The sequence below is a fragment of the Phyllobates terribilis genome, unplaced genomic scaffold (assembly GCF_046119375.1).
Source record: "Phyllobates terribilis strain yellow unplaced genomic scaffold, ASM4611937v1 Scaffold_24__1_contigs__length_18792416, whole genome shotgun sequence".
NCBI classification, from domain to species: Eukaryota; Metazoa; Chordata; class Amphibia; order Anura; family Dendrobatidae; genus Phyllobates; species Phyllobates terribilis.
Genome location: NW_027362784.1, coordinates 5,930,628 through 6,002,716, shown reverse-complemented (window position 1 = coordinate 6,002,716; position 72,089 = coordinate 5,930,628).

Genomic DNA, 72,089 nt, shown 5'->3' with positions numbered 1-72,089 from the left:
TTTTGGACTTAGTCATTTTTCCAGCGTTTATCAGACTTTCAGATAGGGGAAAAGTCAGTGAGCATTCCAGTTTCAGTTCCAGAGCGATTCACCCAATGTTTCCTTGATATTTAGTCGTTTTCAGCCAATTTTCTGGATTTTTGAAAATTTCACTTTTTATGAAAATATCCACTAAATGAGGGAATAATATGTGTGAGAGTACCCCAGGAGAGTTAAAAATGTGTGTGTGTAGAATATATATCCCACGGGGGTAAAATTGAAAAAAGTTGAAAAAATGTCTTTTTTTGGACTTAGTCATTTTTCCGGCGTTTATCAGACTTTCAGATAGGGGAAATGTCAGTGAGCGTTCCGATTTCAGTTCCAGAGTGATTCGCCGAATGAGTCCTTGATATTTTGTCGTTTTCAGCCAATTTTCTGGATTTTTGAAAATTTCACTTTTTTGTGAAAATATCCACTAAATGGGGGAGTAATATGTGTGAGGGTACCCCAGGAGTGTTCCAAATGTGTGTGGGTAGAATATATATCCCACGTGGGTAAAATTGAAAAAAGTTGAAAATTTTTTTTTTGTACTTAGTCATTTTTCTGACGTTTATCAGACTTTCAGATCGGGAAAATGTCAGTGAGCATTCCGATTTCAGTTCCAGAGCGTTTCGCCCAATGAGTCCTTGATATTTAGTTATTTTCAGCCAATTTTCTGGATTTTTGAAAATTTCACTTTTTTGTGAAAATATCCACTAAATGAGGGAATAATATGTGTGAGGGTACCCCAGGAGAGTTCCAAATGTGTGTCGGTAGAAAATATATCCCACGGGGGTAAAATTGAAAAAAGTTGAAAAAATTCTTTTTTTGGACTTAGTCATTTTTCCGGCGTTTATCAGACTTTCAGATAGGGTAAAAGTCAGTGAGCGTTCCAGTTTCAGTTCCAGAGCGATTCACCCAATGAGTCCTTGATATTTCGTCGTTTTCAGCCAATTTTCTGGATTTTTGAAAATTTCACTTTTTTGTGAAAATATCCACTAAATGAGGGAATAATATGTGTGAGGGTACCCCAGGAGAGTTCCAAATGTGTGTGGGTACAATATATATCCCACGGGGGAAAAATTGAAAAAAGTTGAAAAAAAATTTTTTTTGGGACTTAGTCATTTTTCCGGCGTTTATCAGACCTTCAGATAGGGAAAATGTCAGTGAGCGTTCCGATTTCAGTTCCAGAGCGATTCGCACAATGAGTCCTTGATATTTAGTCGTTTTCAGCCAATTTTCTGGATTTTTGAAAATTTCACTTTTTTTGTGAAAATATCCACTAAATGAGGGAATAATATGTGTGAGGGTACCCCAGGAGAGTTCCAAATGTGTGTGGGTAGAATATATATCCCACGGGGGTAAAATTGAAAAAAGTTGAAAAAATTTCTTTTTTTGGACTGTCATTTTTCTGGCGTTTATCAGACTTTCAGATAGGTGAAATGTCAGTGAGCGTTCCAGAGCGATTCACCCAATGAGTCCTTGATATTTAGTTGTTTTCAGCCAATTTTCTGAATTTTTGAAAATTTCACTTTTTTGTGAAAATATCCACTAAATGAGGGAATAATATGTGTGAGGGTACCCCAGGAGAGTTCCAAATGTGTGTGGGTAGAATATATATCCCACGGGGGTAAAATTGAAAAAAGTTGAAAAAATTTCTTTTTTTGGACTGTCATTTTTCCGGCGTTTATCAGACTTTCAGATAGGGGAAATGTCAGTGAGCGTTCCAGTTTCAGTTCCAGAGCGATTCACCCAATGAGTCCTTGATATTTAGTCGTTTTCAGCCAATTTTCTGAATTTTTGAAAATTTCACTTTTTTGTGAAAATATCCACTAAATGAGGGAATAATATGTGTGAGGGTACCCCAGGAGAGTTAAAAATGTGTGTGGGTAGAATATATATCCCACGGGGGTAAAATTGAAAAAAGTTGAAAATTTTTTTTTTTGTACTTAGTCATTTTTCCGGCGTTTATCAGACTTTCAGATAGGGGAAATGTCAGTGAGCGTTCCAGTTTCAGTTCCAGAGCGATTCCCCCAATGAGTCCTTGATATTTAGTCGTTTTCAGCCAATTTTCTGGATTTTTGAAAATTTCTCTTTTTTGTGAAAATATACACTAAATGAGGGAATAATATGTGTGAGGGTACCCCAGGAGAGTTCAAAATGTGTGTGGGTAGAATATATATCCCACGGGGGTAAAATTGAAAAAAGTTGAAAATTTTTTTTTTTGTACTTAGTCATTTTTCCGACGTTTATCAGACTTTCAGATAGGGGAAATGTCAGTGAGCGTTCCAGTTTCAGTTCCAGAGCGATTCACCCAATGAGTCGTTGATATTTAGTCGTTTTCATCCAATTTTCTGAATTTTTGAAAATTTCACTTTTTTGTGAAAATATCCACTAAATGAGGGAATAATATGTGTGAGGGTACCCCAGGAGAGTTAAAAATGTGTGTGGGTAGAATATATATCCCACGGGGGTAAAATTGAAAAAAGTTGAAAAAAATTTTTTTTTGGACTTAGTCATTTTTCCGACGTTTATCAGACTTTCAGATAGGGAAAATGTCAGTGAGCGTTCCGATTTCAGTTCCAGAGCGATTCGCCCAATGAGTGCTTGATATTTACTCGGTTTCAGACAATCTTCTGGATTTTTGAAAATTTCACTTTTTTGTGAAAATATCCTCTAAATGAGGGAATAATATGTGTGAGGGAACCCCAGGAGAGTTCCAAATGTGTGTGGGTAGAATATATATCCCACGGGGGTAAAATTTAAAAAAGTTTCAAAAAATTTTTTTTTGGACTTAGTCATTTTTCTGGCGTTTATCAGACTTTCAGATAGGGGAAATGTCAGTGAGCGTTCCGATTTCAGTTCCAGAGCGATTCGCCCAATGAGTCCTTGATATTTAGTCGTTTTCAGCCAATTTTCTGGATTTTTGAAAATTTCACTTTTTTGTGAAAATATCCACTAAATGAGGGAATAATATGTGTGAGGGTACCCCAGGATAGTTCAAAATGTGTGTGGGTAGAATATATATCCCACGAGGTAAAATTGAAAAAAGTTGACATTTTTTTTTTTTGTACTTAGTTATTTTTCCGACGTGTATCAGACTTTCAGATAGGGGAAATATCAGTGAGAATTTTGATTTCAGTTCCAGAGCATTCGCCCTATGAGTCCTTGATATTTAGTCGTTTTCAGCCAATTTTCTGGATTTTTCAAAATTTCACTTTTTTGTGAAAATATCCACTAAATGAGGGAATAATATGTGTGAGGGTACCCCAGGAGAGTTCCAAATGTGTGTGGGTAGAATATATATCCCACGGGGGTAAAATTGAAAAAAGTTGAAAAAATTTCTTTTTTTGGACTGTCATTTTTCCGGCGTTTATCAGACTTTCAGATAGGGGAAATGTCAGTGAGCGTTGCAATTTCAGTTCCAGAGCGATTCCCCCAATGAGTCCTTGATATTTAGTCGTTTTCAGCCAATTTTCTGGATTTTTGAAAATTTCTCTTTTTTGTGAAAATATACACTAAATGAGGGAATAATATGTGTGAGGGTACCCCAGGAGAGTTAAAAATGTGTGTGGGTAGAATATATATCCCACGGGGGTAAAATTGAAAAAAGTTGAAAATTTTTTTTTTGGACTTAGTCATTTTTCCGACGTGTATCAGACTTTCAGATAGGGAAAATGTCAGTGAGCGTTGCAATTTCAGTTCCAGAGTGATTCCCCCAATGAGTCCTTGATATTTCGTCGTTTTCAGCCAATTTTCTGGATTTTTGAAAATTTCTCTTTTTTGTGAAAATATCCACTAAATGAGGGAATAATATGTGTGAGGGTACCCCAGGAGAGTTAAAAATGTGTGTGGGTAGAATATATATCCCACGGGGGTAAAATTGAAAAAAGTTAAAAAAAAATTTTTTTTTGGACTTAGTCATTTTTCCGGAGTTTATCTGACTTTCAGATAGGGGAAATGTCAGTGCGCGTTCTGATTTCAGTTCCAGAGCGCTTCGCCCAATGAGTCCTTGATATTTAGTAAGTTTCAGCCAATATTTTGGACTTTTGAAAATTTCACTTTTTTGTGAAAATATCCACTAAATGAGGGAATAATATGTGTGAGGGTACCCCAGGAGAGTTAAAAATGTGTGTGGGTTGAATATATATCCCACGGGGGTATAATTGAAAAAAGTTGAAAAAATTTCTTTTTTTGGACTTAGTCATTTTTCCGACGTTTATCAGACTTTCAGATAGGGGAAATGTCAGTGAGGGTTCCGATTTCAGTTCCACAGCGATTCACCAATGAGTCCTTGATATTTAGTCGTTTTCAGCCAATTTTCTGGATTTTTGAAAATTTCTCTTTTTTGTGAAAATATACACTAAATGAGGGAATAATATGTGTTAGGGTACCCCGGGAGAGTTCAAAATGTGTGTGGGTAGAATATATATCCCACGGGGGTAAAATTGAAAAAAGTTGAAAATTTTTTTTTTTGTACTTAGTCATTTTTCCGACGATTATCAGACTTTCAGATAGGGGAAATGTCAGTGAGCGTTCCGATTTCAGTTCCACAGCGATTCGCCCAATGAGTCCTTGATATTTAGTCGTTTTCAGCCAATTTTCTGGATTTTTGAAAATTACACTTTTTTGTGAAAATATCCACTAAATGAGGGAATAATATGTGTGAGGGTACCCCAGGAGAGTTCCAAATGTGTTTGGGTAGAATATATATCCCACGGGGGTAAAATTGAAAAAAGTTGAAATTTTTTTTTCTTGTACTTAGTCATTTTCCGACGTGCATCAGACTTTCAGATAGGGGAAATGTCAGTGAGCGTTCCAGTTTCAGTTCCAGAGCGATTCACCCAATGAGTCCTTGATATTTAGTCGTTTTCATCCAATTTTCTGAATTTTTGAAAATTTCACTTTTTTGTGAAAATATCCACTAAATGAGGGAATAATATGTGTGAGGGTACCCCAGGAGAGTTAAAAATGTGTGTGGGTAGAATATATATCCCACGGGGTAAAATTGAAAAAAGTTGAAAATTTTTTTTTTTGTACTTAGTCATTTTTCCGACGTGTATCAGACTTTCAGATAGGGGAAATGTGAGTGAGAATTTTGATTTCAGTTCGAGAGCATTCGCCCAATGAGTCCTTGATATTTAGTTGTTTTCATCCATTTTTCTGGATTTTTGAAAATGTCACTTTTTTGTGAAAATATCCACTAAATGAGGGAATAATATGTGTGAGGGTACCCCAGGAGAGTTCCAAATGTGTGTGGGTAGAATATATATCCCACAGGGGTAAAATTGAAAAAAGTTGAAAAAATTTCTTTTTTTGGACTGTCATTTTTCCGGCGTTTATCAGACTTTCAGATAGGGGAAAAGTCAGTGAGCGTTCCAGTTTCAGTTCCAGAGCGATTCACCCAATGAGTCCTTGATATTTAGTCGTTTTCAGCCAATTTTCTGGATTTTTGAAAATTTCAATTTTTATGAAAATATCCACTAAATGAGGGAATAATATGTGTGAGGGTACCCCAGGAGAGTTAAAAATGTGTGTGGGTAGAATATATATCCCACGGGGGTAAAATTGAAAAAAGTTGAAAAAATTTCTTTTTTTGGACTTAGTCATTTTTCCGGCGTTTATCAGACTTTCAGATAGGGAAAATGTCAGTGAGCGTTCCGATTTCAGTTCCAGAGCGATTCGCCCAATTAGTGCTTGATATTTAGTCGTTTTCAGCCAATTTTCTGGATTTTTGAAAATTTCACTTTTTTGTGAAAATATCCACTAAATGAGGGAATAATATGTGTGAGGGTACCCCAGGAGAGTTCCAAATGTGTGTGGCTACACTATATATCCCACGGGGGTAAAATTGAAAAAAGTTGAAAACATTTTTTTTTTGGACTTAATCATTTTTCCGACGTTTATCAGACTTTCAGATAGGGAAAATGTCAGTGAGCGTTCCGATTTCAGTTCCAGAGCGATTCGCCCAATGAGTCCTTGATATTTTGTCGTTTTCAGCCAATTTTCTGGATTTTTGATAATTTCACTTTTTTGTGAAAATATCCACTAAATGAGGGAATAATATGTGTGAGGGTACCCCAGGAGAGTTCCAAATGTGTGTTGGTCGATGATATATCCCACGGGGGTAAAATTGGAAAAAGTTGAAAACATTTTTTTTTTGGACTTAGTCATTTTTCGGACGTTTATCAGACTTTCAGATAGGGCAAATGTCAGTGAGCGTTCCGATTTCAGTTCCAGAGCGATTCGCCCAATGAGTGCTTGATATTTAGTCGTTTTCAGCCAATTTTCTGGATTTTTGAAAATTTCACTTTTCTGTGAAAATATCCACTAAATGAGGGAATAATATGTGTGAGGGTACCCCAGGAGAGTTCCAAATGTGTGTGGGTAGAATATATATCCCACTGGGGTAAAATTGAAAAAAGTTGAAAAAAATTCTTTTTTTGGACTTAGTCATTTTTCCAGCGTTTATCAGACTTTCAGATAGGGGAAAAGTCAGTGAGCGTTCCAGTTTCAGTTCCAGAGCGATTCACCCAATGATTCCTTGATATTTAGTCGTTTTCAGCCAATTTTCTGGATTTTTGAAAATTTCACTTTTTATGAAAATATCCACTAAATGAGGGAATAATATGTGTGAGAGTACCCCAGGAGAGTTAAAAATGTGTGTGTGTAGAATATATATCCCACGGGGGTAAAATTGAAAAAAGTTGAAAAAATGTCTTTTTTTGGACTTAGTCATTTTTCCGGCGTTTATCAGACTTTCAGATAGGGGAAATGTCAGTGAGCGTTCCGATTTCAGTTCCAGAGTGATTCGCCGAATGAGTCCTTGATATTTTGTCGTTTTCAGCCAATTTTCTGGATTTTTGAAAATTTCACTTTTTTGTGAAAATATCCACTAAATGGGGGAGTAATATGTGTGAGGGTACCCCAGGAGTGTTCCAAATGTGTGTGGGTAGAATATATATCCCACGTGGGTAAAATTGAAAAAAGTTGAAAATTTTTTTTTTTGTACTTAGTCATTTTTCTGACGTTTATCAGACTTTCAGATCGGGAAAATGTCAGTGAGCATTCCGATTTCAGTTCCAGAGCGTTTCGCCCAATGAGTCCTTGATATTTAGTTATTTTCAGCCAATTTTCTGGATTTTTGAAAATTTCACTTTTTTGTGAAAATATCCACTAAATGAGGGAATAATATGTGTGAGGGTACCCCAGGAGAGTTCCAAATGTGTGTCGGTAGAAAATATATCCCACGGGGGTAAAATTGAAAAAAGTTGAAAAAATTCTTTTTTTGGACTTAGTCATTTTTCCGGCGTTTATCAGACTTTCAGATAGGGTAAAAGTCAGTGAGCGTTCCAGTTTCAGTTCCAGAGCGATTCACCCAATGAGTCCTTGATATTTCGTCGTTTTCAGCCAATTTTCTGGATTTTTGAAAATTTCACTTTTTTGTGAAAATATCCACTAAATGAGGGAATAATATGTGTGAGGGTACCCCAGGAGAGTTCCAAATGTGTGTGGGTAGAATATATATCCCACGGGGGTAAAATTGAAAAAAGTTGAAAAAAATCTTTTTTTGGACTTAGTCATTTTTCCGGCGTTTATCAGACTTTCAGATAGGGGAAAAGTCAGTGAGCGTTCCAGTTTCAGTTCCAGAGCGATTCGCCGAATGAGTCCTTGATATTTAGTCGTTTTCAGCCAATTTTCTGGATTTTTGAAATTTTCACTTTTTTTTGTGAAAATATCCACTAAAGGAAGGAAAAATATGTGTGAGGGTGCCCCAGGAAAGTTCCAAATGTGTGTGGGTAGACTATATATCCCACGGGGGTAAAATTGAAAAAAGTTGAAAACATTTTTTTTTTGCACTTAGCCATTTTTCCGGCGTTTATCAGACTTTCAGATAGGGGAAATGTCAGTGAGCGTTCTGATTTCAGTTCCAGAGCGATTCCCCCAATGAGTCCTTGATGTTTACTCATTTTCAGCCAATTTTCTGGATTTTTGAAAATTTCACTTTTTTGTGAAAATATCCACTAAATGAGGGAATAATATGTGTGAGGGTACCCCAGGAGAGTTCCAAATGTGTGTGGGTAGAATATATATCCCACGGGGGTAAAATTGAAAAAAGTTGAAAAAAATTCTTTTTTTGGACTTAGTCATTTTTCCGGCGTTTATCAGACTTTCAGAAAGGGTAAAAGTCAGTGAGCGTTCCAGTTTCAGTTCCAGAGCGATTCACCCAATGAGTCCTTGATATTTAGTCGTTTTCAGCCAATTTTCTGGATTTTTGAAAATTTCACTTTTTATGAAAATATCCACTAAATGAGGGAATAATATGTGTGAGGGTACCCCAGGAGAGTTAAAAATGTGTGTGGGTAGAATATATATCCCACGGGGGTAAAATTGAAAAAAGTTGAAAAAATTTCTTTTTTTGGACTTAGTCATTTTTCCGGCTTTTATCAGACTTTCAGATAGGGGAAATGTCAGTGAGCGTTCCGATTTCAGTTTCAGAGCGATTCGCCGAATGAGTCCTTGATATTTAGTAGTTTTCAGCCAATTTTCTGGATTTTTGAAAATTTCACTTTTTTGTGAAAATATCCACTAAATGAGGGAATAATATGTGTGAGAGTACCCCTTGAGAGTTCCAAATGTATGTGGGTAGACTATATATCCCACGGGGGTAAAATGGAAAAAAGTTGAAAACATTTTTTTTTTGCACTTAGCCATTTTTCCGGCGTTTATCAGACTTTCAGATAGGGGAAATGTCAGTGAGCGTTCTGATTTCAGTTCCAGAGCGATTCCCCCAATGAGTCCTTGATATTTCGTCGTTTTCAGCCAATTTCCTGGATTTTTGAAAATTTCACTTTTTTGTGAAAATATCCACTAAATGAGGGAATAATATGTGTGAGGGTACCCCAGGAGAGTTCCAAATGTGTGTGGGTAGAATATATATCCCACGGGGGTAAAATTGAAAAAAGTTGAAAAAAATTCTTTTTTTGGACTTAGTCATTTTTCCGGCGTTTATCAGACTTTCAGATAGGGGAAAAGTCAGTGAGCGTTTCAGTTTCAGTTCCAGAGCGATTCACCCAATGAGTCCTTGATATTTAGTCGTTTTCAGCCAATTTTCTGGATTTTTGAAAATTTCACTTTTTTGTGAAAATATCCACTAAATGAGGGAAAAATATGTGTGAGGGTGCCCCAGGAAAGTTCCAAATGTGTGTGGGTAGAATATATATCCCACCTGGGTAAAATTGAAAATAGTTGAAAAAATTTTTTTTTTGGACTGAGTCATTTTTCCGCCGTTTATCAGACTTTCAGATAGTGGAAATGTCAGTGAGCGATCCAATTTCAGTTCCAGAGCGATTCCCCCATTGAGTCCTTGATATTTTGTCATTTTCAGCCAATTTTCTGGATTTTTGAAAATTTCACTTTTTTGTGAAAATATCCACTAAATGAGGGAATAATATGTGTGAGGGTACCCCAGGAGAGTTAAAAATGTGTGTGGGTAGAATATATATCCCATGGGGGTAAAATTGAAAAAAGTTTAAAAATTTTTTTTGGGGCCTTAGTCATTTTTCCGGCGTTTATCAGACTTTCAGATAGGGGAAATGTCAGTGAGCATTCCGATTTCAGTTCCAGAGCGATTCGCCGAATGAGTCCTGGATATTTAGTCGTTTTCAGTCAATTTTCTGGATTTTTGAAAATTTCACTTTTTTGTGAAAATATTCACTAAATGAGGGAATAATATGTGTGAGGGTACCCCAGGAGAGTTCCAAATGTGTGTGGGTATAATATATATCCCACAGGGGTAAAATTGAAAAAAGTTGAAAAAATTTCTTTTTTTGGACTTAGTCATATTTGAGGCGTTTATCAGACTTTCAGATTGGGGAAATGTCAGTGAGCGTTCCGATTTCAGTTCCAGAGCAATTCGCCCAATGAGTCCTTGATATTTAGTCGTTTTCAGCCAATGTTCTGGATTTTTAAAAATTTCACTTTTTTGTGAAAATATCCACTAAATGAGGGAATAATATGTGTGAGGGTACCCCAGGAGAGTTCCAAATGTGTGTGGGTATAGAATATATATCCCACGGGGGTAAAATTGAAAAAAGTTGAAAAAAATTTTTTTTTGGACTTAGCCATTTTTCCGATGTTTATCAGACTTTCAGATAGGGGAAATGTCAGTGAGCGTTCCGATTTCAGTTCCAGAGCAATTCGCCCAATGAGTCCTTGATATTTAGTCGTTTTCAGCCAATGTTCTGGATTTTTAAAAATTTCACTTTTTTGTGAAAATATCCACTAAATGAGGGAATAATATGTGTGAGGGTACCCCAGGAGAGTTCCAAATGTGTGTGGGTAGAATATATATCCCACGGGGGTAAAATTGAAAAAAGTTGAAAAAAATTTTTTTTTTGGACTTAGCCATTTTTCCGATGTTTATCAGACTTTCAGATAGGGGAAATGTCAGTGAGCGCTCCGCTCCGATTTCAGTTCCAGAGCGATTCGCCCAATGAGCCCTTGATATTTAGTCGTTTTCAGCCAATTTTCTGGATTTTTAAAAATTTCACTTTTTTGTGAAAATATCCACTAAATGAGGGAATAATATGTGTGAGGGTACCCCAGGAGAGTTCCAAATGTGTGTGGGTAGAATATATATCCCACGGGGGTAAAATTGAAAAAAGTTGAAAAAAAATTTTTTTTTGGACTTAGCCATTTTTCCGATGTTTATCAGTCTTTCAGATAGGGGAAATGTCAGTGAGCGTTCCGATTTCAGTTCCAGAGCGCTTTGCCCAATGAGTCCTTGATATTTAGTCGTTTTCAGCCAATTTTCTGGATTTTTAAAAATTTCACTTTTTTGTGAAAATATCCACTAAATGAGGGAATAATATGTGTGAGGGTACCCCAGGAGAGTTCCAAATGTGTGTGGGTAGAATATATATCCCACGGTGGTAAAATTGAAAAAAGTTGAAAAAAATTTTTTTGGGGGACTTAGTCATTTTTCCGGCGTTTATCAGACTTTCAGATAGGGGAAATGTCAGTGAGGGTTCCGATTTCAGTTCCAGAGCGATTTGCCCAATGAGTCCTTGATATTTAGTCGTTTTCAGCCAATTTTCTGGATTTTTAAAAATTTCACTTTTTTGTGAAAATATCCACTAAATGAGGGAATAATATGTGTGAGGGTACCCCAGGAGAGTTAAAAATGTGTGTGGGTAGAATATATATCCCACGGTGGTAAAATTGAAAAAAGTTGAAAAAATTTTTTTTTGGACTTAGCCATTTTTCCGATGTTTATCAGACTTTCAGATAGGGGAAATGTCAGTGAGCGTTCCGATTTCAGTTCCAGAGCAATTCGCCCAATGAGTCCTTGATATTTAGTCGTTTTCAGCCAATGTTCTGGATTTTTAAAAATTTCACTTTTTTGTGAAAATATCCACTAAATGAGGGAATAATATGTGTGAGGGTACCCCAGGAGAGTTCCAAATGTGTGTGGGTATAGAATATATATCCCACGGGGGTAAAATTGAAAAAAGTTGAAAAAAATTTTTTTTTGGACTTAGCCATTTTTCCGATGTTTATCAGACTTTCAGATAGGGGAAATGTCAGTGAGCGTTCCGATTTCAGTTCCAGAGCAATTCGCCCAATGAGTCCTTGATATTTAGTCGTTTTCAGCCAATGTTCTGGATTTTTAAAAATTTCACTTTTTTGTGAAAATATCCACTAAATGAGGGAATAATATGTGTGAGGGTACCCCAGGAGAGTTAAAAATGTGTGTGGGTAGAATATATATCCCACGGGGGTAAAATTGAAAAAAGTAGAAAAATTTTTTTTGGGGACTTAGTCATTTTTCCGGCGTTTATCAGACTTTCAGATAGGGGAAATGTCAGTGAGCGTTCCGATTTCAGTTCCAGAGCGCTTTGCCCAATGAGTCCTTGATATTTAGTCGTTTTCAGCCAATTTTCTGGATTTTTAAAAATTTCACTTTTTTGTGAAAATATCCACTAAATGAGGGAATAATATGTGTGAGGGTACCCCAGGAGAGTTCCAAATGTGTGTGGGTAGAATATATATCCCACGGGGGTAAAATTGAAAGAAGTTGAAAAAAATTTTTTTGGGGGACTTAGTCATTTTTCCGGCGTTTATCAGACTTTCAGATAGGGGAAATGTCAGTGAGGGTTCCGATTTCAGTTCCAGAGCGATTTGCCCAATGAGTCCTTGATATTTAGTCGTTTTCAGCCAATTTTCTGGATTTTTAAAAATTTCACTTTTTTGTGAAAATATCCACTAAATGAGGGAATAATATGTGTGAGGGTACCCCAGGAGAGTTCCAAATGTGTGTGGGTAGAATATATATCCCACGGGGGTAAAATTGAAAAAAGTTGAAAAAAAATTTTTTTTGGACTAAGTCATTTTTCCAGCGTTTATCAGACTTTCAGATAGGGGAAATGTCAGTGAGCATTTCGATTTCAGTTCCAGAGCGATTCGCCCAATGAGTCCTAGATATTCAGTCGTTTTCAGCCAATTTTCTGGATTTTTGAAAATTTCACTTTTTTGTGAAAATATCCATTAAATGAGGGAATAATATGTGTGAGGGTACCCCAGGAGAGTTAAAAATGTGTGTGGGTAGAATATATATCCCACGGTGGTAAAATTGAAAAAAGTTGAAAAAATTTTTTTTTGGACTTAGTCATTTTTCCGCGTTTATCAGACTTTCAGATAGGGGAAATGTCAGTGAGGGTTCCGATTTCAGTTCCAGAGCGATTTGCCCAATGAGTCCTTGATATTTAGTCGTTTTCAGCCAATTTTCTGGATTTTTAAAAATTTCACTTTTTTGTGAAAATATCCACTAAATGAGGGAATAATATGTGTGAGGGTACCCCAGGAGAGTTCCAAATGTGTGTGGGTAGAATATATATCCCACGGGGGTAAAATTGAAAAAAGTTGAAAAAAAATTTTTTTTGGACTAAGTCATTTTTCCAGCGTTTATCAGACTTTCAGATAGGGGAAATGTCAGTGAGCGTTCCGATTTCAGTTCCAGAGCGATTCGCCCAATGAGTCCTTGATATTTAGTCGTTTTCAGCCAATTTTCTGGATTTTTAAAAATTTCACTTTTTTGTGAAAATATCCACTAAATGAGGGAATAATATGTGTGAGGGTATCCCAGGAGAGTTCCAAATGTGTGTGGGTATAGAATATATATCCCGCGGGGGTTAAAATTGAAAAAAGTTGAAAAAAATTTTTTTTTGGACTTAGTCATTTTTCCGGCGTTTATCAGACTTTCAGATAGGGGAAATGTCAGTGAGCATTTCGATTTCAGTTCCAGAGCGATTCGCCCAATGAGTCCTAGATATTCAGTCGTTTTCAGCCAATTTTCTGGATTTTTGAAAATTTCACTTTTTTGTGAAAATATCCACTAAATGAGGGAATAATATGTGTGAGGGTACCCCAGGAGAGTTCCAAATGTGTTTGGGTATAGAATATATATCCCACGGGGGTAAAATTGAAAAAAGTTGAAAAAAATTTTTTTTTGGACTTAGTCATTTTTCCGGCATTTATCAGACTTTCAGATAGGGGAAATGTCAGTGAGCATTTCGATTTCAGTTCCAGAGCGATTCGCCCAATGAGTCCTTGATATTTAGTCATTTTCAACCAATTTTCTGGATTTTTGAAATTTTACTTTTTTTGTGAAAATATCCACTAAATGAGGGAATAATATGTGTGAGGGTACCCCAGGAGAGTTCCAAATGTGTGTGGGTATACAATATATATCCCACGGTGGTAAAATTGAAAAAAGTTGAAAAAAATTTTTTTTTGGACTGAGTCATTTTTCCGCCGTTTATCAGACTTTCAGATAGGGGAAATGTCAGTGAGCGATCCAATTTCAGTTCCAGAGCGATTCCCCCATTGAGTCCTTGATATTTTGTCTTTTTCAGCCAATTTTCTGGATTTTTGAAAATTTCACTTTTTTGTGAAAATATCCACTAAATGAGGGAATAATATGTGTGAGGGTACCCCAGGAGAGTTCCAAATGTGTGTGGGTATAATATATATCCCACAGGGGTAAAATTGAAAAAAGTTGAAAAAATTTCTTTTTTTGGACTTAGTCATATTTGAGGCGTTTATCAGACTTTCAGATTGGGGAAATGTCAGTGAGCGTTCCAATTTCAGTTCCAGAGCGATTCGCCCAATGAGCCCTTGATATTTATTCGTTTTAAGCCAATTTTCTGGATTTTTAAAAATTTCACTTTTTTTGAAAATATCCACTAAATGAGGGAATAATATGTGTGAGGGTACCCCAGGAGAGTTCCAAATGTGTGTGGGTAGAATATATATCCCACGGGGGTAAAATTGAAAAAAGTTGAAAAAAATTTTTTTTTTGGACTTAGCCATTTTTCCGATGTTTATCAGACTTTCAGATAGGGGAAATGTCAGTGAGCGTTCCGATTTCAGTTCCAGAGCAATTCGCCCAATGAAGTCCCTGATATTTAGTCGTTTTCAGCCAATGTTCTGGATTTTTAAAAATTTCACTTTTTTGTGAAAATATCCACTAAATGAGGGAATAATATGTGTGAGGGTACCCCAGGAGAGTTCCAAATGTGTGTGGGTATAGAATATATATCCCACGGGGGTAAAATTGAAAAAAGTTGAAAAAAATTTTTTTTTGGACTTAGCCATTTTTCCGGCGTTTATCAGACTTTCAGATAGGGGAAATGTCAGTGAGCGTTCCGATTTCAGTTCCAGAGCGATTCGCCCAATGAGTCCTTGATATTTAGTCGTTTTCAGCCAATTTTCTGGATTTTTGACAATTTCACTTTTTTGTGAAAATATCCACTAAATGAGGGAATAATATGTGTGAGGGTACCCCAGGAGAGTTAAAAATGTGTGTGGGTAGAATATATATCCCACGGGGGTAAAATTGAAAAAAGTAGAAAAATTTTTTTTGGGGACTTAGTCATTTTTCCGGCGTTTATCAGACTTTCAGATAGGGGAAATGTCAGTGAGCGTTCCGATTTCAGTTCCAGAGCGCTTTGCCCAATGAGTCCTTGATATTTAGTCGTTTTCAGCCAATTTTCTGGATTTTTAAAAATTTCACTTTTTTGTGAAAATATCCACTAAATGAGGGAATAATATGTGTGAGGGTACCCCAGGAGAGTTCCAAATGTGTGTGGGTAGAATATATATCCCACGGGGGTAAAATTGAAAGAAGTTGAAAAAAATTTTTTTGGGGGACTTAGTCATTTTTCCGGCGTTTATCAGACTTTCAGATAGGGGAAATGTCAGTGAGGGTTCTGATTTCAGTTCCAGAGCGATTTGCCCAATGAGTCCTTGATATTTAGTCGTTTTCAGCCAATTTTCTGGATTTTTAAAAATTTCACTTTTTTGTGAAAATATCCACTAAATGAGGGAATAATATGTGTGAGGGTACCCCAGGAGAGGTCCAAATGTGTGTGGGTAGAATATATATCCCACGGGGGTAAAATTGAAAAAAGTTGAAAAAAAATTTTTTTTGGACTAAGTCATTTTTCCAGCGTTTATCAGACTTTCAGATAGGGGAAATGTCAGTGAGCGTTCCGATTTCAGTTCCAGAGCGATTCGCCCAATGAGTCCTTGATATTTAGTCGTTTTCAGCCAATTTTCTGGATTTTTAAAAATTTCACTTTTTTGTGAAAATATCCACTAAATGAGGGAATAATATGTGTGAGGGTACCCCAGGAGAGTTCCAAATGTGTGTGGGTATAGAATATATATCCCACGGGGGTAAAATTGAAAAAAGTTGAAAAAAATTTTTTTTTGGACTTAGCCATTTTTCCGGCGTTTATCAGACTTTCAGATAGGGGAAATGTCAGTGAGCGTTCCGATTTCAGTTCCAGAGCGATTCGCCCAATGAGTCCTTGATATTTAGTCGTTTTCAGCCAATTTTCTGGATTTTTGACAATTTCACTTTTTTGTGAAAATATCCACTAAATGAGGGAATAATATGTGTGAGGGTACCCCAGGAGAGTTAAAAATGTGTGTGGGTAGAATATATATCCCACGGGGGTAAAATTGAAAAAAGTAGAAAAATTTTTTTGGGGGACTTAGTCATTTTTCCGGCGTTTATCAGACTTTCAGATAGGGGAAATGTCAGTGAGCGTTCCGATTTCAGTTCCAGAGCGCTTTGCCCAATGAGTCCTTGATATTTAGTCGTTTTCAGCCAATTTTCTGGATTTTTAAAAATTTCACTTTTTTGTGAAAATATCCACTAAATGAGGGAATAATATGTGTGAGGGTACCCCAGGAGAGTTCCAAATGTGTGTGGGTAGAATATATATCCCACGGGGGTAAAATTGAAAGAAGTTGAAAAAAATTTTTTTGGGGGACTTAGTCATTTTTCCGGCGTTTATCAGACTTTCAGATAGGGGAAATGTCAGTGAGGGTTCCGATTTCAGTTCCAGAGCGATTTGCCCAATGAGTCCTTGATATTTAGTCGTTTTCAGCCAATTTTCTGGATTTTTAAAAATTTCACTTTTTTGTGAAAATATCCACTAAATGAGGGAATAATATGTGTGAGGGTACCCCAGGAGAGGTCCAAATGTGTGTGGGTAGAATATATATCCCACGGGGGTAAAATTGAAAAAAGTTGAAAAAAAATTTTTTTTGGACTAAGTCATTTTTCCAGCGTTTATCAGACTTTCAGATAGGGGAAATGTCAGTGAGCGTTCCGATTTCAGTTCCAGAGCGATTCGCCCAATGAGTCCTTGATATTTAGTCGTTTTCAGCCAATTTTCTGGATTTTTAAAAATTTCACTTTTTTGTGAAAATATCCACTAAATGAGGGAATAATATGTGTGAGGGTACCCCAGGAGAGTTCCAAATGTGTGTGGGTATAGAATATATATCCCACGGGGGTTAAAATTGAAAAAAGTTGAAAAAAATTTTTTTTTGGACTTAGTCATTTTTCCGGCGTTTATCAGACTTTCAGATAGGGGAAATGTCAGTGAGCATTTCGATTTCAGTTCCAGAGCGATTCGCCCAATGAGTCCTAGATATTCAGTCGTTTTCAGCCAATTTTCTGGATTTTTGAAAATTTCACTTTTTTGTGAAAATATCCATTAAATGAGGGAATAATATGTGTGAGGGTACCCCAGGAGAGTTAAAAATGTGTGTGGGTAGAATATATATCCCACGGTGGTAAAATTGAAAAAAGTTGAAAAAATTTTTTTTTGGACTTAGTCATTTTTCCGCGTTTATCAGACTTTCAGATAGGGGAAATGTCAGTGAGGGTTCCGATTTCAGTTCCAGAGCGATTTGCCCAATGAGTCCTTGATATTTAGTCGTTTTCAGCCAATTTTCTGGATTTTTAAAAATTTCACTTTTTTGTGAAAATATCCACTAAATGAGGGAATAATATGTGTGAGGGTACCCCAGGAGAGTTCCAAATGTGTGTGGGTAGAATATATATCCCACGGGGGTAAAATTGAAAAAAGTTGAAAAAAAATTTTTTTTGGACTAAGTCATTTTTCCAGCGTTTATCAGACTTTCAGATAGGGGAAATGTCAGTGAGCGTTCCGATTTCAGTTCCAGAGCGATTCGCCCAATGAGTCCTTGATATTTAGTCATTTTCAACCAATTTTCTGGATTTTTGAAATTTTACTTTTTTTGTGAAAATATCCACTAAATGAGGGAATAATATGTGTGAGGGTACCCCAGGAGAGTTCCAAATGTGTGTGGGTATACAATATATATCCCACGGGGGTAAAATTGAAAAAAGTTGAAAAAAATTTTTTTTTGTACTTAGTCATTTTTCCGGCGTTTATCAGACTTTCAGATAGGGGAAATGTCAGTGAGCATTTCGATTTCAGTTCCAGAGCGATTCGCCCAATGAGTCCTTGATATTTAGTCATTTTCAACCAATTTTCTGGATTTTTGAAATTTTACTTTTTTTGTGAAAATATCCACTAAATGAGGGAATAATATGTGTGAGGGTACCCCAGGAGAGTTCCAAATGTGTGTGGGTAGAATATATATCCCACGGGGGTAAAATTGAAAAAAGTTGAAAAAAAATTTTTTTTGGACTTAGTCATTTTTCCAGCGTTTTTCAGACTTTCAGATAGGGGAAATGTCAGTGAGCGTTCCGATTTCAGTTCCAGAGCGATTCGCCCATTGAGTCCTTGATATTTAGTCGTTTTCAGCCAATTTTCTGGATTTTTAAAAATTTCACTTTTTTGTGAAAATATCCACTAAATGAGGGAATAATATGTGTGAGGGTACCCCAGGAGAGTTCCAAATGTGTGTGGGTATAGAATATATATCCCATGGGGGTAAAATTGAAAAAAGTTGAAAAAAATTTTTTTTTGGACTTAGCCATTTTTCCGGCGTTTATCAGACTTTCAGATAGGGGAAATGTCAGTGAGCGTTCCGATTTCAGTTCCAGAGCGATTCACCCAATGAGTCCTTGATATTTAGTCGTTTTCAGCCAATTTTCTGGATTTTTGAAAATGTCACTTTTTTGTGAAAATATCCACTAAATGAGGGAATAATATGTGTGAGGGTACACCAGGAGAGTTACAAATGTGTGTGGGTATAGAATATATATCCCACGGGGGTTAAAATTGAAAAAAGTTGAAAAATATTTTTTTTTGGACTTAGTCATTTTTCCGGCGTTTATCAGACTTTCAGATGGGGGAAATGTCAGTGAGCATTCCGATTTCAGTTCCAGAGCGATTCGCCGAATGAGTCCTTGATATTTAGTCGTTTTCAGTCAATTTTCTGGATTTTTGAAAATTTCACTTTTTTGTGAAAATATTCACTAAATGAGGGAATAATATGTGTGAGGGTACCCCAGGAGAGTTCCAAATGTGTGTGGGTATAATATATATCCCACAGGGGTAAAATTGAAAAAAGTTGAAAAAATTTCTTTTTTTGGACTTAGTCATATTTGAGGCGTTTATCAGACTTTCAGATTGGGGAAATGTCAGTGAGCGTTCCAATTTCAGTTCCAGAGCGATTCGCCCAATGAGCCCTTGATATTTATTCGTTTTAAGCCAATTTTCTGGATTTTTAAAAATTTCACTTTTTTTGAAAATATCCACTAAATGAGGGAATAATATGTGTGAGGGTACCCCAGGAGAGTTCCAAATGTGTGTGGGTAGAATATATATCCCACGGGGGTAAAATTGAAAAAAGTTGAAAAAAATTTTTTTTTTGGACTTAGCCATTTTTCCGATGTTTATCAGACTTTCAGATAGGGGAAATGTCAGTGAGCGTTCCGATTTCAGTTCCAGAGCAATTCGCCCAATGAGTCCCTGATATTTAGTCGTTTTCAGCCAATGTTCTGGATTTTTAAAAATTTCACTTTTTTGTGAAAATATCCACTAAATGAGGGAATAATATGTGTGAGGGTACCCCAGGAGAGTTCCAAATGTGTGTGGGTATAGAATATATATCCCACGGGGGTAAAATTGAAAAAAGTTGAAAAAAATTTTTTTTTGGACTTAGCCATTTTTCCGGCGTTTATCAGACTTTCAGATAGGGGAAATGTCAGTGAGCGTTCCGATTTCAGTTCCAGAGCGATTCGCCCAATGAGTCCTTGATATTTAGTCGTTTTCAGCCAATTTTCTGGATTTTTGACAATTTCACTTTTTTGTGAAAATATCCACTAAATGAGGGAATAATATGTGTGAGGGTACCCCAGGAGAGTTAAAAATGTGTGTGGGTAGAATATATATCCCACGGGGGTAAAATTGAAAAAAGTAGAAAAATTTTTTTTGGGGACTTAGTCATTTTTCCGGCGTTTATCAGACTTTCAGATAGGGGAAATGTCAGTGAGCGTTCCGATTTCAGTTCCAGAGCGCTTTGCCCAATGAGTCCTTGATATTTAGTCGTTTTCAGCCAATTTTCTGGATTTTTAAAAATTTCACTTTTTTGTGAAAATATCCACTAAATGAGGGAATAATATGTGTGAGGGTACCCCAGGAGAGTTCCAAATGTGTGTGGGTAGAATATATATCCCACGGGGGTAAAATTGAAAGAAGTTGAAAAAAATTTTTTTGGGGGACTTAGTCATTTTTCCGGCGTTTATCAGACTTTCAGATAGGGGAAATGTCAGTGAGCGTTCCGATTTCAGTTCCAGAGCGATTCGCCCATTGAGTCCTTGATATTTAGTCGTTTTCAGCCAATTTTCTGGATTTTTAAAAATTTCACTTTTTTGTGAAAATATCCACTAAATGAGGGAATAATATGTGTGAGGGTACCCCAGGAGAGTTCCAAATGTGTGTGGGTATAGAATATATATCCCATGGGGGTAAAATTGAAAAAAGTTGAAAAAAATTTTTTTTTGGACTTAGCCATTTTTCCGGCGTTTATCAGACTTTCAGATAGGGGAAATGTCAGTGAGCGTTCCGATTTCAGTTCCAGAGCGATTCACCCAATGAGTCCTTGATATTTAGTCGTTTTCAGCCAATTTTCTGGATTTTTGAAAATGTCACTTTTTTGTGAAAATATCCACTAAATGAGGGAATAATATGTGTGAGGGTACCCCAGGAGAGTTAAAAATGTGTGTGGGTAGAATATATATCCCACGGTGGTAAAATTGAAAAAAGTTTAAAAAATTTTTTTTTGGACTTAGTCATTTTTCCGGCGTTTATCAGACTTTCAGATAGGGGAAATGTCAGTGAGTGTTCCGATTTCAGTTCCAGAGCGTTTCGCCCAATGAGTCCTTGATATTTAGTCGTTTTCAGCCAATTTCCTGGATTTTTAAAAATTTCACTTTTTTGTGAAAATATCCACTAAATGAGGGAATAATATGTGTGAGGGCACCCCAGGAGAGTTCCAAATGTGTGTGGGTAGAATATATATCCCACGGGGGTAAAATTGAAAAAAGTTTAAAAAATTTTTTTGGGGCCTTAGTCATTTTTCCGGCGTTTATCAGACTTTCAGATGGGGGAAATGTCAGTGAGCATTCCGATTTCAGTTCCAGAGCGATTCGCCGAATGAGTCCTTGATATTTAGTCGTTTTCAGTCAATTTTCTGGATTTTTGAAAATTTCACTTTTTTGTGAAAATATTCACTAAATGAGGGAATAATATGTGTGAGGGTACCCCAGGAGAGTTCCAAATGTGTGTGGGTAGAATATATATCCCACGGGGGTAAAATTGAAAAAAGTTGAAAAAAATTTTTTTTTTGGACTTAGCCATTTTTCCGATGTTTATCAGACTTTCAGATAGGGGAAATGTCAGTGAGCGTTCCGATTTCAGTTCCAGAGCAATTCGCCCAATGAGTCCCTGATATTTAGTCGTTTTCAGCCAATGTTCTGGATTTTTAAAAATTTCACTTTTTTGTGAAAATATCCACTAAATGAGGGAATAATATGTGTGAGGGTACCCCAGGAGAGTTCCAAATGTGTGTGGGTATAGAATATATATCCCACGGGGGTAAAATTGAAAAAAGTTGAAAAAAATTTTTTTTTGGACTTAGCCATTTTTCCGGCGTTTATCAGACTTTCAGATAGGGGAAATGTCAGTGAGCGTTCCGATTTCAGTTCCAGAGCGATTCGCCCAATGAGTCCTTGATATTTAGTCGTTTTCAGCCAATTTTCTGGATTTTTGACAATTTCACTTTTTTGTGAAAATATCCACTAAATGAGGGAATAATATGTGTGAGGGTACCCCAGGAGAGTTAAAAATGTGTGTGGGTAGAATATATATCCCACGGGGGTAAAATTGAAAAAAGTAGAAAAATTTTTTTTGGGGACTTAGTCATTTTTCCGGCGTTTATCAGACTTTCAGATAGGGGAAATGTCAGTGAGCGTTCCGATTTCAGTTCCAGAGCGCTTTGCCCAATGAGTCCTTGATATTTAGTCGTTTTCAGCCAATTTTCTGGATTTTTAAAAATTTCACTTTTTTGTGAAAATATCCACTAAATGAGGGAATAATATGTGTGAGGGTACCCCAGGAGAGTTCCAAATGTGTGTGGGTAGAATATATATCCCACGGGGGTAAAATTGAAAGAAGTTGAAAAAAATTTTTTTGGGGGACTTAGTCATTTTTCCGGCGTTTATCAGACTTTCAGATAGGGGAAATGTCAGTGAGGGTTCCGATTTCAGTTCCAGAGCGATTTGCCCAATGAGTCCTTGATATTTAGTCGTTTTCAGCCAATTTTCTGGATTTTTAAAAATTTCACTTTTTTGTGAAAATATCCACTAAATGAGGGAATAATATGTGTGAGGGTACCCCAGGAGAGGTCCAAATGTGTGTGGGTAGAATATATATCCCACGGGGGTAAAATTGAAAAAAGTTGAAAAAAAATTTTTTTTGGACTAAGTCATTTTTCCAGCGTTTATCAGACTTTCAGATAGGGGAAATGTCAGTGAGCGTTCCGATTTCAGTTCCAGAGCGATTCGCCCAATGAGTCCTTGATATTTAGTCGTTTTCAGCCAATTTTCTGGATTTTTAAAAATTTCACTTTTTTGTGAAAATATCCACTAAATGAGGGAATAATATGTGTGAGGGTACCCCAGGAGAGTTCCAAATGTGTGTGGGTATAGAATATATATCCCACGGGGGTTAAAATTGAAAAAAGTTGAAAAAAATTTTTTTTTGGACTTAGCCATTTTTCCGGCGTTTATCAGACTTTCAGATAGGGGAAATGTCAGTGAGCGTTCCGATTTCAGTTCCAGAGCGATTCGCCCAATGAGTCCTTGATATTTAGTCGTTTTCAGCCAATTTTCTGGATTTTTGACAATTTCACTTTTTTGTGAAAATATCCACTAAATGAGGGAATAATATGTGTGAGGGTACCCCAGGAGAGTCAAAAATGTGTGTGGGTAGAATATATATCCCACGGGGGTAAAATTGAAAAAAGTAGAAAAATTTTTTTTGGGGACTTAGTCATTTTTCCGGCGTTTATCAGACTTTCAGATAGGGGAAATGTCAGTGAGCGTTCCGATTTCAGTTCCAGAGCGCTTTGCCCAATGAGTCCTTGATATTTAGTCGTTTTCAGCCAATTTTCTGGATTTTTAAAAATTTCACTTTTTTGTGAAAATATCCACTAAATGAGGGAATAATATGTGTGAGGGTACCCCAGGAGAGTTCCAAATGTGTGTGGGTAGAATATATATCCCACGGGGGTAAAATTGAAAGAAGTTGAAAAAAATTTTTTTGGGGGACTTAGTCATTTTTCCGGCGTTTATCAGACTTTCAGATAGGGGAAATGTCAGTGAGGGTTCCGATTTCAGTTCCAGAGCGATTTGCCCAATGAGTCCTTGATATTTAGTCGTTTTCAGCCAATTTTCTGGATTTTTAAAAATTTCACTTTTTTGTGAAAATATCCACTAAATGAGGGAATAATATGTGTGAGGGTACCCCAGGAGAGTTCCAAATGTGTGTGGGTATACAATATATATCCCACGGGGGTAAAATTGAAAAAAGTTGAAAAAAATTTTTTTTTGTACTTAGTCATTTTTCCGGCGTTTATCAGACTTTCAGATAGGGGAAATGTCAGTGAGCATTTCGATTTCAGTTCCAGAGCGATTCGCCCAATGAGTCCTTGATATTTAGTCATTTTCAACCAATTTTCTGGATTTTTGAAATTTTACTTTTTTTGTGAAAATATCCACTAAATGAGGGAATAATATGTGTGAGGGTACCCCAGGAGAGTTCCAAATGTGTGTGGGTAGAATATATATCCCACGGGGGTAAAATTGAAAAAAGTTGAAAAAAAATTTTTTTTGGACTTAGTCATTTTTCCAGCGTTTTTCAGACTTTCAGATAGGGGAAATGTCAGTGAGCGTTCCGATTTCAGTTCCAGAGCGATTCGCCCATTGAGTCCTTGATATTTAGTCGTTTTCAGCCAATTTTCTGGATTTTTAAAAATTTCACTTTTTTGTGAAAATATCCACTAAATGAGGGAATAATATGTGTGAGGGTACCCCAGGAGAGTTACAAATGTGTGTGGGTATAGAATATATATCCCACGGGGGTTAAAATTGAAAAAAGTTGAAAAATATTTTTTTTTGGACTTAGTCATTTTTCCGGCGTTTATCAGACTTTCAGATAGGGGAAATGTCAGTGAGCATTTCGATTTCAGTTCCAGAGCGATTCGCCCAATGAGTCCTTGATATTCAGTCGTTTTCAGCCAATTTTCTGGATTTTTGAAAATTTCACTTTTTTGTGAAAATATCCATTAAATGAGGGAATAATATGTGTGAGGGTACCCCAGGAGAGTTAAAAATGTGTGTGGGTAGAATATATATCCCACGGTGGTAAAATTGAAAAAAGTTGAAAAAATTTTTTTTTGGACTTAGTCATTTTTCCGGCGTTTATCAGACTTTCAGATAGGGGAAATGTCAGTGAGTGTTCCGATTTCAGTTCCAGAGCGTTTCGCCCAATGAGTCCTTGATATTTAGTCGTTTTCAGCCAATTTCCTGGATTTTTAAAAATTTCACTTTTTTGTGAAAATATCCACTAAATGAGGGAATAATATGTGTGAGGGCACCCCAGGAGAGTTCCAAATGTGTGTGGGTAGAATATATATCCCACGGGGGTAAAATTGAAAAAAGTTAAAAAAAATTTTTTTTTGGACTTAGTCATTTTTCCGGCGTTTATCAGACTTTCAGATAGGGGAAATGTCAGTGAGCATTCCGATGTCAGTTCCAGAGCGATTCGCCCAATGAGTCCTTGATATTTAGTCGTTTTCAGCCAATTTTCTGGAGTTTTGAAAATGTCACTTTTTTGTGAAAATATCCACTAAATGAGGGAATAATATGTGTGAGGGTACCCCAGGAGAGTTCCAAATGTGTGTGGGTAGAATATATATCCCACGGGGTTACAATTGAAAAACATTTTTTTTTGGACTTAGCCATTTTTCCGGCGTATATCAGACTTTCAGATAGGGGAAATGTCAGTGAGTGTTCCGATTTCAGTTCCAGAGCGATTCGCCCAATGAGTCCTTGATATTCAGTCGTTTTCAGCCAATTTTCTGGATTTTTGAAAATTTCACTTGTTTTGTAAAAATATCCATTAAATGAGGGAATAATATGTGTGAGGGTACCCCAGGAGAGTTAAAAATGTGTGTGGGTAGAATATATATCCCACGGGGGTAAAATTGAAAAAAGTTTAAAAAATTTTTTTTTGGACTTAGTCATTTTTCCGTTGTTTATCAGACTTTCAGATAGGGGAAATGTCAGTGAGCGTTCCGATTTCAGTTCCAGAGCGTTTCGCCCAATGAGTCCTTGATATTTAGTCGTTTTCAGCCAATTTCCTGGATTTTTAAAAATTTCACTTTTTTGTGAAAATATCCACTAAATGAGGGAATAATATGTGTGAGGGCACCCCAGGAGAGTTCCAAATGTGTGTGGGTAGAATATATATCCCACGGGGGTAAAATTGAAAAAAGTTAAAAAAAATTTTTTTTTGGACTTAGTCATTTTTACGGCGTTTATCAGACTTTCAGATAGGGGAAATGTCAGTGAGCATTCCGATGTCAGTTCCAGAGCGATTCGCCCAATGAGTCCTTGATATTTAGTCGTTTTCAGCCAATTTTCTGGAGTTTTGAAAATGTCACTTTTTTGTGAAAATATCCACTAAATGAGGGAATAATATGTGTGAGGGTACCCCAGGAGAGTTCCAAATGTGTGTGGGTAGAATATATATCCCACGGGGTTACAATTGAAAAACATTTTTTTTTGGACTTAGCCATTTTTCCGGCGTTTATCAGACTTTCAGATAGGGGAAATGTCAGTGAGTGTTCCGATTTCAGTTCCAGAGCGATTCGCCCAATGAGTCCTTGATATTCAGTCGTTTTCAGCCAATTTTCTGGATTTTTGAAAATTTCACTTGTTTTGTAAAAATATCCATTAAATGAGGGAATAATATGTGTGAGGGTACCCCAGGAGAGTTAAAAATGTGTGTGGGTAGAATATATATCCCACGGGGGTAAAATTGAAAAAAGTTGAAAAAAATTTTTTTTTGGACTTAGTCATTTTTCCGGCGTTTATCAGACTTTCAGATAGGGGAAATGTCAGTGAGCATTCCGATGTCAGTTCCAGAGCGATTCGCCCAATGAGTCCTTGATATTTAGTCGTTTTCAGCCAATTTTCTGGATTTTTGAAAATGTCACTTTTTTGTGAAAATATCCACTAAATGAGGGAATAATATGTGTGAGGGTACCCCAGGAGAGTTCCAAATGTGTGTGGGTAGAATATATATCCCACGGGGTTACAATTGAAAAACATTTTTTTTTGGACTTAGCCATTTTTCCGGCGTTTATCAGACTTTCAGATAGGGGAAATGTCAGTGAGTGTTCCGATTTCAGTTCCAGAGCGATTCGCCCAATGAGTCCTTGATATTCAGTCGTTTTCAGCCAATTTTCTGGATTTTTGAAAATTTCACTTGTTTTGTAAAAATATCCATTAAATGAGGGAATAATATGTGTGAGGGTACCCCAGGAGAGTTAAAAATGTGTGTGGGTAGAATATATATCCCACGGGGGTAAAATTGAAAAAAGTTTAAAAAATTTTTTTTTGGACTTAGTCATTTTTCCGTTGTTTATCAGACTTTCAGATAGGGGAAATGTCAGTGAGCGTTCCGATTTCAGTTCCAGAGCGTTTCGCCCAATGAGTCCTTGATATTTAGTCGTTTTCAGCCAATTCTCTGGATTTTTGAAAATTTCACTTTTTTGTGAAAATATCCACTAAATGAGGGAATAATATGTGTGAGGGTACCCCAGGAGAGTTAAAAATATGTGTGGGTAGAATATATATCCCAAGGGGGTAAAATTGAAAAAAGTAAAAAAAAATTTTTTTTTTGGACTTAGCCATTTTTCCGGCGTTTATCAGACTTTCAGATAGGGGAAATGTCAGTGAGCATTTCGATTTCAGTTCCAGAGCGATTCGCCCAATGAGTCCTTGATATTCAGTCGTTTTCAGCCAATTTTCTGGATTTTTGAAAATTTCACTTTTTTGTGAAAATATCCATTAAATGAGGGAATAATATGTGTGAGGGTACCCCAGGAGAGTTAAAAATGTGTGTGGGTAGAATATATATCCCACGGGGGTAAAATTGAAAAAAGTTAAAAAAATTTTTTTTTTGGACTTAGTCATTTTTCCTGCATTTATCGGACTTTCAGATAGGGGAAATGTCAGTGAGCGTTCCGATTTCAGTTCCAGAACGATTCGCCGAATGAGTCCTTGATATTTAGTCATTTTCAGCCAATTTTCTGGATTTTTGAAAATTTCACTTTTTTGTGAAAATATCCACTAAATGAGGGAATAATATGTGTGAGGGTACCCCAGGAGAGTTCCAAATGTGTGTGGGTATAGAACATATATCCCACGGGGGTAAAATTGAAAAAAGTTGAAAAAAATTTTTTTTTGGACTGTCATTTTTCCGGCGTTAATCAGACTTTCAGATAGGGGACATGTCAGTGAGCATTTCGATTTCAGTTCCAGAGTGATTCACCCAATGAGTCCTTGATATTTAGTCATTTTCAGCCAATTTTCTGGATTTTTAAAAATTTCACTTTTTTGTGAAAATATCCACTAAATGAGGGAATAATATGTGTGAGGGTACCCCAGGAGAGTTCCAAATGTGTATGGGTAGAATATATATCCCACGGGGGTAAAATTGAAAAAAGTTGAAAAAAATTTTTTTTGGGACTTAGTCATTTTTCCGGCATTTATTAGACTTTCAGATAGGGGAAATGTCAGTGAGCATTTCGATTTCAGTTCCAGAGCGATTCGCCCAATGAGTCCTTGATATTCAGTCGTTTTCAGCCAATTTTCTGGATTTTTGAAAATTTCACTTTTTTGTGAAAATATCCATTAAATGAGGGAATAATATGTGTGAGGGTACCCCAGGAGAGTTCCAAATGTGTGTGGGTATAGAATATATATCCCATGGGGGTAAAATTGAAAAAATTTTTTTTTGGACTTAGTCATTTTTCCGTTGTTTATCAGACTTTCAGATAGGGGAAATGTCAGTGAGCGTTCCGATTTCAGTTCCAGAGCGTTTCGCCCAATGAGTCCTTGATATTTAGTCGTTTTCAGCCAATTCTCTGGATTTTTGAAAATTTCACTTTTTTGTGAAAATATCCACTAAATGAGGGAATAATATGTGTGAGGGTACCCCAGGAGAGTTAAAAATATGTGTGGGTAGAATATATATCCCACGGGGGTAAAATTGAAAAAAGTAGAAAAATTTTTTTTTGGGACTTAGTCATTTTACCGGCGTTTATCAGACTTTCAGATAGGGGAAATGTCAGTGAGCGTTCCGATTTCAGTTCCAGAGCGATTCGCCCAATGTGTCCTTGATATTTAGTCGTTTTCAGCCAATTTTCTGGATTTTTAAAAATTTCACTTTTTTGTGAAAATATCCACTAAATGAGGGAATAATATGTGTGAGGGTACCCCAGGAGAGTTCCAAATGTGTGTGGGTAGAATATATATCCCAAGGGGGAAAAATTGAAAAAAGTAAAAAAAAATTTTTTTTTTGGACTTAGCCATTTTTCCGGCGTTTATCAGACTTTCAGATAGGGGAAATGTCAGTGAGTGTTCCGATTTCAGTTCCAGAGCGATTCGCCCAATGAGTCCTTGATATTTAGTCGTTTTCAGCCAATTTTCTGGATTTTTGAAAATTTCACTTTTTTGTGAAAATATCCACTAAATGAGGGAATAATATGTGTGAGGGTACCCCAGGAGAGTTCCAAATGTGTGTGGGTAGAATATATATCCCACGGGGGTAAAATTGAAAAAAGTTGAAAAAAATTTTTTTTTGGACTTAGTCATTTTTCCGGCGTTTATCAGACTTTCAGATAGGGGAAATGTCAGTGAGCATTCCGATGTCAGTTCCAGAGCGATTCGCCCAATGAGTCCTTGATATTTAGTCGTTTTCAGCCAATTTTCTGGATTTTTGAAAATGTCACTTTTTTGTGAAAATATCCACTAAATGAGGGAATAATATGTGTGAGGGTACCCCAGGAGACTTCCAAATGTGTGTGGGTAGAATATATATCCCACGGGGTTAAAATTGAAAAACATTTTTTTTTGGACTTAGCCATTTTTCCGGCGTTTATCAGACTTTCAGATAGGGGAAATGTCAGTGAGTGTTCCGATTTCAGTTCCAGAGCGATTCGCCCAATGAGTCCGTGATATTCAGTCGTTTTCAGCCAATTTTCTGGATTTTTGAAAATTTCACTTGTTTCGTAAAAATATCCATTAAATGAGGGAATAATATGTGTGAGGGTACCCCAGGAGAGTTAAAAATGTGTGTGGGTAGAATATATATCCCACGGGGGTAAAATTGAAAAAAGTTGAAAAAATTTTTTTTTGGACTTAGTCATTTTTCCGTTGTTTATCAGACTTTCAGATAGGGGAAATGTCAGTGAGCGTTCCGATTTCAGTTCCAGAGCGATTCGCCCAATGAGTCCTTGATATTTAGTCGTTTTCAGCCAATTTTCTGGATTTTTAAAAATTTCACTTTTTTGTGAAAATATCCACTAAATGAGGGAATAATATGTGTGAGGGTACCCCAGGAGAGTTCCAAATGTGTGTGGGTAGAATATATATCCCACGGGGTAAAATTGAAAAAAGTTGAAAAAAAATTTTTTTTGGACTTAGTCATTTTTCCGGCGTTTATCAGACTTTCAGATAGGGGAAATGTCAGTGAGCATTTCGATTTCAGTTCCAGAGCGATTCGCCCAATGAGTCCTTGATATTCAGTCGTTTTCAGCCAATTTTCTGGATTTTTGAAAATTTCACTTTTTTGTGAAAATATCCATTAAATGAGGGAATAATATGTGTGAGGGTACCCCAGGAGAGTTAAAAATGTGTGTGGGTAGAATATATATCCCACGGGGGTAAAATTGAAAAAAGTTAAAAAAATTTTTTTTTTGGACTTAGTCATTTTTCCTGCATTTATCGGACTTTCAGATAGGGGAAATGTCAGTGAGCGTTCCGATTTCAGTTCCAGAACGATTCGCCGAATGAGTCCTTGATATTTAGTCATTTTCAGCCAATTTTCTGGATTTTTGAAAATTTCACTTTTTTGTGAAAATATCCACTAAATGAGGGAATAATATGTGTGAGGGTACCCCAGGAGAGTTCCAAATGTGTGTGGGTATAGAACATATATCCCACGGGGGTAAAATTGAAAAAAGTTGAAAAAAATTTTTTTTTGGACTGTCATTTTTCCGGCGTTAATCAGACTTTCAGATAGGGGACATGTCAGTGAGCATTTCGATTTCAGTTCCAGAGTGATTCACCCAATGAGTCCTTGATATTTAGTCATTTTCAGCCAATTTTCTGGATTTTTAAAAATTTCACTTTTTTGTGAAAATATCCACTAAATGAGGGAATAATATGTGTGAGGGTACCCCAGGAGAGTTCCAAATGTGTATGGGTAGAATATATATCCCAAGGGGGAAAAATTGAAAAAAGTAAAAAAAAATTTTTTTTTTGGACTTAGCCATTTTTCCGGCGTTTATCAGACTTTCAGATAGGGGAAATGTCAGTGAGTGTTCCGATTTCAGTTCCAGAGCGATTCGCCCAATGAGTCCTTGATATTTAGTCGTTTTCAGCCAATTTTCTGGATTTTTGAAAATTTCACTTTTTTGTGAAAATATCCACTAAATGAGGGAATAATATGTGTGAGGGTACCCCAGGAGAGTTCCAAATGTGTGTGGGTAGAATATATATCCCACGGGGGTAAAATTGAAAAAAGTTGAAAAAAATTTTTTTTTGGACTTAGTCATTTTTCCGGCGTTTATCAGACTTTCAGATAGGGGAAATGTCAGTGAGCATTCCGATGTCAGTTCCAGAGCGATTCGCCCAATGAGTCCTTGATATTTAGTCGTTTTCAGCCAATTTTCTGGATTTTTGAAAATGTCACTTTTTTGTGAAAATATCCACTAAATGAGGGAATAATATGTGTGAGGGTACCCCAGGAGACTTCCAAATGTGTGTGGGTAGAATATATATCCCACGGGGTTAAAATTGAAAAACATTTTTTTTTGGACTTAGCCATTTTTCCGGCGTTTATCAGACTTTCAGATAGGGGAAATGTCAGTGAGTGTTCCGATTTCAGTTCCAGAGCGATTCGCCCAATGAGTCCGTGATATTCAGTCGTTTTCAGCCAATTTTCTGGATTTTTGAAAATTTCACTTGTTTCGTAAAAATATCCATTAAATGAGGGAATAATATGTGTGAGGGTACCCCAGGAGAGTTAAAAATGTGTGTGGGTAGAATATATATCCCACGGGGGTAAAATTGAAAAAAGTTGAAAAAATTTTTTTTTGGACTTAGTCATTTTTCCGTTGTTTATCAGACTTTCAGATAGGGGAAATGTCAGTGAGCGTTCCGATTTCAGTTCCAGAGCGTTTCGCCCAATGAGTCCTTGATATTTAGTCGTTTTCAGCCAATTCTCTGGATTTTTGAAAATTTCACTTTTTTGTGAAAATATCCACTAAATGAGGGAATAATATGTGTGAGGGTACCCCAGGAGAGTTCCAAATGTGTGTGGGTATAGAATATATATCCCACGGGGGTAAAATTGAAAAAAGTTGAAAAAAATTTTTTTTTGGACTTAGTCATTTTTCCGGCGTTTATCAGACTTTCAGATAGGGGAAATGTCAGTGAACATTTCGATTTCAGTTCCAGAGCGATTCGCCCAATGAGTCCTTGATATTTAGTCGTTTTCAGCCAATTTTCTGGATTTTTAAAAATTTCACTTTTTTGTGAAAATATCCACTAAATGAGGGAATAATATGTGTGAGGGTACCCCAGGAGAGTTCCAAATGTGTGTGGGTAGAATATATATCCCACTGGGGTAAAATTGAAAAAAGTTTAAAAAAAATTTTTTTTGGACTTAGTCATTTTTCCGGCGTTTATCACACTTTCAGATAGGGGAAATGTCAGTGAGCGTTCCGATTTCAGTTCCAGAGCGATTCGCCCAATGAGTCCTTGATATTTAGGCATTTTCAGCCAATTTTCTGGATTTTTAAAAATTTCACTTTTTTGTGAAAATATCCACTAAATGAGGGAATAATATGTGTGAGGGTACCCCAGGAGAGTTCCAAATGTGTGTGGGTATAGAATATATATCCCATGGGGGTAAAATTGAAAAAAGTTTAAAAAAAATTTTTTTTGGACTTAGTCATTTTTCCGGCGTTTATCAGATTTTCAGATAGGGGAAATGTCAGTGAGCGTTCCGATTTCAGTTCCAGAGCGCTTCGCCCATTGAGTCCTTGATATTTAGTCGTTTTCAGCCAATTTTCTGGATTTTTGAAAATGTCACTTTTTTGTGAAAATATCCACTAAATGAGGGAATAATATGTGTGAGGGTACCCCAGGAGAGTTCCAAATGTGTGTGGGTATAGAATATATATCCCATGGGGGTAAAATTGAAAAACATTTTTTTTTGGACTTAGCCATTTTTCCGGCGTTTATCAGACTTTCAGATAGGGGAAATGTCAGTGAGTGTTCCGATTTCAGTTCCAGAGCGATTCGCCCAATGAGTCCTTGATATTTAGTCGTTTTCAGCCAATTTTCTGGATTTTTGAAAATTTCACTTTTTTGTGAAAATATCCATTAAATGAGGGAATAATATGTGTGAGGGTACCCCAGGAGAGTTAAAAATGTGTGTGGGTAGAATATATATCCCACGGGGGTAAAATTGAAAAAAGTTGAAAAAAATTTTTTTTTGGACTTAGCCATTTTTCCGGCGTTTATCAGACTTTCAGATAGGGGAAATGTCAGTGAGCGTTCCGATTTCAGTTCCAGAGCGATTTGCCCAATGAGTCCTTGATATTTAGTCGTTTTCAGCCAATTTTCTGGATTTTTGACAATTTCACTTTTTTGTGAAAATATCCACTAAATGAGGGAATAATATGTGTGAGGGTACCCCAGGAGAGTTAAAAATATGTGTGGGTAGAATATATATCCCAAGGGGGTAAAATTGAAAAAAGTAAAAAAAAATTTTTTTTTTGGACTTAGCCATTTTTCCGGCGTTTATCAGACTTTCAGATAGGGGAAATGTCAGTGAGTGTTCCGATTTCAGTTCCAGAGCGATTCGCCCAATGAGTCCTTGATATTTAGTCGTTTTCAGCCAATTTTCTGGATTTTTAAAAATTTCACTTTTTTGTGAAAATATCCACTAAATGAGGGAATAATATGTGTGAGGGTACCCCAGGAGAGTTCCAAATGTGTGTGGGTAGAATATATATCCCACTGGGGTAAAATTGAAAAAAGTTGAAAAAAAATTTTTTTTGGACTTAGTCATTTTTCCGGCGTTTATCACACTTTCAGATAGGGGAAATGTCAGTGAGCGTTCCGATTTCAGTTCCAGAGCGATTCGCCCAATGAGTCCTTGATATTTAGTCGTTTTCAGCCAATTTTCTGGATTTTTGAAAATGTCACTTTTTTGTGAAAATATCCACTAAATGAGGGAATAATATGTGTGAGGGTACCCCAGGAGAGTTCCAAATGTGTGTGGGTATAGAATATATATCCCACGGGGGTAAAATTGAAAAAAGTTGAAAAAAAATTTTTTTGGACTTAGTCATTTTTCCGGCGTTTATCAGACTTTCAGATAGGGGAAATGTCAGTGAGCGTTCCGATGTCAGTTCCAGAGCGATTCGTCCAATGAGTCCTTGATATTTAGTCGTTTTCAGCCAATTCTCTGGATTTTTGAAAATTTCACTTTTTTGTGAAAATATCCACTAAATGAGGGAATAATATGTGTGAGGGTACCCCAGGAGAGTTCCAAATGTGTGTGGGTATAGAATATATATCCCACGGGGGTAAAATTGAAAAAAGTTGAAAAAAATTTTTTTTTGGACTGTCATTTTTCCGGCGTTTATTAGACTTTCAGATAGGGGAAATGTCAGTGAGCATTTCGATTTCAGTTCCAGAGCGATTCGCCCAATGAGTCCTTGATATTCAGTCGTTTTCAGCCAACTTTCTGGATTTTTGAAAATTTCACTTTTTTGTGAAAATATCCATTAAATGAGGGAATAATATGTGTGAGGGTACCCCAGGAGAGTTAAAAATGTGTGTGGGTAGAATATATATCCCACGGGGGTAAAATTGAAAAAAGTTAAAAAAATTTTTTTTTGGGACTTAGTCATTTTTCCTGCGTTTATCGGACTTTCAGATAGGGGAAATGTCAGTGAGGGTTCCGATTTCAGTTCCAGAGCGCTTTGCCCAATGAGTCCTTGATATTTAGTCGTTTTCAGCCAATTTTCTGGATTTTTAAAAATTTCACTTTTTTGTGAAAATATCCACTAAATGAGGGAATAATATGTGTGAGGGTACCCCAGGAGAGTTCCAAATGTGTGTGGGTAGAATATATATCCCACGGGGGTAAAATTGAAAAAAGTTGAAAAAAATCTTTTTTTGGACTTAGTCATTTTTCCGGCGTTTATCAGACTTTCAGATAGGGGAAAAGTCAGTGAGCGTTCCAGTTTCAGTTCCAGAGCGATTCGCCGAATGAGTCCTTGATATTTAGTCGTTTTCAGCCAATTTTCTGGATTTTTGAAATTTTCACTTTTTATGAAAATATCCACTAAATGAGGGAATAATATGTGTGAGGGTACCCCAGGAGAGTTAAAAATGTGTGTGGGTAGAATATATATCCCACGGGGGTAAAATTGAAAAAAGTTGAAAAAATTTCTTTTTTTGGACTTAGTCATTTTTCCGGCGTTTATCGGACTTTCAGATAGGGGAAATGTCAGTGAGGGTTCCGATTTCAGTTCCAGAGCGCTTTGCCCAATGAGTCCTTGATATTTAGTCGTTTTCAGCCAATTTTCTGGATTTTTGAAAATGTCACTTTTTTGTGAAAATATCCACTAAATGAGGGAATAATATGTGTGAGGGTACCCCAGGAGAGTTCCAAATGTGTGTGGGTAGAATATATATCCCACGGGGTTAAAATTGAAAAACATTTTTTTTTGGACTTAGCCATTTTTCCGGCGTTTATCAGACTTTCAGATAGGGGAAATGTCAGTGAGTGTTCCGATTTCAGTTCCAGAGCGATTCGCCCAATGAGTCCTTGATATTCAGTCGTTTTCAGCCAATTTTCTGGATTTTTGAAAATTTCACTTGTTTTGTAAAAATATCCATTAAATGAGGGAATAATATGTGTGAGGGTACCCCAGGAGAGTTAAAAATGTGTGTGGGTAGAATATATATCCCACGGGGGTAAAATTGAAAAAAGTAGAAAAAATTTTTTTTGGGACTTAGTCATTTTTCGGGCGTTTATCAGACTTTCAGATAGGGGAAATGTCAGTGAGCGTTCCGATTTCAGTTCCAGAGCGATTCGCCCAATGAGTCCTTGATATTTAGTCGTTTTCAGCCAATTTTCTGGATTTTTAAAAATTTCACTTTTTTGTGAAAATATCCACTAAATGAGGGAATAATATGTGTGAGGGTACCCCAGGAGAGTTCCAAATGTGTGTGGGTAGAATATATATCCCAAGGGGGTAAAATTGAAAAAAGTAAAAAAAAATTTTTTTTTTGGACTTAGCCATTTTTCCGGCGTTTATCAGACTTTCAGATAGGGGAAATGTCAGTGAGTGTTCCGATTTCAGTTCCAGAGCGATTCGCCCAATGAGTCCTTGATATTTAGTCGTTTTCAGCCAATTTTCTGGATTTTTAAAAATTTCACTTTTTTGTGAAAATATCCACTAAATGAGGGAATAATATGTGTGAGGGTACCCCAGGAGAGTTCCAAATGTGTGTGGGTAGAATATATATCCCACTGGGGTAAAATTGAAAAAAGTTGAAAAAAAATTTTTTTTGGACTTAGTCATTTTTCCGGCGTTTATCACACTTTCAGATAGGGGAAATGTCAGTGAGCGTTCCGATTTCAGTTCCAGAGAGATTCGCCCAATGAGTCCTTGATATTTAGTCGTTTTCAGCCAATTTTCTGGATTTTTGAAAATGTCACTTTTTTGTGAAAATATCCACTAAATGAGGGAATAATATGTGTGAGGGTACCCCAGGAGAGTTCCAAATGTGTGTGGGTATAGAATATATATCCCATGGGGGTAAAATTGAAAAACATTTTTTTTTGGACTTAGCCATTTTTCCGGCGTTTATCAGACTTTCAGATAGGGGAAATGTCAGTGAGTGTTCCGATTTCAGTTCCAGAGCGATTCGCCCAATGAGTCCTTGATATTTAGTCGTTTTCAGAAAATTTTCTGGATTTTTGAAAATGTCACTTTTTTGTGAAAATATCCACTAAATGTGGGAATAATATGTGTGAGGGTACCCCAGGAGAGTTCCAAATGTGTGTGGGTATAGAATATATATCCCACGGGGGTAAAATTGAAAAAAGTTGAAAAAAAATTTTTTTTGGACTTAGCCATTTTTCCGGCGTTTATCAGACTTTCAGATAGGGGAAATGTCAGTGAGCGTTCCGATTTCAGTTCCAGAGCGATTTGCCCAATGAGTCCTTGATATTTAGTCGTTTTCAGCCAATTTTCTGGATTTTTGACAATTTCACTTTTTTGTGAAAATATCCACTAAATGAGGGAATAATATGTGTGAGGGTACCCCAGGAGAGTTAAAAATGTGTGTGGGTAGAATATATATCCCACGGGGGTAAAATTGAAAAAAGTTGAAAAAAAATTTTTTTTGGACTTAGTCATTTTTCCGGCGTTTATCAGACTTTCAGATAGGGGAAATGTCAGTGAGCGTTCCGATGTCAGTTCCAGAGCGATTCGCCCAATGAGTCCTTGATATTTAGTCGTTTTCAGCCAATTCTCTGGATTTTTGAAAATTTCACTTTTTTGTGAAAATATCCACTAAATGAGGGAATAATATGTGTGAGGGTACCCCAGGAGAGTTCCAAATGTGTGTGGGTATAGAATATATATCCCACGGGGGTAAAATTGAAAAAAGTTGAAAAAAATTTTTTTTTGGACTGTCATTTTTCCGGCGTTTATTAGACTTTCAGATAGGGGAAATGTCAGTGAGCATTTCGATTTCAGTTCCAGAGCGATTCGCCCAATGAGTCCTTGATATTCAGTCGTTTTCAGCCAACTTTCTGGATTTTTGAAAATTTCACTTTTTTGTGAAAATATCCATTAAATGAGGGAATAATATGTGTGAGGGTACCCCAGGAGAGTTAAAAATGTGTGTGGGTAGAATATATATCCCACGGGGGTAAAATTGAAAAAAGTTGAAAAAATTTCTTTTTTTGGACTTAGTCATTTTTCCGGCGTTTATCAGACTTTCAGATAGGGGAAATGTCAGTGAGCGTTCCGATTTCAGTTTCAGAGCGATTCGCCGAATGAGTCCTTGATATTTAGTAGTTTTCAGCCAATTTTCTGGATTTTTGAAAATTTCACTTTTTTGTGAAAATATCCACTAAATGAGGGAATAATATGTGTGAGAGTACCCCAGGAGAGTTCCAAATGTATGTGGGTAGACTATATATCCCACGGGGGTAAAATGGAAAAAAGTTGAAAACATTTTTTTTTTTTCACTTAGCCATTTTTCCGGCGTTTATCAGACTTTCAGATAGGGGAAATGTCAGTGAGCGTTCTGATTTCAGTTCCAGAGCGATTCCCCCAATGAGTCCTTGATATTTCGTCGTTTTCAGCCAATTTCCTGGATTTTTGAAAATTTCACTTTTTTGTGAAAATATCCACTAAATGAGGGAATAATATGTGTGAGGGTACCCCAGGAAAGTTCCAAATGTGTGTGGGTAGAATATATATCCCACCTGGGTAAAATTGAAAATAGTTGAAAAATTTTTTTTTTTGGACTGAGTCATTTTTCCGCCGTTTATCAGACTTTCAGATAGGGGAAATGTCAGTGAGCGATCCAATTTCAGTTCCAGAGCGATTCCCCCATTGAGTCCTTGATATTTTGTCATTTTCAGCCAATTTTCTGGATTTTTGAAAATTTCACTTTTTTGTGAAAATATCCACTAAATGAGGGAATAATATGTGTGAGGGTACCCCTGGAGAGTTAAAAATGTGTGTGGGTAGAATATATATCCCACGGGGGTAAAATTGAAAAAAGTTTAAAAAATTTTTTTGGGGCCTTATTCATTTTTCCGGCGTTTATCAGACTTTCAGATAGGGGAAATGTCAGTGAGCATTCCGATTTCAGTTCCAGAGCGATTCGCCGAATGAGTCCTTGATATTTAGTCGTTTTCAGTCAATTTTCTGGATTTTTGAAAATTTCACTTTTTTGTGAAAATATTCACTAAATGAGGGAATAATATGTGTGAGGGTACCCCAGGAGAGTTCCAAATGTGTGTGGGTAGAATATATATCCCATGGGGGTAAAATTGAAAAACATTTTTTTTTGGACTTAGCCATTTTTCCGGCGTTTATCAGACTTTCAGATAGGGGAAATGTCAGTGAGTGTTCCGATTTCAGTTCCAGAGCGTTTCGCCCAATGAGTCCTTGATATTTAGTCGTTTTCAGCCAATTTCCTGGATTTTTAAAAATTTCACTTTTTTGTGAAAATATCCACTAAATGAGGGAATAATATGTGTGAGGGTACCCCAGGAGAGTTCCAAATGTGTGTGGGTAGAATATATATCCCACGGGGGTAAAATTGAAAAAAGTAGAAAAAATTTTTTTTGGGACTTAGTCATTTTTCCGGCGTTTATCAGACTTTCAGATAGGGGAAATGTCAGTGAACATTTCGATTTCAGTTCCAGAGCGATTCGCCCAATGAGTCCTTGATATTTAGTCGTTTTCAGCCAATTTTCTGGATTTTTAAAAATTTCACTTTTTTGTGAAAATATCCACTAAATGAGGGAATAATATGTGTGAGGGTACCCCAGGAGAGTTCCAAATGTGTGTGGGTAGAATATATATCCCACTGGGGTAAAATTGAAAAAAGTTGAAAAAAAATTTTTTTTGGACTTATCCATTTTTCCGGCGTTTATCAGACTTTCAGATAGGGGAAATGTCAGTGAGCGTTCCGATTTCAGTTCCAGAGCGATTCGCCCAATGAGTCCTTGATATTTAGTTGTTTTCAGCCAATTTTCTGGATTTTTGAAAATTTCACTTTTTTGTGAAAATATCCACTAAATGAGGGAATAATATGTGTGAGGGTACCCCAGGAGAGTTCCAAATGTGTGTGGGTATAGAATATATATCCCACGGGGGTAAAATTGAAAAAAGTTGAAAAAAATTTTTTTTTGGACTTAGTCATTTTTCCGGCGTTTATCAGACTTTGAGATAGGGGAAATGTCAGTGAACATTTCGATTTCAGTTCCAGAGCGATTCGCCCAATGAGTCCTTGATATTTAGTCGTTTTCAGCCAATTTTCTGGATTTTTAAAAATTTCACTTTTTTGTGAAAATATCCACTAAATGAGGGAATAATATGTGTGAGGGTACCCCAGGAGAGTTCCAAATGTGTGTGGGTAGAATATATATCCCACTGGGGTAAAATTGAAAAAAGTTGAAAAAAAATTTTTTTTGGACTTAGTCATTTTTCCGGCGTTTATCACACTTTCAGATAGGGGAAATGTCAGTGAGCGTTCCGATTTCAGTTCCAGAGCGATTCGCCCAATGAGTCCTTGATATTTAGGCATTTTCAGCCAATTTTCTTGATTTTTAAAAATTTCACTTTTTTGTGAAAATATCCACTAAATGAGGGAATAATATGTGTGAGGGTACCCCAGGAGAGTTCCAAATGTGTGTGGGTATAGAATATATATCCCATGGGGGTAAAATTGAAAAACATTTTTTTTTGGACTTAGCCATTTTTCCGGCGTTTATCAGACTTTCAGATAGGGGAAATGTCAGTGAGTGTTCCGATTTCAGTTCCAGAGCGATTCGCCCAATGAGTCCTTGATATTCAGTCGTTTTCAGCCAATTTTCTGGATTTTTGAAAATTTCACTTTTTTGTGAAAATATCCATTAAATGAGGGAATAATATGTGTGAGGGTACCCCAGGAGAGTTAAAAATGTGTGTGGGTAGAATATATATCCCACGGGGGTAAAATTGAAAAAAGTTAAAAAAAAATTTTTTTTGGACTTAGCCATTTTTCCGGCGTTTATCAGACTTTCAGATAGGGGAAATGTCAGTGAGCGTTCCGATTTCAGTTCCAGAGCGATTCGCCCAATGAGTCCTTGATATTTAGTCGTTTTCAGCCAATTTTCTGGATTTTTGAAAATGTCACTTTTTTGTGAAAATATCCACTAAATGAGGGAATAATATGTGTGAGGGTACCCCAGGAGAGTTCCAAATGTGTCTGGGTAGAATATATATCCCACTGGGGTAAAATTGAAAAAAGTTAAAAAAAATTTTTTTTTGGACTTAGCCATTTTTCCGGCGTTTATCAGACTTTCAGATAGGGGAAATGTCAGTGAGCGTTCCGATTTCAGTTCCAGAGCGATTCGCCCAATGAGTCCTTGATATTTAGTCGTTTTCAGCCAATTTTCTGGATTTTTGAAAATTTCACTTTTTTGTGAAAATATCCACTAAATGAGGGAATAATATGTGTGAGGGTACCCCAGGAGAGTTCCAAATGTGTGTGGGTATAGAATATATATCCCACGGGGGTAAAATTGAAAAAAGTTGAAAAAAATTTTTTTTTGGACTTAGTCATTTTTCCGGCGTTTATCAGACTTTCAGATAGGGGAAATGTCAGTGAGCATTTCGATTTCAGTTCCAGAGCGATTCGCCCAATGAGTCCTTGATATTTAGTCATTTTCAGCCAATTTTCTGGAGTTTTGAAATTTCACTTTTTTTGTGAAAATATCCACTAAATGAGGGAATAATATGTGTGAGGGTACCCCAGGAGAGTTCCAAATGTGTGTGGGTAGAATATATATCCCACGGGGGTAAAATTGAAAAAAGTTGAAAAAAATTTTTTTTTGGGACTTAGTCATTTTTCCGGCGTTTATCAGACTTTCAGATAGGGGAAATGTCAGTGAGGGTTCCGATTTCAGTTCCAGAGCGATTTGCCCAATGAGTCCTTGATATTTAGTCGTTTTCAGCCAATTTTCTGGATTTTTAAAAATTTCACTTTTTTGTGAAAATATCCACTAAATGAGGGAATAATATGTGTGAGGGTACCCCAGGAGAGTTCCAAATGTGTGTGGGTAGAATATATATCCCACGGGGGCAAAATTGAAAAAAGTTGAAAAAAAATTTTTTTTGGACTTAGTAATTTTTCCGGCGTTTATCAGACTTTCAGATAGGGGAAATGTCAGTGAGCGTTCCGATTTCAGTTCCAGAGCGATTCGCCCAATGAGTCCTTGATATTTAGTCATTTTCAGCCAATTTTCTGGATTTTTAAAAATTTCACTTTTTTGTGAAAATATCCACTAAATGAGGGAATAATATGTGTGAGGGTACCCCAGGAGAGTTAAAAATGTGTGTGGGTAGAATATATATCCCACGGGGGTAAAATTGAAAAAAGTTGAAAAAATTTATTTTTGGACTTAGTCATTTTTCCGGCGTTTATCAGACTTTCAGATAGGGGAAATGTCAGTGAGCATTTCGATTTCAGTTCCAGAGCGATTCGCCCAATGAGTCCTTGATATTTAGTCATTTTCAGCCAATTTTCTGGATTTTTGAAATTTTACTTTTTTTGTGAAAATATCCACTAAATGAGGGAATAATATGTGTGAGGGTACCCCAGGAGAGTTCCAAATGTGTGTGGGTAGAATATATATCCCACGGGGGTAAAATTGAAAAAAGTTAAAAAAAATTTTTTTTTGGACTTAGCCATTTTTCCGGCGTTTATCAGACTTTCAGATAGGGGAAATGTCAGTGAGCATTCCGATTTCAGTTCCAGAGCGATTCGCCCAATGAGTCCTTGATATTTAGTCGTTTTCAGCCAATTTTCTGGATTTTTGAAAATTTCACTTTTTTGTGAAAATATCCACTAAATGAGGGAATAATATGTGTGAGGGTACCCCAGGAGAGTTCCAAATGTGTGTGGGTATAGAATATATATCCCACGGGGGTAAAATTGAAAAAAGTTGAAAAAAATTTTTTTTTGGACTTAGTCATTTTTCCGGCGTTTATCAGACTTTCAGATAGGGGAAATGTCAGTGAGCATTTCGATTTCAGTTCCAGAGCGATTCGCCCAATGAGTCCTTGATATTTAGTCATTTTCAGCCAATTTTCTGGAGTTTTGAAATTTCACTTTTTTTGTGAAAATATCCACTAAATGAGGGAATAATATGTGTGAGGGTACCCCAGGAGAGTTCCAAATGTGTGTGGGTAGAATATATATCCCACGGGGGTAAAATTGAAAAAAGTTGAAAAAAATTTTTTTTTGGGACTTAGTCATTTTTCCGGCGTTTATCAGACTTTCAGATAGGGGAAATGTCAGTGAGGGTTCCGATTTCAGTTCCAGAGCGATTTGCCCAATGAGTCCTTGATATTTAGTCGTTTTCAGCCAATTTTCTGGATTTTTAAAAATTTCACTTTTTTGTGAAAATATCCACTAAATGAGGGAATAATATGTGTGAGGGTACCCCAGGAGAGTTCCAAATGTGTGTGGGTAGAATATATATCCCACGGGGGCAAAATTGAAAAAAGTTGAAAAAAAATTTTTTTTGGACTTAGTAATTTTTCCGGCGTTTATCAGACTTTCAGATAGGGGAAATGTCAGTGAGCGTTCCGATTTCAGTTCCAGAGCGATTCGCCCAATGAGTCCTTGATATTTAGTCATTTTCAGCCAATTTTCTGGATTTTTAAAAATTTCACTTTTTTGTGAAAATATCCACTAAATGAGGGAATAATATGTGTGAGGGTACCCCAGGAGAGTTAAAAATGTGTGTGGGTAGAATATATATCCCACGGGGGTAAAATTGAAAAAAGTTGAAAAAATTTATTTTTGGACTTAGTCATTTTTCCGGCGTTTATCAGACTTTCAGATAGGGGAAATGTCAGTGAGCGTTCCGATTTCAGTTCCAGAGCGATTAGCCCAGAGTCCTTGATATTTAGTCGTTTTCAGCCAATTCTCTGGATTTTTGAAAATTTCACTTTTTTGTGAAAAAATCCACTAAATGAGGGAATAATATGTGTGAGGGTACCCCAGGAGAGTTCCAAATGTGTGTGGGTATAGAATATAGATCCCATGGGGGTAAAATTGAAAAACATTTTTTTTTGGACTTAGCCATTTTTCCGGCGTTTATCAGACTTTCAGATAGGGGAAATGTCAGTGAGTGTTCCGATTTCAGTTCCAGAGCGATTCGCCCAATGAGTCCTTGATATTTAGTCGTTTTCAGAAAATTTTCTGGATTTTTGAAAATGTCACTTTTTTGTGAAAATATCCACTAAATGAGGGAATAATATGTGTGAGGGTACCCCAGGAGAGTTCCAAATGTGTGTGGGTATAGAATATATATCCCACGGGGGTAAAATTGAAAAAAGTTGAAAAAAAATTTTTTTGGACTTAGTCATTTTTCCGGCGTTTATCAGACTTTCAGATAGGGGAAATGTCAGTGAGCATTTCGAATTCAGTTCCAGAGCGATTCGCCCAATGAGTCCTTGATATTCAGTCGTTTTCAGCCAATTTTCTGGATTTTTGAAAATTTCACTTTTTTGTGAAAATATCCATTAAATGAGGGAATAATATGTGTGAGGGTACCCCAGGAGAGTTAAAAATGTGTGTGGGTAGAATATATATCCCACGGGGGTAAAATTGAAAAAAGTTGAAAAATTTTTTTTTTGGACTTAGTCATTTTTCCGGCGTTTATCAGACTTTCAGATAGGGGAAATGTCAGTGAGCGTTCCGATTACAGTTCCAGAGCGTTTCGCCCAATGAGTCCTTGATATTTAGTCGTTTTCAGCCAATTTTCTGGATTTTTAAAAATTTCACTTTTTTGTGAAAATATCCACTAAATGAGGGAATAATATGTGTGAGGGTACCCCAGGAGAGTTCCAAATGTGTGTGGGTAGAATATATATCCCACGGGGGTAAAATTGAAAAAAGTTAAAAAAAAATTTTTTTTGGACTTAGCCATTTTTCCGGCGTTTATCAGACTTTCAGATAGGGGAAATGTCAGTGAGCGTTCCGATTTCAGTTCCAGAGCGATTCGCCCAATGAGTCCTTGATATTTAGTCGTTTTCAGCCAATTTTCTGGATTTTTGAAAATTTCACTTTTTTGTGAAAATATCCACTAAATGAGGGAATAGTATGTGTGAGGGTACCCCAGGAGAGTTCCAAATGTGTGTGGGTATAGAATATATATCCCACGGGGGTAAAATTGAAACAAGTTGAAAAAAATTTTTTTTTGGACTTAGTCATTTTTCCGGCGTTTATCAGACTTTCAGATAGGGGAAATGTCAGTGAGCATTTCGATTTCAGTTCCAGAGCCATTCGCCCAATGAGTCCTTGATATTTAGTCATTTTCAGCCAATTTTCTGGATTTTTGAAATTTTACTTTTTTTGTGAAAATATCCACTAAATGAGGGAATAATATGTGTGAGGGTACCCCAGGAGAGTTCCAAATGTGTGTGGGTAGAATATATATCCCACGGGGGTAAAATTGAAAAAAGTTAAAAAAAATTTTTTTTTGGACTTAGCCATTTTTCCGGCGTTTATCAGACTTTCAGATAGGGGAAATGTCAGTGAGCATTCCGATTTCAGTTCCAGAGCGATTCGCCCAATGAGTCCTTGATATTTAGTCGTTTTCAGCCAATTTTCTGGATTTTTGAAAATTTCACTTTTTTGTGAAAATATCCACTAAATGAGGGAATAATATGTGTGAGGGTACCCCAGGAGAGTTCCAAATGTGTGTGGATATAGAATATATATCCCACGGGGGTAAAATTGAAAAAAGTTGAAAAAAATTTTTTTTTGGACTTAGTCATTTTTCCGGCGTTTATCAGACTTTCAGATAGGGGAAATGTCAGTGAGCATTTCGATTTCAGTTCCAGAGCGATTCGCCCAATGAGTCCTTGATATTTAGTCATTTTCAGCCAATTTTCTGGAGTTTTGAAATTTCACTTTTTTTGTGAAAATATCCACTAAATGAGGGAATAATATGTGTGAGGGTACCCCAGGAGAGTTCCAAATGTGTGTGGGTAGAATATATATCCCACGGGGGTAAAATTGAAAAAAGTTGAAAAAAATTTTTTTTTGGGACTTAGTCATTTTTCCAGCGTTTATCAGTCTTTCAGATAGGGGAAATGTCAGTGAGGGTTCCGATTTCAGTTCCAGAGCGATTTGCCCAATGAGTCCTTGATATTTAGTCGTTTTCAGCCAATTTTCTGGATTTTTAAAAATTTCACTTTTTTGTGAAAATATCCACTAAATGAGGGAATAATATGTGTGAGGGTACCCCAGGAGAGTTCCAAATGTGTGTGGGTAGAATATATATCCCACGGGGGCAAAATTGAAAAAAGTTGAAAAAAAATTTTTTTTGGACTTAGTAATTTTTCCGGCGTTTATCAGACTTTCAGATAGGGGAAATGTCAGTGAGCGTTCCGATTTCAGTTCCAGAGCGATTCGCCCAATGAGTCCTTGATATTTAGTCATTTTCAGCCAATTTTCTGGATTTTTAAAAATTTCACTTTTTTGTGAAAATATCCACTAAATGAGGGAATAATATGTGTGAGGGTACCCCAGGAGAGTTCCAAATGTGTGTGGGTATAGAATATATATCCCACGGGGGTAAAATTGAAAAAAGTTGAAAAAAATTTTTTTTTGGACTTAGTCATTTTTCCGGCGTTTATCAGACTTTCAGATAGGGGAAATGTCAGTGAGCATTTCGGTTTCAGTTCCAGAGCGATTCGCCCAATGAGTCCTTGATATTTAGTCATTTTCAGCCAATTTTCTGGAGTTTTGAAATTTCACTTTTTTTGTGAAAATATCCACTAAATGAGGGAATAATATGTGTGAGGGTACCCCAGGAGAGTTCCAAATGTGTGTGGGTAGAATATATATCCCACGGGGGTAAAATTGAAAAAAGTTGAAAAAAATTTTTTTTTGGGACTTAGTCATTTTTCCAGCGTTTATCAGTCTTTCAGATAGGGGAAATGTCAGTGAGGGTTCCGATTTCAGTTCCAGAGCGATTTGCCCAATGAGTCCTTGATATTTAGTCGTTTTCAGACAATTTTCTGGATTTTTAAAAATTTCACTTTTTTGTGAAAATATCCACTAAATGAGGGAATAATATGTGTGAGGGTACCCCAGGAGAGTTCCAAATGTGTGTGGGTAGAATATATATCCCACGGGGGCAAAATTGAAAAAAGTTGAAAAAAAATTTTTTTTGGACTTAGTAATTTTTCCGGCGTTTATCAGACTTTCAGATAGGGGAAATGTCAGTGAGCGTTCCGATTTCAGTTCCAGAGCGATTCGCCCAATGAGTCCTTGATATTTAGTCATTTTCAGCCAATTTTCTGGATTTTTAAAAATTTCACTTTTTTGTGAAAATATCCACTAAATGAGGGAATAATATGTGTGAGGGTACCCCAGGAGAGTTCCAAATGTGTGTGGGTATAGAATATATATCCCACGGGGGTAAAATTGAAAAAAGTTGAAAAAAATTTTTTTTTGGACTTAGTCATTTTTCCGGCGTTTATCAGACTTTCAGATAGGGGAAATGTCAGTGAGCATTTCGGTTTCAGTTCCAGAGCGATTCGCCCAATGAGTCCTTGATATTTAGTCATTTTCAGCCAATTTTCTGGAGTTTTGAAATTTCACTTTTTTTGTGAAAATATCCACTAAATGAGGGAATAATATGTGTGAGGGTACCCCAGGAGAGTTCCAAATGTGTGTGGGTAGAATATATATCCCACGGGGGTAAAATTGAAAAAAGTTGAAAAAAATTTTTTTTTGGGACTTAGTCATTTTTCCGGCGTTTATCAGACTTTCAGATAGGGGAAATGTCAGTGAGGGTTCCGATTTCAGTTCCAGAGCGATTTGCCCAATGAGTCCTTGATATTTAGTCGTTTTCAGCCAATTTTCTGGATTTTTAAAAATTTCACTTTTTTGTGAAAATATCCACTAAATGAGGGAATAATATGTGTGAGGGTACCCCAGGAGAGTTCCAAATGTGTGTGGGTAGAATATATATCCCACGGGGGCAAAATTGAAAAAAGTTGAAAAAAAATTTTTTTTGGACTTAGTAATTTTTCCGGCGTTTATCAGACTTTCAGATAGGGGAAATGTCAGTGAGCGTTCCGATTTCAGTTCCAGAGCGATTCGCCCAATGAGTCCTTGATATTTAGTCATTTTCAGCCAATTTTCTGGATTTTTAAAAATTTCACTTTTTTGTGAAAATATCCACTAAATGAGGGAATAATATGTGTGAGGGTACCCCAGGAGAGTTAAAAATGTGTGTGGGTAGAATATATATCCCACGGGGGTAAAATTGAAAAAAGGTGAAAAAATTTATTTTTGGACTTAGTCATTTTTCCGGCGTTTATCAGACTTTCAGATAGGGGAAATGTCAGTGAGCGTTCCGATTTCAGTTCCAGAGCGATTAGCCCAGAGTCCTTGATATTTAGTCGTTTTCAGCCAATTCTCTGGATTTTTGAAAATTTCACTTTTTTGTGAAAAAATCCACTAAATGAGGGAATAATATGTGTGAGGGTACCCCAGGAGAGTTCCAAATGTGTGTGGGTATAGAATATAGATCCCATGGGGGTAAAATTGAAAAAAATTTTTTTTTGGGACTTAGTCATTTTTCCGGCGTTTATCAGACTTTCAGATAGGGGAAATGTCAGTGAGTGTTCCGATTTCAGTTCCAGAGCGATTCGCCCAATGAGTCCTTGATATTTAGTCGTTTTCAGCCAATTTTCTGGATTTTTGAAAATTTCACTTTTTTGTGAAAATATCCACTAAATGAGGGAATAGTATGTGTGAGGGTACCCCAGGAGAGTTCCAAATGTGTGTGGGTATAGAATATATATCCCACGGGGGTAAAATTGAAACAAGTTGAAAAAAATTTTTTTTTGGACTTAGTCATTTTTCCGGCGTTTATCAGACTTTCAGATAGGGGAAATGTCAGTGAGCATTTCGATTTCAGTTCCAGAGCGATTCGCCCAATGAGTCCTTGATATTTAGTCATTTTCAGCCAATTTTCTGGATTTTTGAAATTTTACTTTTTTTGTGAAAATATCCACTAAATGAGGGAATAATATGTGTGAGGGTACCCCAGGAGAGTTCCAAATGTGTGTGGGTAGAATATATATCCCACGGGGGTAAAATTGAAAAAAGTTAAAAAAAATTTTTTTTTGGACTTAGCCATTTTTCCGGCGTTTATCAGACTTTCAGATAGGGGAAATGTCAGTGAGCATTCCGATTTCAGTTCCAGAGCGATTCGCCCAATGAGTCCTTGATATTTAGTCATTTTCAGCCAATTTTCTGGAGGTTTGAAATTTCACTTTTTTTGTGAAAATATCCACTAAATGAGGGAATAATATGTGTGAGGGTACCCCAGGAGAGTTCCAAATGTGTGTGGGTAGAATATATATCCCACGGGGGCAAAATTGAAAAAAGTTGAAAAAAAATTTTTTTTGGACTTAGTAATTTTTCCGGCGTTTATCAGACTTTCAGATAGGGGAAATGTCAGTGAGCGTTCCGATTTCAGTTCCAGAGCGATTCGCCCAATGAGTCCTTGATATTTAGTCATTTTCAGCCAATTTTCTGGATTTTTAAAAATTTCACTTTTTTGTGAAAATATCCACTAAATGAGGGAATAATATGTGTGAGGGTACCCCAGGAGAGTTAAAAATGTGTGTGGGTAGAATATATATCCCACGGGGGTAAAATTGAAAAAAGTTGAAAAAATTTATTTTTGGACTTAGTCATTTTTCCGGCGTTTATCAGACTTTCAGATAGGGGAAATGTCAGTGAGCGTTCCGATTTCAGTTCCAGAGCGATTCGCCCAATGAGTCCTTGATATTTAGTCGTTTTCAGAAAATTTTCTGGATTTTTGAAAATGTCACTTTTTTGTGAAAATATCCACTAAATGAGGGAATAATATGTGTGAGGGTACCCCAGGAGAGTTCCAAATGTGTGTGGGTATAGAATATATATCCCACGGGGGTAAAATTGAAAAAAGTTGAAAAAAAATTTTTTTGGACTTAGTCATTTTTCCGGCGTTTATCAGACTTTCAGATAGGGGAAATGTCAGTGAGCATTTCGATTTCAGTTCCAGAGCGATTCGCCCAATGAGTCCTTGATATTCATTTGTTTTCAGCCAATTTTCTGGATTTTTGAAAATTTCACTTTTTTGTGAAAATATCCATTAAATGAGGGAATAATATGTGTGAGGGTACCCCAGGAGAGTTAAAAACGTGTGTGGGTAGAATATATATCCCACGGGGGTAAAATTGAAAAAAGTTGAAAAAATTTTTTTTTGGACTTAGTCATTTTTCCGGCGTTTATCAGACTTTCAGATAGGGGAAATGTCAGTGAGCGTTCCGATTTCAGTTCCAGAGCGTTTCGCCGAATGAGTCCTTGATATTTAGTCGTTTTCAGCCAATTTTCTAGATTTTTAAAAATTTCACTTTTTTGTGAAAATATCCACTAAATGAGGGAATAATATGTGTGAGGGTACCCCAGGAGAGTTCCAAATGTGTGTGGGTATAGAATATATATCCCACGGGGGTAAAATTGAAAAAAGTTGAAAAAAATTTTTTTTTGGACTTAGTCATTTTTCCGGCGTTTATCAGACTTTCAGATAGGGGAAATGTCAGTGAGCATTTCGATTTCAGTTCCAGAGCGATTCGCCCAATGAGTCCTTGATATTTAGTCATTTTCAGCCAATTTTCTGGAGTTTTGAAATTTCACTTTTTTTGTGAAAATATCCACTAAATGAGGGAATAATATGTGTGAGGGTACCCCAGGAGAGTTCCAAATGTGTGTGGGTAGAATATATATCCCACGGGGGTAAAATTGAAAAAAGTTGAAAAAAATTTTTTTTTGGGACTTAGTCATTTTTCCAGCGTTTATCAGTCTTTCAGATAGGGGAAATGTCAGTGAGGGTTCCGATTTCAGTTCCAGAGCGATTTGCCCAATGAGTCCTTGATATTTAGTCGTTTTCAGCCAATTTTCTGGATTTTTAAAAATTTCACTTTTTTGTGAAAATATCCACTAAATGAGGGAATAATATGTGTGAGGGTACCCCAGGAGAGTTCCAAATGTGTGTGGGTAGAATATATATCCCACGGGGGCAAAATTGAAAAAAGTTGAAAAAAAATTTTTTTTGGACTTAGTAATTTTTCCGGCGTTTATCAGACTTTCAGATAGGGGAAATGTCAGTGAGCGTTCCGATTTCAGTTCCAGAGCGATTCGCCCAATGAGTCCTTGATATTTAGTCATTTTCAGCCAATTTTCTGGATTTTTAAAAATTTCACTTTTTTGTGAAAATATCCACTAAATGAGGGAATAATATGTGTGAGGGTACCCCAGGAGAGTTCCAAATGTGTGTGGGTATAGAATATATATCCCACGGGGGTAAAATTGAAAAAAGTTGAAAAAAATTTTTTTTTGGACTTAGTCATTTTTCCGGCGTTTATCAGACTTTCAGATAGGGGAAATGTCAGTGAGCATTTCGGTTTCAGTTCCAGAGCGATTCGCCCAATGAGTCCTTGATATTTAGTCATTTTCAGCCAATTTTCTGGAGTTTTGAAATTTCACTTTTTTTGTGAAAATATCCACTAAATGAGGGAATAATATGTGTGAGGGTACCCCAGGAGAGTTCCAAATGTGTGTGGGTAGAATATATATCCCACGGGGGTAAAATTGAAAAAAGTTGAAAAAAATTTTTTTTTGGGACTTAGTCATTTTTCCAGCGTTTATCAGTCTTTCAGATAGGGGAAATGTCAGTGAGGGTTCCGATTTCAGTTCCAGAGCGATTTGCCCAATGAGTCCTTGATATTTAGTCGTTTTCAGACAATTTTCTGGATTTTTAAAAATTTCACTTTTTTGTGAAAATATCCACTAAATGAGGGAATAATATGTGTGAGGGTACCCCAGGAGAGTTCCAAATGTGTGTGGGTAGAATATATATCCCACGGGGGCAAAATTGAAAAAAGTTGAAAAAAAATTTTTTTTGGACTTAGTAATTTTTCCGGCGTTTATCAGACTTTCAGATAGGGGAAATGTCAGTGAGCGTTCCGATTTCAGTTCCAGAGCGATTCGCCCAATGAGTCCTTGATATTTAGTCATTTTCAGCCAATTTTCTGGATTTTTAAAAATTTCACTTTTTTGTGAAAATATCCACTAAATGAGGGAATAATATGTGTGAGGGTACCCCAGGAGAGTTCCAAATGTGTGTGGGTATAGAATATATATCCCACGGGGGTAAAATTGAAAAAAGTTGAAAAAAATTTTTTTTTGGACTTAGTCATTTTTCCGGCGTTTATCAGACTTTCAGATAGGGGAAATGTCAGTGAGCATTTCGGTTTCAGTTCCAGAGCGATTCGCCCAATGAGTCCTTGATATTTAGTCATTTTCAGCCAATTTTCTGGAGTTTTGAAATTTCACTTTTTTTGTGAAAATATCCACTAAATGAGGGAATAATATGTGTGAGGGTACCCCAGGAGAGTTCCAAATGTGTGTGGGTAGAATATATATCCCACGGGGGTAAAATTGAAAAAAGTTGAAAAAAATTTTTTTTTGGGACTTAGTCATTTTTCCGGCGTTTATCAGACTTTCAGATAGGGGAAATGTCAGTGAGGGTTCCGATTTCAGTTCCAGAGCGATTTGCCCAATGAGTCCTTGATATTTAGTCGTTTTCAGCCAATTTTCTGGATTTTTAAAAATTTCACTTTTTTGTGAAAATATCCACTAAATGAGGGAATAATATGTGTGAGGGTACCCCAGGAGAGTTCCAAATGTGTGTGGGTAGAATATATATCCCACGGGGGCAAAATTGAAAAAAGTTGAAAAAAAATTTTTTTTGGACTTAGTAATTTTTCCGGCGTTTATCAGACTTTCAGATAGGGGAAATGTCAGTGAGCGTTCCGATTTCAGTTCCAGAGCGATTCGCCCAATGAGTCCTTGATATTTAGTCATTTTCAGCCAATTTTCTGGATTTTTAAAAATTTCACTTTTTTGTGAAAATATCCACTAAATGAGGGAATAATATGTGTGAGGGTACCCCAGGAGAGTTAAAAATGTGTGTGGGTAGAATATATATCCCACGGGGGTAAAATTGAAAAAAGGTGAAAAAATTTATTTTTGGACTTAGTCATTTTTCCGGCGTTTATCAGACTTTCAGATAGGGGAAATGTCAGTGAGCGTTCCGATTTCAGTTCCAGAGCGATTAGCCCAGAGTCCTTGATATTTAGTCGTTTTCAGCCAATTCTCTGGATTTTTGAAAATTTCACTTTTTTGTGAAAAAATCCACTAAATGAGGGAATAATATGTGTGAGGGTACCCCAGGAGAGTTCCAAATGTGTGTGGGTATAGAATATAGATCCCATGGGGGTAAAATTGAAAAAAATTTTTTTTTGGGACTTAGTCATTTTTCCGGCGTTTATCAGACTTTCAGATAGGGGAAATGTCAGTGAGTGTTCCGATTTCAGTTCCAGAGCGATTCGCCCAATGAGTCCTTGATATTTAGTCGTTTTCAGCCAATTTTCTGGATTTTTGAAAATTTCACTTTTTTGTGAAAATATCCACTAAATGAGGGAATAGTATGTGTGAGGGTACCCCAGGAGAGTTCCAAATGTGTGTGGGTATAGAATATATATCCCACGGGGGTAAAATTGAAACAAGTTGAAAAAAATTTTTTTTTGGACTTAGTCATTTTTCCGGCGTTTATCAGACTTTCAGATAGGGGAAATGTCAGTGAGCATTTCGATTTCAGTTCCAGAGCGATTCGCCCAATGAGTCCTTGATATTTAGTCATTTTCAGCCAATTTTCTGGATTTTTGAAATTTTACTTTTTTTGTGAAAATATCCACTAAATGAGGGAATAATATGTGTGAGGGTACCCCAGGAGAGTTCCAAATGTGTGTGGGTAGAATATATATCCCACGGGGGTAAAATTGAAAAAAGTTAAAAAAAATTTTTTTTTGGACTTAGCCATTTTTCCGGCGTTTATCAGACTTTCAGATAGGGGAAATGTCAGTGAGCATTCCGATTTCAGTTCCAGAGCGATTCGCCCAATGAGTCCTTGATATTTAGTCATTTTCAGCCAATTTTCTGGAGGTTTGAAATTTCACTTTTTTTGTGAAAATATCCACTAAATGAGGGAATAATATGTGTGAGGGTACCCCAGGAGAGTTCCAAATGTGTGTGGGTAGAATATATATCCCACGGGGGCAAAATTGAAAAAAGTTGAAAAAAAATTTTTTTTGGACTTAGTAATTTTTCCGGCGTTTATCAGACTTTCAGATAGGGGAAATGTCAGTGAGCGTTCCGATTTCAGTTCCAGAGCGATTCGCCCAATGAGTCCTTGATATTTAGTCATTTTCAGCCAATTTTCTGGATTTTTAAAAATTTCACTTTTTTGTGAAAATATCCACTAAATGAGGGAATAATATGTGTGAGGGTACCCCAGGAGAGTTAAAAATGTGTGTGGGTAGAATATATATCCCACGGGGGTAAAATTGAAAAAAGTTGAAAAAATTTATTTTTGGACTTAGTCATTTTTCCGGCGTTTATCAGACTTTCAGATAGGGGAAATGTCAGTGAGCGTTCCGATTTCAGTTCCAGAGCGATTCGCCCAATGAGTCCTTGATATTTAGTCGTTTTCAGAAAATTTTCTGGATTTTTGAAAATGTCACTTTTTTGTGAAAATATCCACTAAATGAGGGAATAATATGTGTGAGGGTACCCCAGGAGAGTTCCAAATGTGTGTGGGTATAGAATATATATCCCACGGGGGTAAAATTGAAAAAAGTTGAAAAAAAATTTTTTTGGACTTAGTCATTTTTCCGGCGTTTATCAGACTTTCAGATAGGGGAAATGTCAGTGAGCATTTCGATTTCAGTTCCAGAGCGATTCGCCCAATGAGTCCTTGATATTCATTTGTTTTCAGCCAATTTTCTGGATTTTTGAAAATTTCACTTTTTTGTGAAAATATCCATTAAATGAGGGAATAATATGTGTGAGGGTACCCCAGGAGAGTTAAAAACGTGTGTGGGTAGAATATATATCCCACGGGGGTAAAATTGAAAAAAGTTGAAAAAATTTTTTTTTGGACTTAGTCATTTTTCCGGCGTTTATCAGACTTTCAGATAGGGGAAATGTCAGTGAGCGTTCCGATTTCAGTTCCAGAGCGTTTCGCCGAATGAGTCCTTGATATTTAGTCGTTTTCAGCCAATTTTCTAGATTTTTAAAAATTTCACTTTTTTGTGAAAATATCCACTAAATGAGGGAATAATATGTGTGAGGGTACCCCAGGAGAGTTCCAAATGTGTGTGGGTAGAATATATATCCCACGGGGGTAAAATTGAAAAAAGTTAAAAAAAAAATTTTTTTGGACTTAGTCATTTTTCCGGCGTTTATCAGACTTTCAGATAGGGGAAATGTCAGTGAGCATTTCGATTTCAGTTCCAGAGCGATTCGCCCAATGAGTCCTTGATATTCAGTCGTTTTCAGCCAATTTTCTGGATTTTTGAAAATTTCACTTTTTTGTGAAAATATCCACTAAATGAGGGAATAATATGTGTGAGGGTACCCCAGGAGAGTTCCAAATGTGTGTGGGTATAGAATATATATCCCATGGGGGTAAAATTGAAAAACATTTTTTTTTGGACTTAGCCATTTTTCCGGGGTTTATCAGACTTTCAGATAGGGGAAATGTCAGTGAGTGTTCCGATTTCAGTTCCAGAGCGATTCGCCCAATGAGTCCTTGATATTTAGTCGTTTTCAGCCAATTTTCTGGATTTTTGAAAATTTCACTTTTTTGTGAAAATATCCACTAAATGAGGGAATAATATGTGTGAGGGTACCCCAGGAGAGTTCCAAATGTGTGTGGGTATAGAATATATATCCCACGGGGGTAAAATTGAAACAAGTTGAAAAAAATTTTTTTTTGGACTTAGTCATTTTTCCGGCGTTTATCAGACTTTCAGATAGGGGAAATGTCAGTGAGCGTTCCGATTTCAGTTCCAGAGCGATTCGCCCAATGAGTCCTTGATATTTAGTCATTTTCAGCCAATTTTCTGGATTTTTAAAAATTTCACTTTTTTGTGAAAATATCCAGTAAATGAGGGAATAATATGTGTGAGGGTACCCTAGGAGAGTTAAAAATGTGTGTGGGTAGAATATATATCCCACGGGGGTAAAATTGAAAAAAGTTGAAAAAATTTATTTTTGGACTTAGTCATTTTTCCGGCGTTTATCAGACTTTCAGATAGGGGAAATGTCAGTGAGCGTTCCGATTTCAGTTCCAGAGCGATTCGCCCAATGAGTCCTTGATATTTAGTCGTTTTCAGAAAATTTTCTGGATTTTTGAAAATGTCACTTTTTTGTGAAAATATCCACTAAATGAGGGAATAATATGTGTGAGGGTACCCCAGGAGAGTTCCAAATGTGTGTGGGTATAGAATATATATCCCACGGGGGTAAAATTGAAAAAAGTTGAAAAAAAATTTTTTTGGACTTAGTCATTTTTCCGGCGTTTATCAGACTTTCAGATAGGGGAAATGTCAGTGAGCATTTCGATTTCAGTTCCAGAGCGATTCGCCCAATGAGTCCTTGATATTCATTTGTTTTCAGCCAATTTTCTGGATTTTTGAAAATTTCACTTTTTTGTGAAAATATCCATTAAATGAGGGAATAATATGTGTGAGGGTACCCCAGGAGAGTTAAAAACGTGTGTGGGTAGAATATATATCCCACGGGGGTAAAATTGAAAAAAGTTGAAAAAATTTTTTTTTGGACTTAGTCATTTTTCCGGCGTTTATCAGACTTTCAGATAGGGGAAATGTCAGTGAGCGTTCCGATTTCAGTTCCAGAGCGTTTCGCCGAATGAGTCCTTGATATTTAGTCGTTTTCAGCCAATTTTCTAGATTTTTAAAAATTTCACTTTTTTGTGAAAATATCCACTAAATGAGGGAATAATATGTGTGAGGGTACCCCAGGAGAGTTCCAAATGTGTCTGGGTAGAATATATATCCCACTGGGGTAAAATTGAAAAAAGTTAAAAAAAAATTTTTTTTGGACTTAGCCATTTTTCCGGCGTTTATCAGACTTTCAGATAGGGGAAATGTCAGTGAGCGTTCCGATTTCAGTTCCAGAGCGATTCGCCCAATGAGTCTTGATATTTAGTCGTTTTCAGCCAATTTTCTGGATTTTTGAAAATTTCACTTTTTTGTGAAAATATCCACTAAATGAGGGAATAATATGTGTGAGGGTACCCCAGGAGAGTTCCAAATGTGTGTGGGTATAGAATATATATCCCACGGGGGTAAAATTGAAACAAGTTGAAAAAAATTTTTTTTTGGACTTAGTCATTTTTCCGGCGTTTATCAGACTTTCAGATAGGGGAAATGTCAGTGAGCATTTCGATTTCAGTTCCAGAGAGATTCGCCCAATGAGTCCTTGATATTTAGTCATTTTCAGCCAATTTTCTGGATTTTTGAAATTTTACTTTTTTTGTGAAAATATCCACTAAATGAGGGAATAATATGTGTGAGGGTACCCCAGGAGAGTTCCAAATGTGTGTGGGTATAGAATATATATCCCACGGGGGTAAAATTGAAAAAAGTTGAAAAAAATTTTTTTTTGGACTTAGTCATTTTTCCGGCGTTTATCAGACTTTCAGATAGGGGAAATGTCAGTGAGCATTTCGATTTCAGTTCCAGAGCGATTCGCCCAATGAGTCCTTGATATTTAGTCATTTTCAGCCAATTTTCTGGAGTTTTGAAATTTCACTTTTTTTGTGAAAATATCCACTAAATGAGGGAATAATATGTGTGAGGGTACCCCAGGAGAGTTCCAAATGTGTGTGGGTAGAATATATATCCCACGGGGGTAAAATTGAAAAAAGTTGAAAAAATTTTTTTTTTGGGACTTAGTCATTTTTCCGGCGTTTATCAGACTTTCAGATAGGGGAAATGTCAGTGAGGGTTCCGATTTCAGTTCCAGAGCGATTTGCCCAATGAGTCCTTGATATTTAGTCGTTTTCAGCCAATTTTCTGGATTTTTAAAAATTTCACTTTTTTGTGAAAATATCCACTAAATGAGGGAATAATATGTGTGAGGGTACCCCAGGAGAGTTCCAAATGTGTGTGGGTAGAATATATATCCCACGGGGGCAAAATTGAAAAAAGTTGAAAAAAAATTTTTTTTGGACTTAGTAATTTTTCCGGCGTTTATCAGACTTTCAGATAGGGGAAATGTCAGTGAGCGTTCCGATTTCAGTTCCAGAGCGATTCGCCCAATGAGTCCTTGATATTTAGTCATTTTCAGCCAATTTTCTGGATTTTTAAAAATTTCACTTTTTTGTGAAAATATCCACTAAATGAGGGAATAATAAGTGTGAGGGTACCCCAGGAGAGTTAAAAATGTGTGTGGGTAGAATATATATCCCACGGGGGTAAAATTGAAAAAAGTTGAAAAAATTTATTTTTGGACTTAGTCATTTTTCCGGCGTTTATCAGACTTTCAGATAGGGGAAATGTCAGTGAGCGTTCCGATTTCAGTTCCAGAGCGATTAGCCCAGAGTCCTTGATATTTAGTCGTTTTCAGCCAATTTTCTGGATTTTTGAAAATTTCACTTTTTTGTGAAAATATCCACTAAATGAGGGAATAATATGTGTGAGTGTACCCCAGGAGAGTTCCAAATGTGTGTGGGTAGAATATATATCCCACGGGGGTAAAATTGAAAAAAGTTGAAAAAAATTTTTTTTTGGGACTTAGTCATTTTTCCGGCGTTTATCAGACTTTCAGATAGGGGAAATGTCAGTGAGGGTTCCGATTTCAGTTCCAGAGCGATTTGCCCAATGAGTCCTTGATATTTAGTCGTTTTCAGCCAATTTTCTGGATTTTTAAAAATTTCACTTTTTTGTGAAAATATCCACTAAATGAGGGAATAATATGCGTGAGGGTACCCCAGGAGAGTTCCAAATGTGTGTGGGTAGAATATATATCCCACGGGGGCAAAATTGAAAAAAGTTGAAAAAAAATTTTTTTTGGACTTAGTAATTTTTCCGGCGTTTATCAGACTTTCAGATAGGGGAAATGTCAGTGAGCCTTCCGATTTCAGTTCCAGAGCGATTCGCCCAATGAGTCCTTGATATTTAGTCATTTTCAGCCAATTTTCTGGATTTTTAAAAATTTCATTTTTTTGTGAAAATATCCACTAAATGAGGGAATAATATGTGTGAGGGTACCCCAGGAGAGTTAAAAATGTGTGTGGGTAGAATATATATCCCACGGGGGTAAAATTGAAAAAAGTTGAAAAAATTTATTTTTGGACTTAGTCATTTTTCCGGCGTTTATCAGACTTTCAGATAGGGGAAATGTCAGTGAGCGTTCCGATTTCAGTTCCAGAGCGATTAGCCCAGAGTCCTTGATATTTAGTCGTTTTCAGCCAATTCTCTGGATTTTTGAAAATTTCACTTTTTTGTGAAAAAATCCACTAAATGAGGGAATAATATGTGTGAGGGTACCCCAGGAGAGTTCCAAATGTGTGTGGGTATAGAATATATATCCCACGGGGGTAAAATTGAAAAAAGTTGAAAAAAATTTTTTTTTGGACTTAGTCATTTTTCCGGCGTTTATTAGACTTTCAGATAGGGGAAATGTCAGTGAGCATTTCGATTTCAGTTCCAGAGCGATTCGCCCAATGAGTCCTTGATATTCAGTCGTTTTCAGCCAATTTTCTGGATTTTTGAAAATTTCACTTTTTTGTGAAAATATCCATTAAATGAGGGAATAATATGTGTGAGGGTACCCCAGGAGAGTTAAAAATGTGTGTGGGTAGAATATATATCCCACGGGGGTAAAATTGAAAAAAGTTAAAAAAATTTTTTTTTTGGACTTAGTCATTTTTCCTGCGTTTATCGAACTTTCAGATAGGGGAAATGTCAGTGAGCGTTCCGATTTCAGTTCCAGAGGGATTCGCCGAATGAGTCCTTGATATTTAGTCATTTTCAGCCAATTTTCTGGATTTTTGAAATTTTACTTTTTTTGTGAAAATATCCACTAAATGAGGGAATAATATGTGTGAGGGTACCCCAGGAGAGTTCCAAATGTATGTGGGTAGAATATATATCCCACGGGGGTAAAATTGAAAAAAGTTGAAAAAAATTTTTTTTTGGACTTAGTCATTTTTCCGGCGTTTATCAGACTTTCAGATAGGGGAAATGTCAGTGAGCATTCCGATTTCAGTTCCAGAGCGTTTCGCCCAATGAGTCCCTGATATTTAGTCGTTTTCAGCCAATTTCCTGGATTTTTAAAAATTTCACTTTTTTGTGAAAATATCCACTAAATGAGGGAATAATATGTGTGAGGGTACCCCAGGAGAGTTCCAAATGTGTGTGGGTAGAATATATATCCCACGGGGGTAAAATTGAAAAAAGTTAAAAAAAAAATTTTTTTGGACTTAGTCATTTTTCCGGCGTTTATCAGACTTTCAGATAGGGGAAATGTCAGTGAGCATTTCGATTTCAGTTCCAGAGCGATTCGCCCAATGAGTCCTTGATATTCAGTCGTTTTCAGCCAATTTTCTGGATTTTTGAAAATTTCACTTTTTTGTGAAAATATCCACTAAATGAGGGAATAATATGTGTGAGGGTACCCCAGGAGAGTTCCAAATGTGTGTGGGTATAGAATATATATCCCATGGGGGTAAAATTGAAAAACATTTTTTTTTGGACTTAGCCATTTTTCCGGGGTTTATCAGACTTTCAGATAGGGGAAATGTCAGTGAGTGTTCCGATTTCAGTTCCAGAGCGATTCGCCCAATGAGTCCTTGATATTTAGTCGTTTTCAGCCAATTTTCTGGATTTTTGAAAATTTCACTTTTTTGTGAAAATATCCACTAAATGAGGGAATAATATGTGTGAGGGTACCCCAGGAGAGTTCCAAATGTGTGTGGGTATAGAATATATATCCCACGGGGGTAAAATTGAAACAAGTTGAAAAAAATTTTTTTTTGGACTTAGTCATTTTTCCGGCGTTTATCAGACTTTCAGATAGGGGAAATGTCAGTGAGCATTTCGATTTCAGTTCCAGAGCGATTCGCCCAATGAGTCCTTGATATTTAGTCATTTTCAGCCAATTTTCTGGAGTTTTGAAATTTCACTTTTTTTGTGAAAATATCCACTAAATGAGGGAATAATATGTGTGAGGGTACCCCAGGAGAGTTCCAAATGTGTGTGGATAGAATATATATCCCACGGGGGTAAAATTGAAAAAAGTTGAAAAAAATTTTTTTTTGGGACTTAGTCATTTTTCCGGCGTTTATCAGACTTTCAGATAGGGGAAATGTCAGTGAGGGTTCCAATTTCAGTTCCAGAGCGATTTGCCCAATGAGTCCTTGATATTTAGTCGTTTTCAGCCAATTTTCTGGATTTTTAAAAATTTCACTTTTTTGTGAAAATATCCACTAAATGAGGGAATAATATGTGTGAGGGTACCCCAGGAGAGTTCCAAATGTGTGTGGGTAGAATATATATCCCACGGGGGCAAAATTGAAAAAAGTTGAAAAAAAATTTTTTTTGGACTTAGTAATTTTTCCGGCGTTTATCAGACTTTCAGATAGGGGAAATGTCAGTGAGCGTTCCGATTTCAGTTCCAGAGCGATTCGCCCAATGAGTCCTTGATATTTAGTCATTTTCAGCCAATTTTCTGGATTTTTAAAAATTTCACTTTTTTGTGAAAATATCCAGTAAATGAGGGAATAATATGTGTGAGGGTACCCTAGGAGAGTTAAAAATGTGTGTGGGTAGAATATATATCCCACGGGGGTAAAATTGAAAAAAGTTGAAAAAATTTATTTTTGGACTTAGTCATTTTTCCGGCGTTTATCAGACTTTCATATAGGGGAAATGTCAGTGAGCGTTCCGATTTCAGTTCCAGAGTGATTAGCCCAGAGTCCTTGATATTTAGTCGTTTTCAGCCAATTCTCTGGATTTTTGAAAATTTCACTTTTTTGTGAAAAAATCCACTAAATGAGGGAATAATATGTGTGAGGGTACCCCAGGAGAGTTCCAAATGTATGTGGGTAGAATATATATCCCACGGGGGTAAAATTGAAAAAAGTTGAAAAAAATTTTTTTTTGGACTTAGTCATTTTTCCGGCGTTTATCAGACTTTCAGATAGGGGAAATGTCAGTGAGCATTCCGATTTCAGTTCCAGAGCGTTTCGCCCAATGAGTCCCTGATATTTAGTCGTTTTCAGCCAATTTCCTGGATTTTTAAAAATTTCACTTTTTTGTGAAAATATCCACTAAATGAGGGAATAATATGTGTGAGGGTACCCCAGGAGAGTTCCAAATGTGTGTGGGTAGAATATATATCCCACGGGGGTAAAATTGAAAAAAGTTAAAAAAAAAATTTTTTTGGACTTAGTCATTTTTCCGGCGTTTATCAGACTTTCAGATAGGGGAAATGTCAGTGAGCATTTCGATTTCAGTTCCAGAGCGATTCGCCCAATGAGTCCTTGATATTCAGTCGTTTTCAGCCAATTTTCTGGATTTTTGAAAATTTCACTTTTTTGTGAAAATATCCACTAAATGAGGGAATAATATGTGTGAGGGTACCCCAGGAGAGTTCCAAATGTGTGTGGGTATAGAATATATATCCCATGGGGGTAAAATTGAAAAACATTTTTTTTTGGACTTAGCCATTTTTCCGGCGTTTATCAGACTTTCAGATAGTTGAAATGTCAGTGAGTGTTCCGATTTCAGTTCCAGAGCGATTCGCCCAATGAGTCCTTGATATTTAGTCGTTTTCAGCCAATTTTCTGGATTTTTGAAAATTTCACTTTTTTGTGAAAATATCCACTAAATGAGGGAATAATATGTGTGAGGGTACCCCAGGAGAGTTCCAAATGTGTGTGGGTATAGAATATATATCCCACGGGGGTAAAATTGAAACAAGTTGAAAAAAATTTTTTTTTGGACTTAGTCATTTTTCCGGCGTTTATCAGACTTTCAGATAGGGGAAATGTCAGTGAGCATTTCGATTTCAGTTCCAGAGCGATTCGCCCAATGAGTCCTTGATATTTAGTCATTTTCAGCCAATTTTCTGGATTTTTGAAATTTTACTTTTTTTGTGAAAATATCCACTAAATGAGGGAATAATATGTGTGAGGGTACCCCAGGAGAGTTCCAAATGTGTGTGGGTAGAATATATATCCCACGGGGGTAAAATTGAAAAAAGTTAAAAAAAATTTTTTTTTGGACTTAGCCATTTTTCCGGCGTTTATCAGACTTTCAGATAGGGGAAATGTCAGTGAGCATTCCGATTTCAGTTCCAGAGCGATTCGCCCAATGAGTCCTTGATATTTAGTCGTTTTCAGCCAATTTTCTGGATTTTTGAAAATTTCACTTTTTTGTGAAAATATCCACTAAATGAGGGAATAATATGTGTGAGGGTACCCCAGGAGAGTTCCAAATGTGTGTGGGTATAGAATATATATCCCACGGGGGTAAAATTGAAAAAAGTTGAAAAAAATTTTTTTTTGGACTTAGTCATTTTTCCGGCGTTTATCAGACTTTCAGATAGGGGAAATGTCAGTGAGCATTTCGATTTCAGTTCCAGAGCGATTCGCCCAATGAGTCCTTGATATTTAGTCATTTTCAGCCAATTTTCTGGAGTTTTGAAATTTCACTTTTTTTGTGAAAATATCCACTAAATGAGGGAATAATATGTGTGAGGGTACCCCAGGAGAGTTCCAAATGTTTGTGGGTAGAATATATATCCCACGGGGGTAAAATTGAAAAAAGTTGAAAAAAATTTTTTTTTGGGACTTAGTCATTTTTCCGGCGTTTATCAGACTTTCAGATAGGGGAAATGTCAGTGAGGGTTCCGATTTCAGTTCCAGAGCGATTTGCCCAATGAGTCCTTGATATTTAGTCGTTTTCAGCCAATTCTCTGGATTTTTGAAAATTTCACTTTTTTGTGAAAATATCCACTAAATGAGGGAATAATATGTGTGAGGGTACCCCAGGAGAGTTCCAAATGTGTGTGGGTATAGAATATATATCCCACGGGGGTAAAATTGAAAAAAGTTGAAAAAAATTTTTTTTTGGACTTAGTCATTTTTCCGGCGTTTATTAGACTTTCAGATAGGGGAAATGTCAGTGAGGATTTCGATTTCAGTTCCAGAGCGATTCGCCCAATGAGTCCTTGATATTCAGTCGTTTTCAGCCAATTTTCTGGATTTTTGAAAATTTCACTTTTTTGTGAAAATATCCACTAAATGAGGGAATAATATGTTTGAGGGTACCCCAGAAGAGTTCCAAATGTGTTTGGGTAGAATATATATCCCACGGGGGTAAAATTGAAAAAAGTAAAAAAAAAAATTTTTTTGGACTTAGTCATTTTTCCGGCGTTTATCAGACTTTCAGATAGGGGAAATGTCAGTGAGCATTTCGATTTCAGTTCCAGAGCGATTCGCCCAATGAGTCCTTGATATTCAGTCGTTTTCAGCCAATTTTCTGGATTTTTGAAAATTTCACTTTTTTGTGAAAATATCCACTAAATGAGGGAATAATATGTGTGAGGGTACCCCAGGAGAGTTCCAAATGTGTGTGGGTATAGAATATATATCCCATGGGGGTAAAATTGAAAAACATTTTTTTTTGGACTTAGCCATTTTTCCGGCGTTTATCAGACTTTCAGATAGGGGAAATGTCAGTGAGTGTTCCGATTTCAGTTCCAGAGCGATTCGCCCAATGAGTCCTTGATATTTAGTCGTTTTCAGCCAATTTTCTGGATTTTTGAAAATGTCACTTTTTTGTGAAAATATCCACTAAATGAGGGAATAATATGTGTGAGGGTACCCCAGGAGAGTTCCAAATGAGTGTGGGTATAGAATATATATCCCACGGGGGTAAAATTGAAAAAAGTTGAAAAAAATTTTTTTTTGGACTTAGTCATTTTTCCGGCATTTATCAGACTTTCAGATAGGGGAAATGTCAGTGAGCATTTCGATTTCAGTTCCAGAGCGATTCGCCCAATGAGTCCTTGATATTTAGTCGTTTTCAGCCAATTTTCTGGATTTTTAAAAATTTCACTTTTTTGTGAAAATATCCACTAAATGAGGGAATAATATGTGTGAGGGTACCCCAGGAGAGTTCCAAATGTGTGTGGGTAGAATATATATCCCACGGGGGTAAAATTGAAAAAAGTTAAAAAAAATTTTTTTTTGGACTTAGCCATTTTTCCGGCGTTTATCAGACTTTCAGATAGGGGAAATGTCAGTGAGCGTTCCCATTTCAGTTCCAGAGCGATTCGCCCAATGAGTCCATGATATTTAGTCGTTTTCAGCCAATTCTCTGGATTTTTGAAAATTTCACTCTTTTGTGAAAATATCTACTAAATGAGGGAATAATATGTGTGAGGGTACCCCAGGAGAGTTCCAAATGTGTGTGGGTATAGAATATATATCCCACGGGGGTAAAATTGAAAAAAGTTGAAAAAAATTTTTTTTTGGACTTAGTCATTTTTCCGGCGTTTATTAGACTTTCAGATAGGGGAAATGTCAGTGAGCATTTCGATTTCAGTTCCAGAGCGATTCGCCCAATGAGTCCTTGATATTCAGTCGTTTTCAGCCAATTTTCTGGATTTTTGAAAATTTCACTTTTTTGTGAAAATATCCATTAAATGAGGGAATAATATGTGTGAGGGTACCCCAGGAGAGTTAAAAATGTGTGTGGGTAGAATATATATCCCACGGGGGTAAAATTGAAAAAAGTTAAAAAAAATTTTTTTTTGGACTTAGTCATTTTTCCGACGTTTATCAGACTTTCAGATAGGGGAAATGTCAGTGAGCATTTCGATTTCAGTTCCAGAGCGATTCGCCCAATGAGTCCTTGATATTCAGTCGTTTTCAGCCAATTTTCTGGATTTTTGAAAATTTCACTTTTTTGTGATAATATCCACTAAATGAGGGAATAATATCTGTGATCGTACCCCAGGAGAGTTCCAAATGTGTGTGGGTATAGAATATATATCCCATGGGGGTAAAATTGAAAAAAATTTTTTTTTGGACTTAGCCATTTTTCCGGCGTTTATCAGACTTTCAGATAGGGGAAATGTCAGTGAGTGTTCCGATTTCAGTTCCAGAGCGATTCGCCCAATGAGTCCTTGATATTTAGTCGTTTTCAGCCAATTTTCTGGATTTTTGAAAATTTCACTTTTTTGTGAAAATATCCACTAAATGAGGGAATAATATGTGTGAGGGTACCCCAGGAGAGTTCCAAATGTGTGTGGGTATAGAATATATATCCCACGGGGGTAAAATTGCAAAAAGTTGAAAAAAATTTTTTTTTGGACTTAGTCATTTTTCCGGCGTTTATCAGACTTTCAGATAGGGGAAATGTCAGTGAGCATTTCGATTTCAGTTCCAGAGCGATTCGCCCAATGAGTCCTTGATATTTAGTCATTTTCAGCCAATTTTCTGGAGTTTTGAAATTTCACTTTTTTTGTGAAAATATCCACTAAATGAGGGAATAATATGTGTGAGGGTACCCCAGGAGAGTTCCAAATGTGTGTGGGTAGAATATATATCCCACGGGGGTAAAATTGAAAAAAGTTGAAAAAAATTTTTTTTTGGGACTTAGTCATTTTTCCGGCGTTTATCAGACTTTCAGATAGGGGAAATGTCAGTGAGGGTTCCGATTTCAGTTCCAGAGCGATTTGCCCAATGAGTCCTTGATATTTAGTCGTTTTCAGCCAATTTTCTGGATTTTTAAAAATTTCACTTTTTTGTGAAAATATCCACTAAATGAGGGAATAATATGTGTGAGGGTACCCCAGGAGAGTTCCAAATGTGTGTGGGTAGAATATATATCCCACGGGGGCAAAATTGAAAAAAGTTGAAAAAAAATTTTTTTTGGACTTAGTAATTTTTCCGGCGTTTATCAGACTTTCAGATAGGGGAAATGTCAGTGAGCGTTCCGATTTCAGTTCCAGAGCGATTCGCCCAATGAGTCCTTGATATTTAGTCGTTTTCAGCCAATTTTCTGGATTTTTGAAAATTTCACTTTTTTGTGAAAATATCCACTAAATGAGGGAATAATATGTGTGAGGGTACCCCAGGAGAGTTCCAAATGTGTGTGGGTATAGAATATATATCCCACGGGGGTAAAATTGAAACAAGTTGAAAAAAATTTTTTTTTGGACTTAGTCATTTTTCCGGCGTTTATCAGACTTTCAGATAGGGGAAATGTCAGTGAGCATTTCGATTTCAGTTCCAGAGCGATTCGCCCAATGAGTCCTTGATATTTAGTCATTTTCAGCCAATTTTCTGGATTTTTGAAATTTTACTTTTTTTGTGAAAATATCCACTAAATGAGGGAATAATATGTGTGAGGGTACCCCAGGAGAGTTCCAAATGTGTGTGGGTAGAATATATATCCCACGGGGGTAAAATTGAAAAAAGTTAAAAAAATTTTTTTTTTGGACTTAGTCATTTTTCCGGCGTTTATCAGACTTTCAGATAGGGGAAATGTGAGTGAGCATTCCGATTTCAGTTCCAGAGCGTTTCGCCCAATGAGTCCCTGATATTTAGTCGTTTTCAGCCAATTTCCTGGATTTTTAAAAATTTCACTTTTTTGTGAAAATATCCACTAAATGAGGGAATAATATGTGTGAGGGTACCCCAGGAGAGTTCCAAATGTGTGTGGGTAGAATATATATCCCACGGGGGTAAAATTGAAAAAAGTTAAAAAAAAATTTTTTTTGGACTTAGTCATTTTTCCGACGTTTATCAGACTTTCAGATAGGGGAAATGTCAGTGAGCATTTCGATTTCAGTTCCAGAGCGATTCGCCCAATGAGTCCTTGATATTCAGTCGTTTTCAGCCAATTTTCTGGATTTTTGAAAATTTCACTTTTTTGTGAAAATATCCACTAAATGAGGGAATAATATGTGTGAGGGTACCCCAGGAGAGTTCCAAATGAGTGTGGGTATAGAATATATATCCCACGGGGGTAAAATTGAAAAAAGTTGAAAAAAATTTTTTTTTGGACTTAGTCATTTTTCCGGCGTTTATCAGACTTTCAGATAGGGGAAATGTCAGTGAGCATTTCGATTTCAGTTCCAGAGCGATTTGCCCAATGAGTCCTTGATATTTAGTCGTTTTTAGCCAATTTTCTCGATTTTTAAAAATTTCACTTTTTTGTGAAAATATCCACTAAATGAGGGAATAATATGTGTGAGGGTACCCCAGGAGAGTTAAAAATGTGTGTGGGTAGAATATATATCCCACGGGGGTAAAATTGAAAAAAGTTGAAAAAATTTATTTTTGGACTTAGTCATTTTTCCGGCGTTTATCAGACTTTCAGATAGGGGAAATGTCAGTGAGCGTTCCGATTTCAGTTCCAGAGCGATTAGCCCAGAGTCCTTGATATTTAGTCGTTTTCAGCCAATTTTCTGGATTTTTAAAAATTTCACTTTTTTGTGAAAATATCCACTAAATGAGGGAATAATATGTGTGAGGGTACCCCAGGAGAGTTCCAAATGTGTGTGGGTAGAATATATATCCCACGGGGGTAAAATTGAAAAAAGTAAAAAAAAATTTTTTTTTGGACTTAGCCATTTTTCCGGCGTTTATCAGACTTTCAGATAGGGGAAATGTCAGTGAGCGTTCCGATTTCAGTTCCAGAGCGATTCGCCCAATGAGTCCTTGATATTTAGTCATTTTCAGCCAATTTTCTGGATTTTTGAAATTTTACTTTTTTTGTGAAAATATCCACTAAATGAGGGAATAATATGTGTGAGGGTACCCCAGGAGAGTTCCAAATGTGTGTGGGTAGAATATATATCCCACGGGGGTAAAATTGAAAAAAGTAAAAAAAAAATTTTTTTTGGTCTTAGCCATTTTTCCGGCGTTTATCAGACTTTCAGATAGGGGAAATGTCAGTGAGCATTCCGATTTCAGTTCCAGAGCGATTCGCCCAATGAGTCCTTGATATTTAGTCGTTTTCAGCCAATTTTCTGGATTTTTGAAAATTTCACTTTTTTGTGAAAATATCCACTAAATGAGGGAATAATTTGTGTGAGGGTACCCCAGGAGAGTTAAAAATGTGTGTGGGTAGAATATATATTCCACGGGGGTAAAATTGAAAAAAGTTGAAAAAATTTATTTTTGGACTTAGTCATTTTTCCGGCGTTTATCAGACTTTCAGATAGGGGAAATGTCAGTGAGCGTTCCGATTTCAGTTCCAGAGCGATTAGCCCAGAGTCCTTGATATTTAGTCGTTTTCAGCCAATTCTCTGGATTTTTGAAAATTTCACTTTATTGTGAAAATATCCACTAAATGAGGGAATAATATGTGTGAGGGTACCCCAGGAGAGTTCCAAATGTGTGTGGGTATAGAATATATATCCCACGGGGGTAAAATTGAAAAAAGTTGAAAAAAATTTTTTTTTGGACTTAGTCATTTTTCCGGCGTTTATTAGACTTTCAGATAGGGGAAATGTCAGTGAGCATTTCGATTTCAGTTCCAGAGCGATTCGCCCAATGAGTCCTTGATATTCAGTCGTTTTCAGCCAATTTTCTGGATTTTTGAAAATTTCACTTTTTTGTGAAAATATCCATTAAATGAGGGAATAATATGTGTGAGGGTACCCCAGGAGAGTTAAAAATGTGTGTGGGTAGAATATATATCCCACGGGGGTAAAATTGAAAAAAGTTAAAAAAATTTTTTTTTTGGACTTAGTCATTTTTCCGGCGTTTATCAGACTTTCAGATAGGGGAAATGTCAGTGAGCATTCCGATTTCAGTTCCAGAGCGTTTCGCCCAATGAGTCCCTGATATTTAGTCGTTTTCAGCCAATTTCCTGGATTTTTAAAAATTTCACTTTTTTGTGAAAATATCCACTAAATGAGGGAATAATATGTGTGAGGGTACCCCAGGAGAGTTCCAAATGTGTGTGGGTAGAATATATATCCCACGGGGGTAAAATTGAAAAAAGTTAAAAAAAAATTTTTTTTGGACTTAGTCATTTTTCCGACGTTTATCAGACTTTCAGATAGGGGAAATGTCAGTGAGCATTTCGATTTCAGTTCCAGAGCGATTCGCCCAATGAGTCCTTGATATTCAGTCGTTTTCAGCCAATTTTCTGGATTTTTGAAAATTTCACTTTTTTGTGAAAATATCCACTAAATGAGGGAATAATATGTGTGAGGGTACCCCAGGAGAGTTCCAAATGTGTGTGGGTATAGAATATATATCCCATAGGGGTAAAATTGAAAAACATTTTTTTTTGGACTTAGCCATTTTTCCGGCGTTTATCAGACTTTCAGATAGGGGAAATGTCAGTGAGTGTTCCGATTTCAGTTCCAGAGCGATTCGCCCAATGAGTCCTTGATATTTAGTCGTTTTCAGCCAATTTTCTGGATTTTTGAAAATGTCACTTTTTTGTGAAAATATCCACTAAATGAGGGAATAATATGTGTGAGGGTACCCCAGGAGAGTTCCAAATGAGTGTGGGTATAGAATATATATCCCACGGGGGTAAAATTGAAAAAAGTTGAAAAAAATTTTTTTTTGGACTTAGTCATTTTTCCGGCGTTTATCAGACTTTCAGATAGGGGAAATGTCAGTGAGCGTTCCGATTTCAGTTCCAGAGCGATTAGCCCAGAGTCCTTGATATTTAGTCGTTTTCAGCCAATTTTCTGGATTTTTAAAAATTTCACTTTTTTGTGAAAATATCCACTAAATGAGGGAATAATATGTGTGAGGGTACCCCAGGAGAGTTCCAAATGTGTGTGGGTAGAATATATATCCCACGGGGGTAAAATTGAAAAAAGTAAAAAAAAATTTTTTTTTGGACTTAGCCATTTTTCCGGCGTTTATCAGACTTTCAGATAGGGGAAATGTCAGTGAGCGTTCCGATTTCAGTTCCAGAGCGATTCGCCCAATGAGTCCATGATATTTAGTCGTTTTCAGCCAATTCTCTGGATTTTTGAAAATTTCACTTTTTTGTGAAAATATCCACTAAATGAGGGAATAATATGTGTGAGGGTACCCCAGGAGAGTTCCAAATGTGTGTGGGTATAGAATATATATCCCACGGGGGTAAAATTGAAAAAAGTTGAAAAAAATTTTTTTTTGGGACTTAGTCATTTTTCCGGCGTTTATCAGTCTTTCAGATAGGGGAAATGTCAGTGAGGGTTCCGATTTCAGTTCCAGAGCGATTTGCCCAATGAGTCCTTGATATTTAGTCGTTTTCAGCGAATTTTCTGGATTTTTAAAAATTTCACTTTTTTGTGAAAATATCCACTAAATGAGGGAATAATATGTGTGAGGGTACCCCAGGAGAGTTCCAAATGTGTGTGGGTAGAATATATATCCCACGGGGGCAAAATTGAAAAAAGTTGAAAAAAAATTTTTTTTGGACTTAGTAATTTTTCCGGCGTTTATCAGACTTTCAGATAGGGGAAATGTCAGTGAGCGTTCCGATTTCAGTTCCAGAGCCATTCGCCCAATGAGTCCTTGATATTTAGTCATTTTCAGCCAATTTTCTGGATTTTTAAAAATTTCACTTTTTTGTGAAAATATCCACTAAATGAGGGAATAATATGTGTGAGGGTACCCCAGGAGAGTTCCAAATGTGTGTGGGTAGAATATATATCCCACGGGGGTAAAATTGAAAAAAGTTGAAAAAAATTTTTTTTTGGGACTTAGTCATTTTTCCTGCGTTTATCGGACTTTCAGATAGGGGAAATGTCAGTGAGTGTTCCGATTTCAGTTCCAGAGCGATTCGCCCAATGAGTCCTTGATATTTAGTCGTTTTCAGCCAATTTTCTGGATTTTTGAAAATGTCACTTTTTTGTGAAAATATCCACTAAATGAGGGAATAATATGTGTGAGGGTACCCCAGGAGAGTTCCAAATGAGTGTGGGTATAGAATATATATCCCACGGGGGTAAAATTGAAAAAAGTTGAAAAAAATTTTTTTTTGGACTTAGTCATTTTTCCGGCGTTTATCAGACTTTCAGATAGGGGAAATGTCAGTGAGCATTTCGATTTCAGTTCCAGAGCGATTCGCCCAATGAGTCCTTGATATTTAGTCGTTTTCTGCCAATTTTCTGGATTTTTAAAAATTTCACTTTTTTGTGAAAATATCCACTAAATGAGGGAATAATATGTGTGAGGGTACCCCAGGAGAGTTCCAAATGTGTGTGGGTAGAATATATATCCCACGGGGGTAAAATTGAAAAAAGTTAAAAAAAATTTTTTTTTGGACTTAGCCATTTTTCCGGCGTTTATCAGACTTTCAGATAGGGGAAATGTCAGTGAGCGTTCCGATTTCAGTTCCAGAGCGATTCGCCCAATGAGTCCATGATATTTAGTCGTTTTCAGCCAATTCTCTAGATTTTTGAAAATTTCACTTTTTTGTGAAAATATCCACTAAATGAGGGAATAATATGTGTGAGGGTACCCCAGGAGAGTTCCAAATGTGTGTGGGTATAGAATATATATCCCACGGGGGTAAAATTGAAAAAAGTTGAAAAAAATTTTTTTTTGGACTTAGTCATTTTTCCGGCGTTTATTAGACTTTCAGATAGGGGAAATGTCAGTGAGCATTTCGATTTCAGTTCCAGAGCGATTCGCCCAATGAGTCCTTGATATTCAGTCGTTTTCAGCCAATTTTCTGGATTTTTGAAAATTTCACTTTTTTGTGAAAATATCCACTAAATGAGGGAATAATATGTGTGAGGGTACCCCAGGAGAGTTAAAAATGTGTGTGGGTAGAATATATATCCCACGGGGGTAAAATTGAAAAAAGTTAAAAAAAATTTTTTTTTGGACTTAGTCATTTTTCCTGCGTTTATCGGACTTTCAGATAGGGGAAATCTCAGTGAGCGTTCCGATTTCAGTTCCAGAGCGATTCGCCGAATGAGTCCTTGATATTTAGTCGTTTTCACCCAATTTTCTGGATTTTTAAAAATTACACTTTTTTGTGAAAATATCCACTAAATGAGGGAATAATATGTGTGAGGGTACCCCAGGAGAGTTAAAAATGTGTGTGGGTAGAATATATATCCCACGGGGTAAAATTGAAAAAAGTAGAAAAATTTT